The 50,712-nt window shown below is 41.7% G+C and overlaps 2 protein-coding genes and 1 long non-coding RNA gene across 7 annotated transcripts; 2 read left to right on the top strand and 1 right to left on the bottom strand.

Annotated features, from left to right (window-relative positions):
- The first annotated feature begins 537 nt into the window (after positions 1 to 537).
- LOC149269630 (uncharacterized) lies at positions 538 to 3,319 on the top strand. The gene is made up of 2 exons (XR_016269124.1): positions 538 to 2,141; positions 2,625 to 3,319. It is a non-coding gene; the product is annotated as an uncharacterized LOC149269630 (long non-coding RNA).
- Positions 3,320 to 8,429: 5,110 nt separating this feature from the next.
- btv (dynein cytoplasmic heavy chain beethoven) lies at positions 8,430 to 32,694 on the top strand. Its single transcript, XM_089463371.1, has 24 exons — positions 8,430 to 8,568; positions 8,726 to 9,048; positions 10,162 to 10,246; positions 10,316 to 10,445; positions 10,508 to 10,971; positions 11,037 to 11,565; positions 12,386 to 12,809; positions 12,899 to 14,808; positions 14,928 to 15,144; positions 15,255 to 15,500; positions 15,562 to 16,242; positions 16,303 to 16,485; positions 17,436 to 18,373; positions 22,327 to 22,452; positions 22,526 to 22,660; positions 22,818 to 23,736; positions 23,808 to 23,945; positions 24,011 to 24,124; positions 24,208 to 24,310; positions 25,195 to 26,977; positions 27,074 to 28,386; positions 28,744 to 30,152; positions 31,015 to 31,323; positions 32,183 to 32,694. The coding sequence occupies exons 1-24, from the start codon at positions 8,532 to 8,534 to the stop codon at positions 32,462 to 32,464; spliced, it is 12,798 nt and encodes a 4,265-aa protein (XP_089319497.1). The 5' UTR covers positions 8,430 to 8,531; the 3' UTR covers positions 32,465 to 32,694.
- On the bottom strand, positions 19,044 to 32,187 carry LOC108611752 (uncharacterized). 5 transcript variants are annotated; one of them, XM_089463372.1, is made up of 5 exons: positions 31,882 to 32,187; positions 31,540 to 31,801; positions 24,705 to 24,872; positions 21,643 to 21,789; positions 19,044 to 21,339 (listed from the first exon to the last, which is right to left on the bottom strand). In XM_089463372.1, exons 2-5 carry the CDS (start codon positions 31,555 to 31,557, stop codon positions 20,119 to 20,121), a joined length of 1,554 nt encoding a protein of 517 aa, XP_089319498.1. In that variant the 5' UTR covers positions 31,558 to 31,801; positions 31,882 to 32,187; the 3' UTR covers positions 19,044 to 20,118. The 5 variants fall into 5 exon arrangements, with proteins under 5 accessions (XP_089319498.1, XP_089319499.1, XP_089319500.1 ...); XM_089463373.1 differs by lacking the exon at positions 31,882 to 32,187 and having other exon boundaries at positions 21,658 to 21,789; positions 31,540 to 31,829; XM_089463374.1 differs by lacking the exon at positions 31,882 to 32,187 and having other exon boundaries at positions 24,726 to 24,872; positions 31,540 to 31,817.
- Positions 32,695 to 50,712: the final 18,018 nt, after the last annotated feature.

Raw genomic sequence — 50,712 nt, 5'->3', positions numbered from 1 at the left:
AATGTCAAATTCCGCGTGCAACTGCAGTGAATGTCGAAATTTATTGCAGCCAAAGCATTCAAATGTATCAAGACGAGCCGGGCGGGCGCCTGGAAGTATGCAACGGAAATGCATGTGATTACGTTATTGTCGAGGGAAGCGTAAAGTGGACTGCCAAGCGAGAAAGAGTGAGAGAGGAGAAGATGAGGGAGAGAGACAGAGAAAGAGAGTGAAGATGTGCAGCCAAGTCATGCACATCATACTCTACGTGAGCACAAGCCGTCTGTATCTATATGTATACATGTGTGTGTGTGTGTGTGTGTGCATTGCTGATTAAAGGCCTTCGTATAACGATGAATTGTTGCAATGCCCATTAATATTCGTATGCATATTTTATGGCACCTGTCTGCCAGCTGTTTCAATAACTTAAAGAAAACACAAAAGCAAAAGGTGACAAAATATGCTTTAAGAAGTTAAGGTAGAGCTGCAGAATAAATTTTAGAAAAGCAAAGAGATTATATCAAATATTTATGAGCTTTATGAATTGCATTAATTGTTAATGCCAGATCCCATTAACAGGATTGCTCCTCCCCCACATAGCCCGGCTGTGTTATTAACAGCACTCTGTTGATGTAAATTAACAGCGTTCTGTTAATGGTACAACCGTTGGCTCTCGTCACTTGCCTCTCCTGGCTTTTATCTCTGACTTTTCAACGCCCTTTTGACATGTGTACAAGTACAAATTACATCGCCATCTTTCAAGGCACAAAATAAATAATTTTTAAAATCAAACCCACGTGTCCCCACTTATCACGACTCCACACTACAACATTTGGTCCTTCGAGCCGGATATTCATCCACATCCATCAAATCAGCATTCCAACGGCCGTCGAGATAAGTATCCCATACTTCCGTAAAATAGTACATTAATATCTCACTGGCACTTCTGATCCGCCATATTCCCTTGTATATACATACATATAAATGTATGTACTAATTTTGCGACTTATTCACCGATTACATGCCTATACATATATATATATCCTTATATATTTAGACACTTAATAAGCTGTTCAATTACTTTCCTTGCACGAGCAACTCTTTTACGTTTTACTAAAATATAATACACAATATCCTTTGTGTTTTGTAGTAAACTCACGTCCGCTTTTATTGTAATCCGATCATGCAAATTTAATTGCAATTTCTACTCACATACATACAGACCACCTTCACATAAAGTCAACACTTGGTATATTTAAATAAAGAACAATAAAATAACCAACAATATCCTTTGGGGTTTTTTATTATATATATTTACACTATCACCTTCGTGTTTAAATCCATATGTACGCACATTCATACATACATACATATAGTCCACTTTGGTCCCACATGTACCATTACTTAAAGCTTATTAAATTTCAAGTTCCCTGTGGCGACACATTTCCTTCATTCATTTGCAAGTCACTAAAATATAACACAATATTCTTTGTGTTCTTAACTACATATGTACATAACATCCGTACAATATCCTTTGTATTCATAATTACATATGTACGTTACTTCCCCGGTGATTTACTTGCATTTGCATGTATGTATGTACATAAAAAAGATCTTCGTTCGTCCGACTTCTAATTTCTACACACATACATAAAGTCCACCTTCACATAAAGACAACACTTGGCAGATTTCAATAAAGAACAATAAAATAACCAACAATATCCTTTGGGTTTTTTATTATGCACATTTATTGCTTTTACTTTTTTGTATGTACATCTACATTTACGCACATACATACATAAAAATATCTGTGACATACATACATATGTGCGCATATGCAATATGATAAAATTTATAAAATAAAATGAAAAGAAAAATAATATAAAAAAAACACTTGTTGTTTTTCTTGTTCACAAATTTATTGTTTTCTTTCCGCAATCACAAAAATTTTATATTTTATAAACAAAATATGTGCACTTCTTCCGCGTGGAATTCAAACAGCTGTGGTTGTCACCGATAACAATCACAGCCTCCCCGATCACTATCGCCGACCGCCACACTTTCGAGCCGATAGTTCTTGATCAATATATTGCACGAATATTCGGTGACCTACTTTGTGACGTCATTATTACTACTGTTTTCGTTTGCTTTCCTTTCTTTGGGTATTTATTTAAAATAAACAAATTTAATTTAAACTTAATTTATCCTAATTAAGTTAATTAAATTATTCCTTTACTGTGTCTGCTTATCCAAGCAAATTTAATTCAAACTTAATTTATCCTAATTAAGTTAATTAAATTATTCCTTTACTGTGTCTGCTTATCCAAGCAAATTTAATTCAAACTTAATTTATCCTAATTAAGTTAATTAAATTATTCCTTTACTGTGTCTGCTTATCCAAGCAAATTTAATTCAAACTTAATTTATCCTAATTAAGTTAATTAAATTATTCCTTTACTGTGTCTGCTTATCCAAGCAAATTTAATTCAAACTTAATTTATCCTAATTAAGTTAATTAAAGTATCCCTTTTTTGTCCGCTTATCCAAGCAAATTTAATTCAAACTTAATTTCTCCTAATTAGGTTAATTAAATTTTTGTTTAGTTTGTTCATTCATTCACCGCCCTGCACATCTCTCTTTTCCAGCCACCGACGCTGTCCGCTCAATCTGTGAAACCAGCCGGCACCAATTCTTTCGGGTGCCGCGCGTGCAGAATAATCCACGCTTCATTGGCAAGGACCATGGGTCTATCCGTCACCAGCGTGGGTCCGGGAAAAGTGTGCACGGCAATCTTCCGCTCCAAAACATCGGAGCTCTCTCACGATGCCCTCCTCCAGATGGACCCTCAGGTCAATTGCCGGACCCCAATTCAGCCGATCGAGCACGCAGCCAATCCGGGATCACGTTCGCCGACAGCAATTGGGCTCGACTCAGTCTGGTGTTCGTTGTGTTGGGGGCTGACGGGTATCCTCACGTCATCTTTCCGGGAGTCGTCCTCAGCACTGACGGTCATCCAATGGCCCAGAATACTGGCGGGTCCTTTCGGGTTCCTACTCGTGAGGTCCACCAGCCATGTTTGCAATCCTTGCAAGGGGGGGAGTATGTTAATGCCAGATCCCATTAACAGGATTGCTCCTCCCCCACATAGCCCGGCTGTGTTATTAACAGCACTCTGTTGATGTAAATTAACAGCGTTCTGTTAATGGTACAACCGTTGGCTCTCGTCACTTGCCTCTCCTGGCTTTTATCTCTGACTTTTCAACGCCCTTTTGACATGTGTACAAGTACAAATTACATCGCCATCTTTCAAGGCACAAAATAAATAATTTTTAAAATCAAACCCACGTGTCCCCACTTATCACGACTCCACACTACAACATTAATATTTATTTTTTTTTTTTATCTATGAATACATATATTAATCTTATTAACGACATTAAAAATAAAAATAAATAAAAATAAAAAATAATGTTTTTGATATAGCTTAATCTTAATCCCTCATTTAATTATCAGTTATTCATTAATCATCAGTTGAAAGATTATGACTAAGGACACAATTATCTTATTTTGCTCTTTATATCTAATTGTGTGCATGTGTATGTATATTGGTGACTTAATGTAAGCTAATAATATCGGAAGATTTGCTTCTACTACTTCTAGTGCTAGGACCAGCTGATATGTGGGCTAAAATCTATAGATGGTCAGATGGTTTGCCAGAGGCCCAAATGCTGTTACCATAAAAAGCTAATTTGAAATTAGTCCTCCCCTGCTTACTTGTAAACTCTATAATTTATACCATTTGATATCAGATTTGTTGCAATTTGAATTCCGAATTTGCACTTGTAAAGTAAATAAATACGATTTGATTTGATGCCCTAAGCTCAGCTGGGAAAATCAGCAAAAATAAACTGAAATTTATATGGCGTACACAGTCCACATATTCAATTTATATTGTGTGTTCTCTGTCACTCTCTATCTCCATCTCTGTCGCTATCTATATCTCTTTCTGTAGGCCTGTGAAATGGCCACAATATTGTTTTCAATTTATATTTATAAATGAATGTTTTGTTGCCTCAATTTGAGTTCCAATAACCATCATAATCTGTGGTATAATTTCTACTTTATAGCCGATTGTTATTGCTGTTGGCTGCTGCAGCAGCAGGATAAAAATTTACACATTGATATGCTTTTACGGGTGCAAAAATGTAAACAAATAAACAAGGAGCCAGCCATCAAAGAGCAATTCCAATGTAAAATGTACCAAGAATAAGACGCACACACACACGCACACTCACATGTCTTGCTATATGTGTTGACAATTTATACGCCTGAATACACACTTAGACAAAGGTTCTGCCCCCCAGTCACATGCATAGACGAGCAGCGACAACAATAAGAAGAAACATGTAATTTGACAATACCAACAAAATGCCATAAACCATAAATTCTTGGCCAAAGCCAAACACTAAAATTGCGCCACTGATAGGGCGAACGGCCTAACGGTGCCTCAGCTCGGGGCCATTGTTTTTTGCTTGTGCTCAGCGCCAGTGGATATTTCTTGAGATCTTCCAGCCAAAAACTGACTCTCGTAATCGCCAGGCAATAAAAACAAGAGCGAACCTTTATCTCAGGCAAAACTGAAGATTGAATGCCCTAAGCAGCCAAAGATATATGAAAGGGCGAAAATATATTATAGATGATTAAGAGATAATAGAGGTAAAATGGATAATATGCATATAGAGTAGATATAAAATTAATATCTTATATATTAAAAATCGCATAAATATAAATGATTAGCCATTTTTATTTTAATCTCTTATATATTTTACATCTACTCTATGTGCATATTGCATATTGTTAACATATTAAAGATACATATAAAATATGAGATAAAAGTATTATAATATTTATGTATATGTAATACAGAATGTATTTTTTATTTCAATTCAATTTAATATATATTAAACTAAATTTAAAATTAAATTATAGAATAATAAATAATAGAATAACTTAATAAAATATTTTAAATGCAAAACAAATGTTTTGCATCTCAACATATGATAGGGAACTTTTTTCAGGTCCTTGAATAAAAAAAGAAAACTATATAACTCTAAAGTCAAGATGTTCTAAAGGTCTTAAACAATTTTTTAATTTTTATTTTTTATTTTTTTTTTCCAGGTGAAGAAAAGTCAACAGAGCTGAAGAACAAAACAAAAATATCTTTATTAAAAGCTAAAAAAGATAAAATTATTTTCTATTGGATAAGTGACTATATAATGTTAAGATAAATAATGATAATGCATATACATGTGATAATATACATGAATATATCCAAGTTTTCAAATAAATAATACATCCAGGTAGATACAGATGCTTTTCGAGAATCAATATAAATATCAATATATCTACAGACATATGTGTATAAACATATTTATATCCCGTTATCGCCTAACGTAACTGCACACAAAATCTTCTCACTCTTCTTAGCAGTGTATACGCCCAAGTAGCTGTAGGAAATGTTGGTAGCAGTCGAAGCAAAGACCACATAAAATATTATCGAAATCGTCATATTCTTGTGTCAGCTTGGCAGCCCTGGCTGCGCCTCGTCAGACGCGGCTCGCACATAAAAAGCACATAAACAAATAAATCGTCATATGTAACAATGGTCTATTAGTAGAAACTACCAGCCACAAAAAAGACGGGGAAGCGAAGCCACATGGAAATTTATGTATACAGCGTACAATATATATGTATATACAAATAAATATAAATGTATTTAGTGTCTAGTCTTGTGGCGTTTATCAAGCGAAGCGTTTACATATTGCATTAGATGGCAAATTGCTATATTTATGCCTTTAGATTCAGATTTAAATCAAGGCTCAAATGAGCCGCTACCAATGAATGACGTGCGGGTTCCACAATTTTTATTAAATTTGTGCGCTCACACATCAACAGTGTTGCACAAAAAGCAACTTCCCACACACAAACACACACACATACTCACTCACTCACAGAAGCACATTGACGGAAAATGCCACAAAGCATCCATCAGAATGTGTCAATTTCAAAGTTTCCATAGTTGCATTTGAACAAATTTAGTTTTTTTTATACAGTTTTCGGACTTTTTTTTTTTTTTTTTTCTACTTTTGCAGCTTCTCTGCCATCTGGCATTTTTATTTGTCAAGGATGTTTCAAAAAAGTTTATAGGTTTGATTTTATAATATTTTTTTTTTTTTTTTAATTTTATTTTTGATGAATAATTTTTACGGAAAATATATTTTAAAAACGGATTTTTGAGAAAATTTCGAAATACTTATATAGTTATCATAAAATTTTTAAACAGTATTTATATAAATAAAAACCAAAAATTTAAATTTTTCTTTAACTTCTATAATTATTACTTTTAAATAAATGAGTATTCAAAGAAAATTTAAATTGGACTTTATTTAAATAAAATTCGCATAAATATGTATGTGTATACATATATATTTTTTCAATGTCGAATTTCAGTTGAAAATGAATCTGGAAACATTTTCGCGTTGCCTTTTGCGCTGATGTGTGTCAATAAAAAATGAAAAAGGATTTGACTGCTTTTTAGATGAAAGCCAACATATTTTATTTTTTCATTTAACTATATACTTCCACTCTTTTTTTTTAAGTTTTTGACAGCAAGCGTTATAAAAATAATGGCATTTCGCTGACCAAGGCAGTTAAAAGAAAAAAATTCAGTAAAAGCAGTTTAACAAAGTAACTGTTAATTTGGTTAAATGGCCAACGGTGGCAAAGTCATTTAAATAGTGGGTATCCCAACCAAAATAATACAAAGCAAACCAGAAAAAAACAGTTAAAAAAGCCAGCCTCACTCGTTAGCTATTTGTTTGCGCCAATAAAACGTTGCCACGCAGAGCAAACGGCGCTGGCGAGAGCAAAAGCTGCAAAACTATTTTTGACGGTATTTGCTGCAAACAGATGCGCAGCGCGGCTAAGCGCCAGATGGATGATGGGCTTAGCGCCTAGAATATGGCAATGGGACTAGCTATAGCAACTGGATAGGGGAGACTGCAGGAACTCTCCTTCCACTTCTCTCTCTCTCCCTCTGTCTCTCTCTCTCTCTCTCTCTCTCTCCCTCTCTCTCTCTCTGCCTCTCTCTCTCTCTCTCTGTCTCTTTTTTCGCTGTTATATTCGCTTTTTGTATTTGGTGATAGTTGCCTTTCGGGGCTCACTGTTGCACCAGTGCGTAATCTATAGAGTTACTAGTTAGTTGGCGTAACTTAGTTTGCTCACACCCACACCCACACCCACGCCCACACACAACACACACAGACACACAACTCTAACTTTTGGGCGAACCGCAAGTCCCCAGACCAAAAATTTGATTATAATCAGCTATGCGAGGTGCGCATGCAATTCAGTGCCTCAAATACGAATACGTAGACCTGAGCTGCCCAGGCTCAAAAGCTTGCCAAGCCAATATTAACTTAAGCTCAAATCGAAAATTTATAGTTTGACATAAATATTTTCTTATGTCTGCGATTTTATTAGGGTTTCTCCTTTTTTGATGAGAATGGCATGATAATTATTTCTCATTAGCTGGAAGCCTTTAAAATATTATGAACTATATATCTTTAGAAAAAAAGACTTGTCAGTAGGAGAGGCTGTTTGACCGCAGTATACCCTGGCAACAGAAATATTTAATGAAATTTCATGAATTATTAGTAAAATGACGGACTTAAGTAAATAATAAGAAAAGAAAATTTACATACAAATTTATATTTGTTCAGCTTTCTATCTTCTTTAACATTAATATTGAAGTTTTAACATTAAAGTTTTAAGGTAAATAAAAAACAAGCAATAAATACTACTCTTCTAGCTAGAGAATATATTTTTCTCCGCTGCTTAATCTAGCAAACTCTCTAGAGAGCTCTGCACACTCCATGGCGATGGGAATCATGAAATGGCTGTTACAGTGCCTGTCAATATTGAGCTGTTGCAGCTGGTCGTTACGGCTTTGACATGGCCATAAAGTCGGTTGATATCGTGCCGTGTCGTGACTTGGCTGCTGTCCTGCTGCTGGCAGGAATCTGCTTGGCTCCAGGTTGAGCACGCGTCTGTAATTCAATTAATGGACATTCAAATGATATAAACCTGCTGAGGCATTTTTAGTGCTGGCCTTCTTCTGAGAGGCGAACGCTCAGTTTCATTAGCAGCCACTGTAACTAGGATTGAGGTAATGTCCCCCAACATTTAACTACCCCACGAGCAGCACGTGTCGACTAACGAAAAAAAAAAAAAAAAAAAAAAAAAAACCAACGAAACGAACAACAGGTGCAAAAACAAATAAACAAACAAAGTAAAATAAAAGCATGCATAGAAATGGAAAATCCACAACTTTGCGATGCCTGGCAACGGCATTGCGGTTGCCCGGGCCAACGGCAGGGAACAACAAATTAAGTTCGTTAGCAGGAAAAGTGAAAGACAGTCAGTGAAAATTGAAAGTGCAGCGAGTGAAGAACTTAAGTTCAATTACACCAAATATATTTTCGATACGCACGATGAGTCAGCGCACAAAATTCATAATAAATACATCGGGTAACAGGACCACAACTAGTTCAAGTCAAAGACAAATATTTACAGCGAGCTTTCCAGTTCCCTCATAGGAACCTATAAAATTTCCACATTCACATTAAGTTTATATAGTGCTTCTCTTTTTTTTCTCTCTCTCTCTCTACTATATTTCCATCGTCAGTTGAGTATTTTGCTGCGCGCATTCCAGGCACGGAATTGGATGAACAAACAGCGACTATATTGGAGTTTCTAGAGCAAGAGGAGCACACGGTTATCTCGGCCGTGCATAATAAATCCGATGGCAAAATCAAATTTCAACATCGCATACCCAACGACGAAGTCTGTTTACTTTTCTACAAGGTGCCGCAGGTGGGCCAAGGCGCTGCCAGCGCCGGCAGTGGCCAAGTCGAGCCACCGTTGGGCATATTAACACTGGAGGGTGGCCTGGTTAAATCCATTTACAATTCCGTTTCACGTGTCTTTTCGCCACATGCAACGGCACGAGTAAGTTCCATGTGCAACAACTACAAACAGATACAGTGAACACTCGAGCAATGCACGGACTTCTTAAAAAGAGGGAGAGTAGAGTAGCGAGAGTAAAGGGTATACGATTTAAGGATGAAGGGAAGGGAAGGGAAGGGACTGCAATGAGCATGCAGTTGCTTGATGAGTACTGAGAGCTGAGTCTATAATGAGAACTGACCCTTCATGTCTTTCTCTCTGTTAGTTTTAGAGATAGAGTCGCGGTAAATATTGTAGGGTATATCTTTAGATAAGTATTCAAGAGTATATGTCATTTTGAAGCATTTATTCGAGGGTATATGAAATAGATACTCTAGCCTTTATATATTCATTGGTACATATATATATTTTCTATGATAAATACTTTGGCTTATATATTCTAAAGATTTTATATTAATATTGTACATATTTTATGCTACATATTCTTGAGTATATGTTCTAGTACCTCAATTCTACGATATATGTATATTTTAGTCTAGATATCAATAGGGTAATTATTCAATGCTATGGATATTTCATCTAGCTAATATGCGCTATGCTATTTATTTTATAACATACATATATTCTAGAGTGTATATATGGTATATTTATTTAGAGATTAAAGACTATAGAGGCCTTTGGCTTGAGAGTAAATATAGAGTAAATACACCCAATTGATATTGTAGTATTTTCAATTTTACTAGTCAAAGTTAAGCTTTTCTAGTCACTACAAAATTAAACTTATCTTTTTTTTTTTTCCATGTCATCTCTTAAGGATATATGTTTGCTCTACTGCTGCTTCACTGTAGCTGATTCGCATTCGCAGTGGCATTTGTAGTCGTATGTAGTTTATACGTTAATTCCCATTGGGCTTAAATTATTTTGCTGTTTGCTCAGATTCTGCTCCTTGGTCCCTCCGTCCGTCGTCAGGCATGCTGCAAGCAGCATTTTAATCGCATTTGCACATAATTCAATTCTTTTTGCAATTTCATTTTGTCAATTATATTTGCTTGGCAGCGAATGCAATTTGTTTGTTGCTCAATATATATTCCTCTACATATACATATATATACACTACTCGTCTTTTATTTAACTATTTGCCATTTCCTTTTGAAGCGCAACGAGTACAGTCCAGAGCTAAGTGGACTGCTGGAGAATTTGCACGTTTCGCTAGGCTCCACCTTGGGTTTACCTCAGAGCGGTGAGCGGGCGGGCTATGGCTCTCCATGAGTATCGAACAAATCAACTCAGATACCAAATACAATTACAGGCATAAGCAGCATAAAGGACGAAATCAAATATTGGAAACAGAAACTGGGTCAGAAGTCCAGTTCGCGCTTGGATCGCGAGACGGCGCAGGTGTTCATAGGAGTGTTGGAAAATATCGAAATGAAAATTAGGTAAACAGGAGAGAATATTTAATACATATTTAGATTTAATTTGAGATTTATTTTATGCTCAGCTCCATTGACACTGGCGGCAATTCGAGCAGTCGCATCGAGGAGTTCCTCGACCACGCCCACAATAGCCTGGACGAGCTGTGGCGCCTGCCCTACAACTACCCGCAGCAGCGCATGGCCGATCTGCTGGACATCATGGGCAACCGCCTGCTGGAGGCCTGCCTGGTGCAGCTGCAGGCCGAGGATATCTGGAGCCTCAACTCGTACCATGTGAACAATCTGATGAGCCAGTGCATGGACACCGTGGATGCCTGGATGCAGCTATGCGACTCGCTGACCCGACTGTTCTGGCCCAACTACGTGAAGCATCCGTGGCTGGGGGAGCCACACGTGCCGCGGCGCGGACAACAGTTCAAGGAGCGACTGGCCGAGATACGCAACATCAAGCAGCTGTACAAGCAGATCGCCACGCTGCTCAACGATGCCGAGCTGCAGGAGATGTTCCAGGAGCAGGCAGCCTTTGGCGGTGAGTAAGCGTGGAATACTCAATATGATTATAGCTAAAAAGCTACGAATTGCCATCCCCATCAGATCTGAATATATTCGACACCTCGCCCTCGGGCCAGGCCAAGTGGCAGAAGGCGCTGCAGCACTTCGAGCAGGTGCTGCAGCCCATAGACGAGCGCATGGCCGCCGCCTTGAAGTCGCAGCTGCATCATCATCTCAGCAATCCGCGCCAGGTCATCTTCATCTTCTCCAAGTACGAGATGCTGATACAACGGCCCGCCGTGCTCGAGCTGCTCAGCATTGAGCGCGAACAGTTCCTGCAGTCGCTCCACCTGCTGCTCCAAGATCTGCGCAAGGCCATGACGGATACCAACATGGAGCCCGACACGGGTCACCTGTCGGTCATATGCAACGAGTGCCGCTGGCTCAAAGTGGTGCAATATCAGATACAGGAGATCGAGAAAGTCAGCCACTTGATCAGCGGACGCGAGGGCTTCGACAAGGTCAATAAGGCCGTGCAGGAGATCAAGGAGGAAACCGAATCTCTGCTGCGCACCAATTTCGAAATCTGGTCGGGTCAATGCTCGACGGCGGTCAAAAGTGGCGAGCTGAGGTGAATATTGAATGCTAGCCCATTGGAAATAGAAATGTGTTTTTGTTAACAAGCAACAGGCAGCAGGAGGCGTGGCAGACCCCTTGATGGAGCTGACAAGCTGAGTCGATTTCAAAACCTAAACTCTTGAAACTGTGTTTGAATATCTATCGATATCTCCTAATTTAATTTTCATTGTTTATCAAAATCTACTTATGAAACTATATTGGGTACATATATAAAGCTAGAATCTCTAAATTCAGCATTGGTCTTATGATATATATATTCAAAATTTTGGTTTTATATATATATATTATTATTATTATTATTATATTATTTTTTATATATATTATTATTATTATTTTAAAATCTTTTTTTTTTTTTTTTCTTCTTTGATTTGTTTAATAAATCTTTTTAAATGAGAAATCAGATGCAATTATATATATTTTCTTATTTATTTTTTTAATAAATAATAAATAAATATTAAATGAAAGTTTTAGTTTAATTCTATTTTTTTTTTTTTTTTTTTACCTTTTTCATGAGAATATTATTATATCTATTTTTTCATATCATACCAGGAAACACTCATATATTATAACATCGTTCGTAAATATCAGTGTCAAATTTAGTCTTTAAGAGGTTTAAAAGATTTTTGCTGAAATTATATTATTATATAATGAAACCCAAATTATTTTAGTTAAATTCATGCTATGAAGTAAACTTGCAAATGTCGATCAAACGTGATCGTGACCGGATACCACCGACTGGAAATTTTTCCTTATTTATGTATAATCTATGTTAATATATACTCTATTTTATAAACCTATCCCCGTCGACACAGACTGCGCGACGATCAGGCGGTGGTCAAGTTCGAGAAGGAGGGTCGCCAGCTGATGCGAGTTACATTCAACCCCAAGCTGGTGACCTTCTGCCAGGATGTGCGCGAGTTCGAGAATCTGGGCTACACGGTGCCGCTGGAGCTGCGCTCGGCTGCGACGCACGCCGCCAAGTACATGTGCTACGCGCGCCGGCTGCAGCAGATCGCCACGTTCCACAACACCATTGGCGATCGCATGATACCCTGCCAGAGGCCCATCATGCTCAAGAATGCGCTGGAGCTGCAGCGGCTGGTGCAGAGCGAAACTGTCGCCTGGCAGGACGAGGCGTCGGTGCAGCGGTACGTGAACACCCTGCAGGAGGCGGTGTCCAAGCTGTCGGCCGACAACACGCTGCTGGTGGGCTACCATGAGCAGGCCAAGCGAACGGTGGGCAGACCTAGATTTACTCTTTCTAATTATTTTGATTTATTTCTATATTCAATGGAATTTCCTGATCATCATCCATCGTCCGTTAGGTCATCAAGCTCATGGGCACAGATTTGCTGACGCAGAACCAAGTGTGGAAGGACGAGTTGCGGCATCTGCGGGAGCTGGTGGCCACGCTGGAGCGCCAGGGCTACACGAATCTGGATGCCTTCAAGCTCCACTGGGATCATCAGCTGTACAAGGTGCTGGAGTATCAGTACATACTCGGCCTGCTCGACATGAACAACAAATTGCCGGATATACACGTCAAGCTGGTGCTGCGACAGCGCGAGCTCTGCTACAGTCCGCCGGAGGAGGAGATCCGTGAGCTGTTCTTCTCCCAGCTGCGGCGCTTCATCGAGCGTCCGTGCAATTTCCGTGGTCTGTCCGAGCACAGCACCGCGTTGTTTCAGTCCATGGTCACCTCGAACCGGCATCACTTCGGGCCGCTTTATGCGCGCGCCGCCGAGCTCTTCGACAAGCTGGAGGACTTCAAGCGCATCTGGCTGCCCTGGATAGCGCTGGGCTGCGTGGATCTGGAGCAGCTGTGCAGCATTCACCTGAACGAGGCCGCCGACTGGGATCGCAATTTCCGCGCGTGCAAGCAGTTCAGCCAGCAGCTGGCTAAGCTGCAGACAGCCGAGGAGTCCATCGATTGCATTGTGATCAATGTGCTGCCCCTGCGCACGGACATTGAGTACCTGAGCAGGCGCTACTGGGAGGCGCTCGCGACGAGCCTGCGTGCGTCTATACTGAACGACGTGAGCGCCGTGCAGGAGTTTCTACAGAACGCGCTGCAGTTCCTGCAGAACGTGCCCATGGACGAGGGCAGCATCAGTGAGTCGGGCATAAAGTACGAGAAGATCATGAGCGAGCTGCCGCAGATCAGCGGCACGCTGGAGCTGGTCAGGGCCAAGGATGCCTGCCTGGCGGGCTGGTGCAAGGAGCGGGTCACCGCCTTGGCCGCCATCATGCTGCAGTGGGAGCAGCTGCAGCCGTTGCTGGAGAACCATGCGGTCATCCTGCAGCGACAGGTGGACATCATCAAGACGCAGGCGCACACCCAGCTCCAGAATCTGCGCAACGAGGCGGAGAAGTTTCTGCTGCGCTGGGAGTCCACCATAGCCGAGCTGGAGGCGAACGAGTCGGCCAGCCTGGAGCTGTTCAAGGAGCGTCGCGCCCACTGGCAGCAGCTGCTGGCGAAGAAGCAGCAGCTGCTCGACGAGTGCCACAAATTCAACATGGAGTTCCCGGAGGATGCCCTGGCGCCCTTCGCCGCCATCGATGCGCAGCTGGAGCGGCAGTCGCTGCAGTGGCAGCTCTACGATCAGTTCCTGTCCGAACTGCAGCCCATTTTGCAGGAGGAGTGGGCCATCTACAGGCGGCGGCCGTACGTGCTCAACGAGTTCATTGCTCGCTGGGAGGGCTCGGTGCACGCCTCCATCGACCTGCCCTCGAAGCGCATTCGCCTGCAGGTGGAGCGACTGCAGGCCACGCTGCCCATACTCCAGCAGCTGCAGTCGGATGCGATTAGCGAGCGCCACTGGGCCATCATATTCCAGCTGCTGCACAGGGCCAGCTCGAAGCCTCCGCATGCCATACAGCTGCAGGACCTGCTGGAGGACCTGGATGCATTGCTGGCAGCAGCGCCCGAGATTGCCAGCATTGTGCGACAGGCAGCCTCGGAGCAGATCGTCCGGCAGGCACTCGTCGAGCTCGATCAGTGGTCGGTGACAGCTCAGCTGAAGCTGATCGAACGCATGGACGCCAACGGACAGGCGGTGTGCCTGATCAAGGACTACCAGGAGGTGCTCAACAAGATTGGCGACAATCAGTCGCTGCTGCAATCGGCCAAGAGCTCGGCGGCCTTCGACAGCTTCTCCGATCAGGCGGGGCTCTGGGAGAGTCGCCTCAACACGCTCGACGTGCTGCTCACCAGCTTGAGTCACTCTCAGAGACGGTGAGTGGAACTAGTTCCGATATTTGCATATACTATATTGAAAGTCTTTAAAAATCTCTCTTTTCCTTTCTCGCTCTCTCTCTCTCTCTCTCTCTCTCTCTCCCTCTCTCTCTTTGTAGTTGGGTCTACTTGGAGCCTGTCTTTGGAGCTGGCACCTTGCAGCAGGAGCACGCTCTGTTCAAGCGCATCGACAAGGACTTTCGCTATGTGATGCGCGAGATACAAATGGATCCGAGGGTGACGTCCCTGCTCAAGATCAATAATATAAGCACCATTGTGAATGCGCTGGAAACTCAGCTGGCGCGCTGCCAGCAGAATCTGATGAGCTATATAACGGTAAGCGGGCAGTAATAGACATATATTCATACAATCCTCCTCCTCCTTCTCCTCCTCCTCCTCCTCCTCCTCCTGTGGAATATACACATTTCCTCATACTAACCCCGCAGGACAAGCGCAATTCATTCCCTCGCTTCTATTTCCTGGGCGACGATGATCTGCTGGAGCTGCTGGGCCAGGCGTCCAAGGATGCGGAGATTATCAAGCGGCACATACGCAAACTCTTTCCGGGCTGCCACAGCCTGGCCATCGAGCAGACGCCCAATGCCAGCCACTACAGAATTCTGGCCGTGCACAGCGCCGAGGGCGACGAGCTGCGGCTGAGCCAAGCCGTTGACATGACGGGCGACATTGAGGTGAGTGCTGAGTGCATAAAGCAGATAATGAATCTATTAATGCCTGTCTTTATGCCCACAGCGCTGGCTGAACCAGCTGGTGTCCGTCCTGCAGGAGACGCTGCGCGCCCAGATCTACGAGTGCTACAACAACACCAGCGGCGCCAGCGATTATCTCAGCGCCCAGCTGCTGAGCCAGTACGCCAGTCAGGTGCTGGCCACGGCGCGTGCCCTTCACTTCACGCGTCAGACGGAGAAGGCCATTGGCAGCATGGCGTTGGCCAAGCTGCAGCAGCAGCTCAGGGCCGAGATGTCGCACCTGGCGGCCATGAAACAGCGCTCGGCCGGCGGCAGCCTGCAGTGGCTTAAGCTGAGCGCCCTCCTCCTGGATCTGGTGCACTATGTGGGCGTGGTGGAGCAGCTGCAGCAGCAGAATGTGATGAGCCCCACCGATTGGCACTGGCTGAGTCAGCTGCGATATTACATGGGCAGCAGCAGCAGCAGGCAGGGGGCTGGCGACGTTCGGCAGGTGTGGGTGCGCATGGTTTATGCTGAATTTGAATACGCTTACGAGTTCCTCGGGCATGCCAATAAGCTGGTGCACACCCGGCTAACACACAAATGCTATCTAACACTCACACAGGCCATGCACATGGGCCTCGGCGGTAATCCGTTCGGGCCGGCGGGCACCGGGAAGACGGAGTGCGTTAAGGCCCTGGGCGGCATGCTCGGGCGCCTTGTTCTGGTCTTCAATTGTGATGAGGTGAGAGATGGTCCTGAATGCATCGATTTGTCATAATGTCTCTTTGTGCCGTGTTTGCAGAACGTCGACACCGAATCGATGAGCCTAATCCTAACTGGCCTGGCTCGCTGCGGCGCCTGGGGCTGCTTCGATGAGTTCAATAGACTGCAGGAGGCAACCCTGTCATCCATATCGATGCTCATACAGCCCATACAGAGCGCCCTCAAGGACAAGGCGGACAGCGTGCAAATTGGCGAGCGCCAGGTGAGAATAATGATAAATGACCGCACAGTTCAATTGCAATCGAGGCTGACTTCAAGCAGAGTTTAAGGTCGTTCACTTATGAGAGGAATAGGTGAATGGAAATAGAATAGAGAAACTTAAAAAAGTGAATGTACGGATGAGGATATAGTGGGATGATTGATCATAAATGATTGAAATGTTGTTGTTGGTCTAGAACACGAAAGCTAAATATATGATATGCCAAGTGTAAAGGAGAACATATACTGCATACTATACTGATAATGCTTGAACAAAGATTGATCACAAATAATTGAAAAGTGAGCGACTAACCGATAAGGACTAGTCGACAAATATGACATGTATAAAGCAAAAGATAGATTGAGCGAAGGGATATATGATAAATCTATGATTGATTGATTGATTGGTATATGAAGAGTCGGTTTAGTGGCAAAAGAATTCAAGGATTATCCAGCTGCAGATTAGTCGACCACCAGACTGTTATGTAGATTTTGATAAAGATTGTCTGATTGATGGATTATGATATTTCATTAATCATAAGTATTGACATTTATTGATGGACTGACAGAAAAGGCTGTAAGTGAATGATGGGTAGACAATTGACATTCATAAAACAAAGTTTGGTATAAGGTTGTCAGTAGTGAATATCTGAGTGATTGACGGGCGATTGATGTTGACTGATGGCTAGGTGTACTAATGATGCGATTGGCTAATGTTATATTAACATTATATTTATTATAATATATTTATTTGATTGCTTGACTGACATATTCATATTCATATAATCAATAATCATTTAGTTAATCAATCTCTTGGTTATGAATAATAGTATAGAATATATACACTATAAATAATAGTATAATAAATAATAATATATAGTAATAATATTTATAAATTTGTAATCTGGTATTTATGTTATTACTTGACTTCCATTGTTGTTCAATCGCTAACAGGTGCAGCTCAACCACCACTGCGGTATTTTCGTGACCTTGAATCCGGCGGGCGGGGAGTACGGCGGCAGACAAAAGCTGCCCGGTAATATTCAGGCGCTATTTCGGCCGATTGTTATGCAACAGCCGGAGCCGGGCGAAATTGCACGCGTTATGCTATTCGTGGAGGGCTTTGCGGCCGCTGCGGATATTGCGGCGCGAATTGTGGAGCTCTTCGATCTGTGCGGTAAAATGCTGTCCGCCCAGCGGCACTACGACTGGGGACTGCGCGAACTGAAAACCGTGCTGCTCGTTTGCGGCGAGGGACTGCGCGCGCAATTAGCGGGAATGCCAGCAGCGGGCCCACTTAATGAGCATTCCAATGCCAGTCACAGTCCTGCGGCGATTGGTAATGATGAAATGCGCATTGTTGTCCATTGTCTGCGCTCATCAACCATGTCCAAGCTGGCGCAACAGGACGTTGAACGCTTCGAAATGTTGCTGTTGAATGTGTTTCCCGAAATTGGCGCCTCGGCGGTGCCGTTGACACCGCTGCATCAGGCACTGGCCGCCGCCTTCGGCCCACTGGCCCTGCGCGCCAACGACAAGCAAATCGAGAAGGCATTGCAACTGCACGAGCAGCTGCAGAAGCGCATGGGCGTGGTCCTCGTCGGCCCACCTGGCTGCGGAAAATCGAGCATTCTATCACTGCTCCGACAGGCACTGACCGCCACAACGGGCATCCAGCTGCGCGTCCACACCATCAGCCCCAAGTCGATGAGTCGCGTGCAGCTGCTGGGCCGCCTCGACCCAGACACTCGCCAGTGGCTAGACGGCGTGCTCACCCACACAGCGGTGCTGGTCAATCAGGAGCCCTCGCATGTCCACTCGTGGATCGTCTGCGACGGCAGCATTGACCCCGAGTGGATAGAGGCTCTGAACTCGGTGCTGGATGATAACAAGTGAGTATTGAATGGAAACATCTATATAACATATAGTTTAAGACTTGTGAGCTAGGGTTTTTTACTTGATGTCTTACTCTGGATCAAAGTAATTTAGCTTAGTCGAATATTCCTTTGAATTTTTACTTCGATTAGTCTGGATCTTCTTGATCCAAAGGATCAAGTTTCACTTTCTCAATTTAGTAAAAATTTAAAACATCTAAAAAATATGTTTTCAGACTTTTCTCAGTACTAAAAACATAGAATGCGCAGCTTCGCAGACTCTTCTAAGTAAATTTGTGTAACAATTAACAATCAACTATACTTTACTTAAATTGATGTTAATTATTCCTAAATTATAAAATTATGAAAAATTTAATCTAAATCAATTTATATCTGAACTAAACAAAGATATATGCTTTAAAAATTTCATAAAAAAAAATATTCTGCCATAATACACGTTCATTAAAATTCCTTATTTCCACTCTTAACTAATTAAAATTGCTGTTGCTCCAAAAATCTTCATCTTCAATAGAACAAATTTTTTTTGCTTTAAGCAGTTTCTTAAAAAAATTAGAAATCATTAATATCTTACTTCTTTATAAATCAAATTTCATGACTGTTAAGCTTATCAAATTTTGTACATTCTCCCCCATAGACCCACTTCTCAAGTAGATAAAAATAAATTGCATTCTTTATCATTTTTTAGCAACAGCTTTTGCTAATATATTTTGCTCGTACATGCGCATAAATTCGTATTAATTATTTGCGGCTTGCCATATATATAATATAATATATGTATATATACTATAGTATATATCGTATGGGATACACAATTTGTTAAACGTACATATCAATTATCCTTTGTATATATATATATATATCGTATCGTATCTTAATGTTGCATGTATTGTATTGTACGGATGGGCAATTGCATCCCCTATCACTTAGCTACCGAGAAAAACAAAAGCGACTTAAAACATAGAAATGCTCAAAACTATGACATAAAATGAGGGAAGCCCACTAAAACAATAATGTAACGTAACGTACTAAACGTAATACACAACGTAACGGCATTTTACAAATGACGTCAAAGAGTCTCTCTTCATTCTGACATTGAACTGGCGTGTGGGTGCGAGCGGGAGAGTGCTGTTATTTGGGAACTAGTTTACGGTTCAATTGAACTGGTTCTTTAACATAGCTGCCAATTGTAAATTATTTATAGTTTAGTTATTTATAATTATATTTTGATTTGTAACTAGTTCTTCCGATTTCGTACTCTTATTTAATAGTTAAAATTTGTTTAATAAAATCTAAATTCGATTCATATATTACAAAAGAGGTTGAGAACCAATTGAACTAGTTCTATTGCATTTGTTTTGTAAATTGGTTTTACTTAACATTGTATTAGCAAATTAAATTCGATAAAAATATAACCAAAACATAATCAAAACTAATTCAGTTCAGTTCATCTAAAACTAGTTCACTTTAGGCGTCCTATGAACTACGTAAATATAATACGAGAAATCTCCAATTGGTTTTGGAAGCAAATTCAAGTGTGACTTAAGAGATAAAAGGTATAACTAAAAGCTAAATAGAAAACTAGTTCCAACTTATGAGTATACTCTTCCGCTCTCCCACACTCAGGCGATGTCCCCCTCTCTCTCTCTCACTCTCTCTTAACAAAATAAACATGAACTTGAACTGTGAAATGCGTATGTGGCTAGTTGAGCTTAAGAACTAAAGGCGAGTGCGTTAATCTCATATTATTGCGCATGCTGCTGCAACTGTTGCTGTTGCTGCGGAGGCGGCGGTGGTGGTGGCTGTGGCTGCGGCTGTTGTTGATGCGACGCCGTTGACGTCGCCGGCGGCGGCGGGGGCAGCGCCACTGTGGGCGGAGGCGGCAACGGCGCTGCTCGCATATGCTGCATATGCGCCTGTGGCGCCATGTGCTGAAACATGTTGCAGTGCTGCTGCTGTTGCTGCTGCAGATGGTGTTGCTGCTGCTGCTGCTGTTGCTGGTGTGCACTGAAGTGATGTTGCTGCTGCTGCTGCGCGGGATTGACATCGGGTGGCGTTTGCAATATAATCTCTGGCTCCAGATTCAGCGCCATGTCAGGATCGTCCGACTGCTGCTGAGGGCCGCCGCGCAACGAGGCAAGCGCCGCCGCCTGGGCGGCAGCCACTGCCGAGGCAGAGCTCGTCGCAGCGGCTGCGGCGGCAGCAGCGCTTAAGCTACTCACATCCTGACAGCCGTATTCCTGCTTGATGCCATTCGGTGGCGCTGGGTACAGTGTGGCGCCCAGATTCTGGTGCAGTATGGGATGGCAGAGCTGGGGCATCAGCGTTACGCCGGGAATGGGCAGGGCGGGATGCCCAAAGCTGGGCGGCGGATACAGCTGCTGCAGCTTGTTCAGCTGCTGCAAATGCGTGGGCGTGGCATGGCCAGCTGGCGCCGCCAACTGCGTCAGGCCAGACGTCGCGCTTGGCACATGGGACATGTTGCGGCGTCGCTGCTGCTGCTGCTGCTGGTGCTGGTGCGCCGCCGCTGCAGCAGCTGCTGCCAGCTGATGCTGCTGTTGCTGTTGCTGCTGTTGCTGCTGCTGCTGCTGTTGGTGGTGTGTGGATGGCTGCTGCTGTTGCTGCTGATGCTGCTGCTGTTGCTGCTGCTGTTGTTGTTGCTGTGCCTGAGGCGTCGATATGATCACCTCAGGTTCAACAGGCACTGGCGGTATAATGGCCGCAAATTCGGGCGGCAGTTGTGTGGGATCAGTCACCAGGAGACCCTTCTTGCGCTCCTTGCGTATCTTATCACGTAGCTTCTCCAGCTGTCGGAACGCCTCATTGGCGCGTCGCGCCTTCTTTCTATCACGATCGCGCTCCTGCTCCAGCCGGCGATACTCGGGATTCATGCGTTTGATGCGCTTCCGTTCACGATCTCTTTCGCGCTGTATCATTTTCTGGCGCAGCTCCTCCTCGGGCGTCAACTGAAAGTCAAACGGAGACGGGGAAAACTTATTAAAGCACAATGCGGCTGGCTCAAGCGATTGGGGTCGATTGTAGTCTGTATTGAAGGTCGAGCAGTCGTCTATTGTCTAATGATATATCTATCTATAAATAGAGCAAATCCCAGCCCCAACTACTTCAAGCTAGCTCTGCAGTCGACGTCTGTCTCTGAGTGTATGTGTGCGTGCGTGTGTGTGTGTATGTATTCGTGAGTGTGCGTGTGTGTGTGTGTGTGTGTATGTTTCTTATATATAATTTAGAAATATATATTGGAAAAATGCTACGTTAGCACGTCGTGCCTTCTTGCGAAATCTATCGCGCTCGCGCTCCATACGCCGATATTCGGGATTCAGGCGCTTGATGCGCTTTCGCTCTCGATCTCGCTCGCGCATGATGAACTTGTGGCGCGCCTCCTCCTCGGGTGTCATCAGCTGCAATATAGAGATGGGAAGCGATGCAAGAATAGTATCAAATACCAGAACTAAACTGAAAGCTGCTCAATGGGAAACAGTTCAATACAGAACGGAATTTTATTTTGAGTATAGAATTTCGTGCAGCTGAGCATGTATATGTCTAATGCTAATCAGTGGATCAATTTCATACAAGATAAATTAAAAGGCATAATTTCAAATTAGAAGCTTGTTTGAAAATTAAATTAACGCTCGTTCATCTCTGCTAGCGAGCGAGAATTCTTGAGAAGAGAACTTAACATTTCTATTAACAGTCTGAAGACATAAATATATCAATGTTTAAACTCTGTTGAAGCTTAACAGGACAACGGTCACATATGTATATAGGGAAATTTTGGCAAGTGTTGTAAAATGTTGCTGTCATTTCTTTTTACAGCCATTAGACATATACATGTCAAAAGCGGAATACATGAAAACTGTTTCTGTTAGTGTGTTGTGTGTGCTTTAACTTTAGTAATTAGTAATTTGGAACTAATCAGATCTTGAAACGTTTCGCAGACTCCTAACACTGCCCTCTGGCTGGCGCATACAGTTCGGCAACAATGTCAACTTTATATTCGAGACGGACGATGTGCGTCACGCCTCCCCGGCAACCATATCACGCATGGGCATTGTCAACATGAGGTAAGTGACTTTGGTGGGAATACATAATCCGAGTGTATAACATTTGTCGCCAACTGAATATCACTCTAAATAGCTACGACTATTATCCCCTGACGGAAGTACTCAAGCATGAGCTGGAGAAGGAGCCATATGGCGATCTACTGCAAAGCTACATTGATGAAAATTTCAGAGTAGCTTACGACTGGCTTCAAAATGAGCAATTGTTGGGGTAAGTAAACTAGATGTACTAAATGTATCTAATTAATTTAAAGTAAGGAATTGTAATAGTTCCTTGACAATGTGAACTATAAGCCTCAATGTCTTCTTTAAAATCTTCCTAATAGTTAAAAAAAAAAACTTTGAATTCTTATCTATTGCCTATTTAGTCAAGTGCCTGGCATAAGTCGGTCCAGTTTGCTGCGCTCCCTGCTGCTGCAGCTGCACAATAGCCAGACGATCGAGGAGTATGGCGCAGCCACATTACGCACAATGCTCGGCTATGTTCCCAGCGAGCGGCAGCGAGAGTTCGCACAGCTGGTGCTGCAGCGCGCGAATCTCTATGTGGCACAGCCGAGTCATGCCGAGCTGAGCTACTACGACCCGCAGCGCAAAGCACTGGAGCAGCATGTGGTGGGCGTCATAGAGACGCCCGAGCATGGCAGTGAGCTCATTGTGACAGCTTATGTTAAATCATATCTGAGTATTATCAATTCGCTGCTGGAGCTGCCGGCTGGACGTGCGACGCCTTTCATATTGGTCGGTCCCAGCGGAGCGGGCAAGACGCTGCTGCTGGAGCAGGCGCTGCTGGAGTGCTCGGGCTACCAGCTGGCCAGCATCAATTGCTCCACACAGCTGACCGCTGGCTACGTGCTGCACACGCTGCGCACGCACTGCGTCACGGTGAGCGGCGTGCGTGGGCGGGAATACAAGCCGAAGCAGTCGAGGCTGGTGCTGTTCATGAAGAACCTGGACTTGTGCCAGCTGGATGCCTGGGGCGCCTGCGAGATAGTCGAGCTGCTGCTGCAACTGGTGCAGCGCGGCGGCTTCTATGCGGAAAATCTGGAATGGATCAGCGTCAGTGGGCTGCAAATTTGTGCGTCCATCAGTGGCAATTTGTCAAAAATTTCACCCCGCTACCTGGCCATCAATCAGTACGTGCGCGTGGCCCGGCCGAGTGCTGCCGATATGCTGGCCATCGTTCAGTGCCGCCTCCAGCCGTTGCTCCACACGCACTTCAAACCACCGCCCGGCAGTCCCATCAATTTGCAGCACGTCAGCGAGTGCCTAATGGAGTGCTTTGAAAAGGTAAAGTCGGTCGGCTGCCTGCTGCATTTGCTTTGAGTCTGATTTGCTTAGCTGGATTTCTCTATTTGCAGCTCCAGGCTGTTTTTACTGCGTCCACTGGTCCACAGCAACAGCAGCAGCAGCAGCAGTTGCATTATCAGTTTAGCCCCAAGTGCATTATGAAGCTCTTGGCGGCTCTCGTTTACTATCCGTCCACAGACTTCAATGAGGTAAGTGACTGCGTTTGCTGCTAACTGAATTGCCTCACTTGTGCCACTTCTCTGTCCTTTTGCAGGCTTTGCATTGCGAGCTGTTGGGCTTGTTCAGAGATCGTTTGGCCAGCGAGGAGCATGTGCAGCAATTCGAGTCTATTCTGAAGCAAACTATGCGCAAATATCTAGGCAAGGAGGTGGGTGTAAATCTTATTTAGAATTTCATTACCATATCTCCGCCAAATGCTTCAAATCTTTATATATATATATATATATATAGAAAATCTACTATGTGCCCAAATCGGCAAAGTCCAAAGGACAACTGCAAGGACTCGCTCACGATGAGTGGCTGGAGGAGGTGCAAAGGCAGATTACAATATGCAGTAAGTAGTGATTAGAGAAGGGCTACCCCATGGCTCACATTGTTTTGATTGACTATAAAAACTAGGCCTAGCGTAAAGGGATTTTAAAATAATATTGTACATACATAGTAATTCTATTCTGATCTGATAACTTTTCTTATACAATTTACAATTCTACAGTTCCTTTCTGATACATTTTATTTCAATTAAGAGAAATTCCCCTAAGCCAATCTATATTCGCTCATTCTACTTAGACTTTTTATATATCACATAAATCGTAAAGTTCACACTCGCCTCACAGCTATGCGCAGAAATTTAAGTTTTTAGCCCTTTTCCGTTTCAAGATATGAGTAGTTCAGACAGGTTTGAAAAAAAAAAAAAAAGGAAAATAGTGGAAAATAGACAAAAATAATACAATATGAATCGGGATAACTACACTGGGCCTTGGCGTCTGTTTGCGAAATCGATCCCGCTCCCGTTCCATTTGTCGATATTCGGGATTCATGCGTTTGATGCGCTTGCGCTCCCGATCTCGTTCCCGCATGATGAACTTTTGGCGTGCCTCCTCTTCGGGGGTCATCCACTGGAAGTACACAGAGAATGGGTTGAAAATAACAGAAACAGTTTCGAAACGCAGAAAGATAATTTTTGATTTGTTGGAAATTGATGAGAAGAGTATGAAGTAAAAGTAGAAGTCAATTTCTAATAGGTAAAAGAAAATAGTTAATGTATAGATGAATCTTAAAGCTACGCTGTTAATTAAGCAATGTTATGGGAATTATAGAATTGATTCTGTTAAGATAATGTTACTAACTAAAGGTGCCTAGATAATTAAATTGACTCTGTTAAATGTATGATAACTTTGTATATTGACTATTTGAAACCCCTTTATATCTCATCTCAAGATACCGAAAGCTATAGCATTTCGGCACCCATCACGGAGGAGCTGCTGCAGCACACAGCCAAAGTAGCACGAATCCTCTCCCGCAACGATGCTCACTTGCTGATTCTGGCTGAAGCAGGTGATCGCCACCTGGATGCCATCTATGCGGCTGCCACGCTGCAGCAGGCCAAGGTCTTGACCTTACAGGGAACCGCCAACTATGCTCTACCGGATTTCTACAACGATTTGAAGTTGGCAATGCAGACGGCAGCGCTGGAGCAGCAGATGAGCTATCTGCTCATCGAGCATTGCTGGCTGAGCTATGTGCCGGATATACTAAAGCCCATTGAGGCACTCCTGGAGGGCAGTGAAATACTGGAGTTGTTTGGCGACGATCTGGAGACGGTGGCCAGCACGCTGAAGCAGGCGGCACAGTTGGAGGGCTATCAGGAGTCGCTGGGCGCATACTTTATGAAGCGTGCACGAGAGCATCTGCACTTGGTGCTGGTGCTCGAGCCGAGCAGTCCACAGCTGGCGGAGTACTTCAGCAGCTGCCCAGCCTTGCTTCGTCAAATGGATATGCTCTACGTGCGTGCGGAGTCGCGTGATACGCTGGCGATGCTGCCCAAGCAGTACATTGAGTTGCTCAACGAGGCGACGACTGCGGCCGCGGGGCGTGGCAAGGTGCCCGTCTGCAGTCACTTCGGCGATGTGGCCGAAGAGCTGCCGCCAGAGCAGCCGGCGCATCGCTACTATCAGCTTATCAGCAGCTACTTCCATATGTACAGCAATGCAGCAGCTGAGATTGATCGGCGCATGCGCAAGCTGCAGCTGGGCGTGGATAAGCTGGCTGCGGCGCATGCTCTGGTCGGCACACTGAAGGCCAATGCGACGGAGCAGGAGCAGGCGCTGGGCGAGAAGCGAAAGCTGGCCAACGATGCACTGCAAATGATCTCGGCGACGATGCACAATGCGAATGAGCAGAAGTCGAATATGCTGGAGCTGAAGCAGAAGACGCAGCAGAGCAGCGAGCAGCTGAAGCTGCGACAGCGCGAGATTCAGCAGGAGCTGGCAGAGGTGGAGCCGATCTTGGCGGAGGCCAGCAATGCGGTGGGTCAAATCAAATCCGAGGCGTTGTCCGAAATACGCTCGCTCCGCGCTCCACCCGAGGCCGTGCGGGACATACTGGAAGGTGTGCTGCGGCTAATGGGCATACGCGACACCTCGTGGAACAGCATGAAAACGTTTCTGGCCAAGCGCGGCGTCAAGGAGGACATACGCTCCCTGGACCCGGCACATATCAGCCCCGAGAACTGCCAGGCCGTGGAGCGCCTGCTGCAGGCAAAAGGTGACTCCTACGAGTCGAAGAATGCGAAGCGTGCCTCTGCAGCTGCCGCACCACTCGCTGCCTGGGTGCAGGCCAGCGTGCGCTACTCACGCGTCATTCAGAGCATTAAGCCACTGGAGCGCGAGCAAAATGAGCTGCAGCGCAATCTGAATGCCGCCGAGGATGAGATGCAGCAGCTGGCCAGCGGCCTGGACGATGTGGACAAGCGCGTGCAGAAGCTGTCTGCGAAGTTGCAAACCTACACGCAGGAGGCGGCCGTGCTGGAGCTGAAGCTGCAAGAGGCGGGCGCCACGCTGCAGGCAGCGGAGCTGTTGGTGGCCAAGCTGAGCGCCGAGTATGCCACCTGGAGCGAGCAGCTGGCCGAACTGAAGCGCGCTCACAAGACACTCGACAGCAAGACGTTGCTGCTGGCATTGGCCATCAATTACTACGCCGGCTGGGGAGTCGAGCAACGCGGGTAAGCTGAAGTCTGGTTAGAGCTAATATTAGTTGAATAGGCTTCATGGAAGATATCAGATTTAACTACTTAAATTCCCTTACTCCTCTTTTACAGCACCCTAATCAAACGTCTCAGCAAGGAATTCCAGCTCTCCGGCTCTGATGGCTTTGAGCTACGCCGAACTCTCGTCACAGAGCAGCAGCAAATCATTTGGGAAAGTCAAGGCTTGGCGCGCGACGCGCAGATCATTGAGAGCGCTGCACTGCTGCGTGAGATGCTGGCGTTGCCCTTTGGCAGTTGTCCAGTGCCGCTGCTGCTGGACCCCACCCAGACGGCGGGGCAATGGCTCAGCGCGCATCTGCGTGCAACTGGCCGAGCGAGCGAGCTGACAAGCCAAGGCCACGAGCGACTCTGCTACCAACTGGAGCTGGCCGTGCGCTTTGGCAAAACGCTGCTGGTGCTGGACTGCGAGCAGCTGCATCCGCCGCTGCTGGAGCTGCTGCAGCTGCACATCTATGTGCGCTTCAACAAGCGCCAGTTGGCAGTGGGCAATAAGTTGGTGGATCTCCATGAGGACTTCCAATTGGTGCTGATCAGCAAGTCTCATCGCCTGCAGCAGTTGCCGCCGGAGCAGCGGGGTCAAGTGAATCTGCTGCGCTTCACGGTGACAGCCACTGGGCTGGCCGATCAGCTAATGTCCAAGGCGATTGTGCTGAAGAATCCGGCACTGGAGCAGCAGCGCATCGAGCTGCTGCAGCGAGAGGGCGAGCTGCTTAAGCAGCGCATGGCGCTCCAGGACAATCTGCTCGAGCAGCTCTCCAAGGCCGAGGGCGACATTCTGCGCAACGAGCCGCTCCTGGCCAGCCTCAACGAGGTGAAGCGCAGCAGCGCCGAAATCGATGCGGCGCTGGAGCAGAGCGGACAGGTCAAGCAAACACTGCTCTCACAATTCGGTGCGCTGCGTGAGCTCTGCGAGCAGGCGGCCAACTTCTACGCTGGCCTGACGCAGGGCTACGAGCTGTCGGCCCTAGTCTACATCGAGCTCTTCCTGGGGGCGCTGCGTGCTCAGGATGCTCAGCAGCTGCACCAGCAGCAGCTGTTCGAGCGCCTCGTCCGCAGCGTCTATCTGCATCTGGCGCGTGCAACACCTCGCGAAAGTCAATTGACGCTGGCCCTGTGGGTTTGCCGGCAAGCCTTCGGCTCCGCCATCGGCGCCAAGGAGTGGGAGCTGTTTGTCAGCAGCTTCATGGGCAGCGCCGATGGCAGCTGTCAGCTAAGCGGCGGCCTGCCCGACTGCATAAGCCGCGACTCACAATTGAAGCTGGCGCTGCTGCTGCAACAGCTGCCGGACCTCAAGGCGCAACTGCAGCTGGACAAGGATTACGTGTGGCGCGGCTTTATCGAACAGCAAACGGACGATATACTGCGTGAGTAAATAAATCATCTGATTAGTATATGAATTTGATAGTTGTATGATCTTGCTAAATACCTATTGAAGGAGTATAACGCCCTTAGGACCTTAGTTGAGCTCTCCTCTGAACTGGAGGAGATCTCTAGACATAGACACTTCTCCTCAATCCATCATTTAATTCCAAGTTTTTCATTAAACAACCAACATCATTTGCCTCCTCAGTTCTCTTCCATAACAGAGATAGAATTCATATGTGTCCTCTGCCCTGCACACTTCCTCCTCCCTGATCTCTAGACTCAGACTGCATACATTAAACGTCTCTCTCTGCTTTTTACTCATTCACTTAACACCATCCCTTCTTCTCCTCTTTCAGCCAATATCAAGTCCCACTTTCAACGCGTGCTAGTGGCGCAAATCTTTCGACCCGACTTACTGCTCACGCAACTACGTTTGGCCAGCAGCCAATTGTTGGGCCTATCCCCAGAGGCGGCCACACAGCCAACCGTGCAGCAGCTGCTGGAGCAGAGCAGCTGCGATCGTCCCATATTGATGATCAGTCAACCCGAACTAGATCCAGCCACAGAGCTGCGTGGCGTAGCTCTGAAGAAGTGGGGACCACAGAAGTACGTGGAGTTGGCCATAGGACGGGGCAGCGAGCTGCGCGCCTTGGCGGCCATGCGGCAGGCAGCGGGCCAGGGTCAGTGGCTGTGCGTCAAGAATGTGCATCTGGTGCCCGAGTGGCTGGGCCAGATGGAGCGTGAGCTGAGCGAGCTGCACAAGTCTGAGGAGTTTCGCTTATGGCTGCTCTGCGAGTCCACCAACGGCTTCAGCGAGGCGGCTGTCTACAAGTGTCTCAAGGTGCGATACGAGCAGCCGCGCGGCCTCAAGCAGCAGGTGCAGCGAATGCTGCAGAACTACACCGGCCTCCAGCCGGAGTCGGCTAGCAAGCAGCCTGCGAAGTGCTTGAAGATGCGCTTGGTGCTCTTCCTGCTGCAGGCCGTGCTCCAGCAGCGTCGTCAGTATATACCCCAGGGCTGGTCGAAGTACTACGAGTTCGGCGAGGCAGACCTCAAGGCAGCCCTCGGCGTGCTGGGCTGGCTGGACGCGCAGCTGAACAGCGGACGCTGCGATTGGACGCTGATGCAGCGTCTCTGCGAGGCGGTGGCCTATGGCGGGCGAATGAACAACGAACGGGATGTGGACATACTAAGGAGCTATCTATCCCAGTTCTGCTGTGCGGATGTCCTCAGCAATCGCTGGCAGCCACTGGGCCTGCCTGGCTCCATGCCCACCAGCGCCCAGCTGCAGGATTACTATGCGGCCGTCGATCGATTGCCGGATGTGGATGAGCCGCGCATGTACGGACTCGCCAGTCAGGCGCAGCAGCAGCGCGAAATGGAGCAGGCGCGTCTAATCATCAAGGAGCTGCGCGCGTTGCAGTTTGGCGGATCTGCGGCTGGCAGCGAACTGGCCACGCCCAACTCCAGGCAGCGACTGGAACAGCAAATCAAGCCTTTGCTCAGCTTGTGGAGGAAATTGGCCAATGGCTGCACCATAGCCCAGACGGCAAAGGAAGCAGCACTCACCAGTGCTACAGCCACGCCCATGCCCACGCCCTGGACGCTGTTTGTGCTCGCCGAGCTGCAGCTGGGCGCTCAGCTTTATAGAGCCGTGCATCAGCTGCTGTCGCAGCTGCACAATTGGCTGAAGGAGACGACGGGCAGAGCGGAGCAGCCAGCGGATGTGGATGCCAGCACAATGCTAGCGCTGGCCGAGCAGCAGGTGAGTGGGAATATCGAGGCAGTGCTGCAGTATAATGGTGCCTCATTAGGTCGAATTTTAAACTATCCTGCTTGCATAAATGAATTCAATATTAAAGTCCATTAATTCGATAACAAATAAGCTCGCAAAATGATAAAGTACAGTGAACACTTTCTTGTAGAAACACTTAAGACTATATTTCAGTTTGCGTACAGACACTTAACTGTAGTCTATACTCTTATATACATATGTATATGTATGTAAGGAAGAAATAGCATAAGATAGAAGATATAATATTTTATACTTTGTACAAAAACTAGTTTTTACAAAAATTAAAATACGGTTTTTTTTCTCTGCATAATTAATAATTTTCAAAATATTGGATTGGATCCAAATTTTGTTATATATGTATAAATGTCTTTATAGATTTGCGTAGGTGACACACCATAATTCTATAACACATTCAAGTTCAAGTATTTAATGAACTAGGCAGCGTCATTATATACTTTATATGGAATACTATGAACAAACTTTTGTTTGGTTCCTTGTAAGTCTTTTTTAGTCTTTTTTTAGTACCCCGTCAACTTATGATATCAAAATAATTTTTAGAAAACTTCCCATAGATATCTGATTAAATATAGTATAGTATTATAAATCAACTCTTATCTGGATATAGTTATGGGGTATTATAAAAGACTTCAACTCACATCTGATATTCTCTACTCATATCTTGATCTAGCTATGATGTTGTATAAGGCATCTTGTCATATGTAGACATTATCTATAGCTATCGTATAGACATTTTAAGCATACTAAAGCCATAAATCTCTTTCCCATGCATATAAAATCAACTACTATAACTTTAATCTCCTCCTTCACGCAGGTGCCCCACAGCTGGCAGAAGCTGTGGCCCGGTCCGAGCAGCAGCAGCGCCGTTGACTACCTGCGCGGTCTGATGGTGCGTGCGGAGGCAGCTGAGCAGCGCTTTAAGGAGTCGCTGCAGCTGGAATTCGGCCAGGAGCTGAATCTGAAGCAGGTCTTCAACTGCGAGAATCTGTTGGCCTGCTTGAAGTTGCAGCAGGCGCGCAAATGCTGTGTATCCACGCAGCGACTCCAATTGCAGTGTGCGAAGGCCAGCGATAGGGCAGGAGGAGCTGGGGATCTGCTTTTGCTTAAGCTGGCGCCGCTTAAGGTGAGTTTTTCTCTGTTGCCTTTTTTCATGCAGACATATACATTTAGTTTGCCTGGTGCGTGCTGTTGTCTGTCCGCGCCGTCGTCTCCACTGCCTGCCTGCCTGTCTGTCTGTCTGTCAATCAACGCTATCTCTTTTCATTGCTTGGCTGCTGAACTCTTTTGTCTTTTTCTTTCCTTTTTTTTTTTTTGTTTTTTTTTTTTTCGCTTTGCTTACCTTGCCCATCTTGGCCATGAAGTGGGTCTCCAGCTTGACGTCTTTTGTTTGTTTACCACTTGATTAGAATTAAATTTAATTTATATTTACAACATTTAGTTTGCGATTGCTGCAGAATTTGGTTTCTCTGCAGTTTTTCGCTTTTTTCACGCCGCTTCTTTTTGTTTATTTGATTGACATTCCGGCGCTCTGTTAACTTGGCACCAGGGCTGCACAGCACTGCTGTTGTCTGTTATCTAAGGCAAGTATTTTATGGGTACCGCTTCAAATGAGAATAGATAGCAGAAATTTCAATCTTTTAAAACATTAAAATATTATTAAAGTTAAACTTATTTTATATACCTATTCAGGATTTTTGATTTACTATACACTGCACCTATTCGAATATAGAATCTAAGTTGCTCTATTACATCTTTGCTCCTCCTGTTAAAATATTCATATGACTATTAACAGTGTGGAGCAGCATTCTGTTATGTTAAAATTGGCACTCTGGCACATGTTCGTTAAATGAGTATTTTCGTTAAGTGTTGCACTGTATCGTAGTCATGGGTTCATGTACAGACTAAGGTTGTTGTCTAAATACATAAATGTTGCATATCTAAAACGATTTCATATACACTTTGTTTATTTCCAACTCCATTAGCTTGATGGTAATACGCAGCTACTCAACAGCAGCGAGTCGAATCCATTTTACATCACATACAAAATCACAGACAACAACGAAGCGAACGTGACTGAGGATAAGTTCAAGAAAATCGATCGCTTTGCCAGCAACAGGCAGCACACCGACGAGCGCATTACCCTGCCGCTGTACAGCAGAGCCAGCCGGGACAAGCTGATCTGCCATTTGGAACTGGATGCCGCTGGCGCCACGGCGGAACAAGTTCTTCTCGCCGGCACAGCCCTCATCGTCGAAGACTATTGAAGACAGTCCCAGAAAAAAAATCAGGTTTAATCTATTTCAAATCTCCCATCTATTGAAACTCATCCCAGAAAACGGAATCCAACATATAAATAAATATGCAAGCTCCGCAATACAAATAGAGTGGAAAGACAACGGCCATAAGCGTCATTTTGATTGTAAACAAAATTTGTTAGCAACTCCAAAATTTTGAATTTATACAAAATTTAAATGAGAAATGAAAGAAATACAAATGAATCAATTTTAAATACAAAAGTTTGTAGCTTGCTATATGATGAAATAAATGGGTGAATTGAAATGCCACAATTAGTATTTAATACCATCTCAAACCCTGAGTATACCGAATCCAGAGGGGATTCTTCATACCCTGAATTGAAAATGGGAAATCCGGGTGTAGTGGTTTTGTTAAAAGTATGTAGCAGCCAGAGGAGGCAGACCCCATAGAGTATATATATTCTTAATCAGGGCGACGAGCTGAGTCGACATAGCTCTGTCCGTTTGTTTTTCTTTTCGATCGCGTCGATCTCAGAAGATATGGGAGCTACAGAGTAGAAATGGCTTTTCCTAGGTTCGTGTATATCATAAGCATTTCAAGGTATTCTCCAAAAATCGATAACCACTTTTGTTAAGTTGTTATCGATTAAAACTATATCGAAAATAAGTTATAGAAATACATCCACATCTTACTTTTTATTATTATTATTATAATTATGATTATGATTATTATTATTATATTTTAAGTATCATAGATATAATCTTGGAAATACAATCTTGGAAGATCCCCGGAAAAAGTCCGAGCATATTCCCACTTAGTTTTGGTCCCGCTTCGAACTAATTAAGTTCATATTTAGTTCCTTCTTCCAGCAAATTAACTTTCGCTTCTCTTCTGATTGACTCCCGCTTCTCCTCCTCTCTCAGCTATCAATGAGATTCAAGCAAAACTCTATAATCTCCATTAAATGTGAGTTTAATTGAATATATTTAATTGCTATTGTCTTAATTGCAATAAACATTTGCAGCATTTGAATAATTCAGGCACAAAACTGTTTTATGAGCTTGAATATATTTGTATTTATACATATGTGTGTGTATGTGCTTGCGTGTGTGTGTGTGTGCATGGGTTCACATTAGCCTCGTCATAATCTGAACTAATTGCAACCACAAAATGGCAGCAACAAGAGCAGCCGCAATTGAAGTGCGCCATAAATGTTTTGGGTCTCGGTTTTACATGCGTCTCGTAGTTCGCCAAGATATTTGGGCCCCAAGCCAGACACCTACACGTGCCACGCCCGCCGCCCACCGCCCACCGCCCCCCTCTAGGCCACCTGCTTTTGGCAAAAGTTGCTTAAGTTTAATTAAGTGGCATTATGTTCAATTAGGCAAAAGTTTCGAATATGCAAATTAACACAATTTGTGAGCAAAGTGCTCGAGCGGGATGAGAAGCGAACGGGCGAACGGGAGAGCCAACGGACGGACGGATGAACGGACAAGCGGGCGGATGGCCGTGGCGGCAGCAACATTTGCTTCTGTGGCAGACAAATTGCTTTTTGTTGCTTATTTGAAACACACAAATCAAAGCAAATGACAACAGCAGCGCCGCCTGCGTTAACGTTGTGGGCGTGGCCGAATTATAAATATTGCTCAGAGCTTTTAGTTTTTGGACATTGCGAAACGCTATAAATAAATTATATGAGCATATAATAGGAGTCAGTGGAGCGGAAATTATATTAGCTAGCAGCGTGTAAGGGGGAGAGAGAGAGAGAGAGAGGGATGAAGATACTTAAGAGATAGAAAGTGGGAGGGGATGGATTAGGCTTTAGGATTACAAAATTAATTTCCAACAATTTGGTTACGAATAAAGCGAATTTGTTTGTAAAAGGCTTTAAAGATTTTGGGCATTCATTAAGCTTAGCTGAGATGATATTACTGTAACGCAGATGTCCGTAAATTCTCAAGGTATTAAGGAATAAATTACCGCGAATCAGCTAAGCAGATAATAGATCTGGAATAGGTACTGAACTCAAGCAAAGCATGAACTGATGCAGCTGGAGCATAAATATTTTCTATATTATTTATATCATTATGTATCTTAGCAGTTCTCTAAGATAGTTGTTATACTCATTCTCGACATGAGACGAGCATATTGGCTCCCTGCGATGTCCGTGTTGCTCACCGTCTGTCTGTCCGTATGAATGCAAATTTGGAACACATGGCTCCAGTTATAAAGTGTCAAGATTTTCTCTGCAAATCGGAAAATCTCCCTGGTAATTGAAGAGCGGGATATATGTACACCAAAACTTTTGTGATTTCTCTTGCATACAGTACAGTAGAAGTATGTATTTTTATACCCTGAACCCATTGAAAATGGGAAATCAGGGTATAATGGTTTTGTGAAAAGTATGTAACAGGCAGAAGGAATCATCGCAGACCCCATAAAGTATATATATTCTTGATCAGGACGACGAGCTGAGTCGATATAGCCCTGTCCGTCTGTCCGTCCGTCCGTCCGTCCGTCCGTCCGTCCGTCCGTCCGTCCGTCCGTCCGTCCGTCCGTCCGTCCGTCCGTCCGTCCGTCCGTATGAGCAAAAGGATCTCAGAAGATATAAGAGCTAGAGAGCTGAAATTTGGCAAGCATACTCGTGTATACCATAGGCAGTACAAGTTTGCTTTATTTTTTCGATAACTCATCCGATAACTTTTTTATCGAGAATAATCGAAAAATCGACAATGTTTTTTCAGCTTATTTTGAACACTTTTAGACCTGGAGACTTCAAATTTGCGTTGTATATAAAGTTAATGGATACAAAGATTTTGTAATTTACAGATTTTGGATACCACGCCCCCTTCGCCCCCAATTTGTAAAAAACGCATTTCAAGTACTAGAGACTTGTGCTTTGAAATGTACACACATTTAAGCCATATGATTACGCTCTAAAAGTTTCATTAAGATCGTATGTCTACAAAAGAAATTATTCAACAAATAAATTCTCGTTATATTGCCCACACTGCAGTGCAGCCCAAGCGCAGCCGCTGCTAGCTGCGCAGTTTGCAAAGCGCGTGCTTATACGTGCATGTGTATGTATGTGTGCATAAAAGAAGTCCAGAATGATTAGAATATCAGTTTGGAGGGTTCAGGGTATCTCCTAGTCGAGCAGTCTCGACTGGAGCCTTCTTACTTGTTTTATCTTATAGTATAAATTCTGCAGCTGTTATTATTTTACTTTTTTTTACTTTAATTTATATTACAATTTATTTAGATTATAAACATAATATTTGACCAGATTTTAAATTTTAACTAAAAGACATAATACAGCGAAAATGTTTTAAAAATATGATACAAAATATAAAATCTATTTATATATAAATTTTTATTATTTTATTTATTTTACTTTTATTTTATAAAATCTATTTATATTTAAATTTTTATTATTTGATTTATTTTTCTTTTATTTCATAAAATCTATTTATATTTAAATTTTTTTTTATTTTATTTATTTTACTTTTATTTTTATCTATTTTTTTTTTTTTAATTGAATTTTGTTTTATTTTTATTTTTTTTAAACCATTGTTTTAACTTTGTGGTAATTAATTTCCTCCTAAATGAATATACTTCTATATTACAGCTATTCGGCCCAACTCCTCAACAGCCCCCATTCAATGGCTCAGCACTCGGCATTTACAGTTAAGTATAGTTTCGGAACAATTCAAAGTCTTGAACGTGCACTCGATTAGATGTTCACTTAAGCTCAAAGTTCGTCCTCTGCCAGAGTTTGTCAAACGTTTGATGATGACATTTCAAATGTTCAATTAGAATTTGATAGGCGTGGCACATGTGAGTGTGTCCCTCTCGCTCACACTCTGTGAGTATATGTGTGTGTGCTGACGTTTGATAAATGCAAGGAGACAAATGGATATCCTTGTAATCCTTTGGGCAGAGCAACAAACATTCAGCAGCTGCCTCTAATTGCATTTGCCTCGGCTTCAATGTCAAGGATTCCAAATTAATTAAAGTATAGAGAATATGAGACATGAATGTCTCTCTCTCTCTCTGTCTCTTACCCTCTCCCTCTAGGGATCACATTTGTCTCTGGTCGAATGCCACCTACACTTGCCATAATTGTACGCCTGCCAAATGTTATTAATCTCGCCTCTGTTCGCGTCGTCGGTGCGCTTGAGCTTAAGAGTCGGCCTAAAAGGGTCACGACATTAGCCGCCAACTAAGATTCCATTGTCTGGCCTCTGTGTGGGGAGCTTCGTTAATTGGCCAATCGAGTGGGCTTTGGTTTCCGCAGGAGCTTCAGCTTGGTTAACGAAGCAGACTTGATTCGCGTTTGCGTTCCCATAAATTTAATTTGAGTTTGCTCAGCTCGTATCGAAGGGTTCGCTTTTTATTGACAGCAATGAATAGGAATAAACTTTTAGGAATGAATAGGAATAAACTTAAAATCTGCATGCTTCTTTACAAAGTGAGTTTTGTTTGATGGGAAGTAGAAATTAGTAGTAGTAATAGTAGTAGTAGTAGTAGTTGTTGTTGTTGTTGTATTAGTTGTAGTTGTAGTACAATATAAGTGTTTCCTCTAATTATTTCCACCAAGTACTTCCTAAGTCTTTCCTTCAAGTCTTTCCTCAACTATTCCTCCAAGAGTCCTTCCTTAAGTCCTTCCTCCAAATGCTTCCTTTTTGTATTTACTCAAAGTATTTCCTCCAAGTATATCCTCCAAGTCTTTCCTCTAACTATTTCCTTCCAGTATTTCCTCCAAGTCTTTTCTCTAAGTCTTCTTCTAAGAGTCCTTTTCTAAGTACATCTTGTAGAAGGCCTTTATTTCTTCACTTTTTTGTACATCTCTTGTTTTGTTAAAATCAAACTTAACTCTCTCAGCTTCTAATTAGTTCTGCCGATCTTTCTCTTCTTCTTCTATTGCTCATAATGGCCTCTTCTGCCGTTACTCGTAATGGCACGTCAAGCATTCATCTCCTCAGTCATCGATATGGTTAACTATCGATAGATGTGTATCTATCGATGATTAACCATAGTGCTAGTCCCTCAAGTATTATACTGGCCTGCTACAATATTTCCTCAAAGTCTTTCTTTCTTCTTAGTAATTCCGCGAAGTAAAGAGAGCATTCTCTTTTCTCCAAGTACTCCCACGTATTTCCTCTAAGTCTTTAATGCTTACCTAGCCGATCACACACTTCACTTCCCTTCACTTTACTTCACTAGCCCCTCAACAGGTTCGGGCGACTGAGGAAATGCTGCAGCTGCTGCCCTTTATATAGGGCGACTTGCACTCACAACCTAAGTCGCTCTCAAAGGCTGAGCTCGGCGCCAGGTAGAGATCGTTGCAGTCGTGCTTTAAGTGACCAATCGGAACACTCTCTGCTGCTGCTAGCATTTTGACTTCGTGTTACTTAAATGCTTTATACATTTAAATGATCTTCTATAAATTTAAATGATCTTCTTCTTTCTTAGGCAGACAGACGGAGAGAAATGCTGTGGGTTAGACAGGCAGACAGACAGAGAAGGCGAAGGCTGAAGAGATACAAATCGTTGATCAAAACAACTTTAAATATTGTGGAATAGAATAATAAATAAATACACAAAGACAAACGATTTATAAGCTGACCTACAGGCCGACTTACTAATTATTATTGCTATTAGCTGATATGAAGTGAATAGCTGTGAGCCTCAAGTTATGTGTGCCAAGGCGATCTATTCGATAGAAATGAATGTTAAATATATTCAAATTGATTTCAGCATTTCATTTTAATTAAAACTTATATGAACTATTTCCTACACACACACACACACACACACAAATACAGCTATTACAATCTTAGCCTGCGGCTCATATGAATCAATATGGTAGATATGAAAATTGAGCTAATAATTCAAGTAGTTGGCTAAATACTTAGTAATCATATCATCAGATGCCTCGCACTTTTGCTACTTGAAACGTATATTCCCCAGCCAGATGCTGTCTAACATCCATTATCTACGTCTTTCACTCCCTCCTCTCCCTTTCTCTCTCGCTCGCGCTGCGTTGGCATGGTAAACACAGGTGCTAATTTTCACATGCGGTTTGGTTAATGAAATCATTTCGAAAGTTTGCCACGCTGAGCTCTTGACTTAGTTTCGGGCGGGCCATTCTGTGAAAGCGCTGGAAAACCGCCAGCCTACTAAAATGCCAGCAACAACAATAAAACAACAACAACAACAATAACAACAGCCGGAAAGCATACAGATTGAGCGAACGACAACCTGCTGCAAGTGGCTTTCGATGTGTTGTACCATAAAGTTTTGGCCAAGTCTCTGTCAAGGACGTGAATGGTATGGGAATCGCTCTGTTGCCGTTGGCACATGCAAAATCTGCTCACCAAGCGAAAAAAAAGAAGGAGAAGACAACACTGAAATCCCTAGCAGCATGACCAACAAAAATGACAACAGCAACAACAATAACAGCAACAACAACAGCAACAGTAACAACAACAACAGTAACTGCATCTACGCAAACTTTTGCAAAACCGCACGAAAAGTTTTCAAGATTCACAACTGCAACACTCGAAGCGTGCTGAAACTGCAACACACACATGCCTATACCCACACGCACACACTACACATACACACACACACACACATTCATGCATGCACACACTTCAGCATATACAAACACAGTCAGATGCATTCATATGCACAGAGGTAGATAGGTAGAGAGAGAGACAGAGAGAATGCGATACATTCATAGACAGACACACATACCTCACACACACACACGCATACCCACTCATACACACGCACACACACACATCCTGCATATCCTGCCTGTTTACCAAATGAGTTTTCTCTTAGTTTGTTTTAAATGCCTGCAGCTCTCGCTTTACCTCGCCTTCGTAGCCCGCCTCCCGCCACCCACCATCCGCAGCGCGCCCCCTCTCCGCCACGACGCCATCAAATATTTATATGCATCTAAATTGGGGTAGAAGGAGGCCATCACAGGACAGCTGTAGAAATCTGTCCGGATCTGTTTTGGTGTAATGAACAGATAACTGCTGGCTAATTGTTGTGTGGCATTCATATGCGAGGGGCAATGTAGCAGTTGCTGTTGTTGCTGCAGTTGCTGTTGCTTCTGTGCTTCTGCACTCTGGAAAAGTTTGCGTCTAAGTATTTATTTTGATTTGATATGCGCATAAATTTGCATTCTGTTTCATTTAGAAATTATCATAGCTAGAAGTCAGCTAGTCAACACATTAGAAGATGCTTAAATTAAACTTAACTTTGTGTACGTTGTGCATGTGTGTGTGTGTATGTGTTTGAATGCTGCAAGCCTTGCCAAATGCTCGATTTGATATGCTATGATAGTTGGGCAATAATATGGAAAAGAGTTTTTCCACAGCCTGAAGTCATTGCAAATGGTAATTCAGAATGTGAAGCTGCGGATTATGATGGTGTGAGTGAAAGTCAGTTAAATTTGATATGCCTTGGGGTGAGTGAATGAATTTGACTTGGCTAAACAAAGATTTTAGACAACACTGGCACTTGGTTGCCTGGGGTATATGGTATACTATATTATCTGGATTCTTTATTCACAGATTTGATTATCCGTCACGAATCAAGCATCGCCATGAGTTTGACATGTTCGCCTTTACTTCACTAGCTTCGTTTCCAGCAAATCGCGTAGCGCTAAAATACAGATGGAGTCTCTTTACTACCGATAGCAACAGTTCGTAAATTAAAATTTTTAATATTCTTAGACATACTTATTTTATTTAATTTTTCACACCACATACTTCTTAAAAAAAAAAAAAAACAAAAAAAAAAAAAAAAAAAAAAAAAAAAAAACCAAAAATTAATATGTTTAACAAAATTAATTTATATTTTACTTTAAGCTTTTATTTATTATTCATTAGAATAAAATATAAAATAAAATAAAAATATACATTAAAAAAAAAAAATTAAATTAAAGAAAATTAATTTTTATTTTACTTTACATTCTTGTTTATTAATCACTAAAATAAAAATAAAGATATATAATAAGAAATGCTAAATAAAATGTTTAAAATTTTTTAAATTTAGAAAACGAATTAATAATTACCTTAAATATTTATTTTATTAATAACAAAATTTAAACAATAATGTTCAAAATATTGAATTTAATAAAAAATTAATGTTGCAAAATTAATACTTTAAATTAAAACTAAAAATAAATACTTTAAATTCAAATTCAAAAATAAATAAATAAAATAATAAAGTAAATAAATAAGTATGCATCAAATATTAAATAATAAATATTGAAATAAACAAATGCAAACCTAAATAATTTTATTTATTAATCATAGAAAAATAATACCAAGCACTATATACGTTGGTTTCATTTATTTATTAATAATAATAAAATTAAATAAATCATTGCCAAAAATATAAAACAAAACTAATAAAATCAACTATAATAATAAACAAAAAAATCAGAAATTACAATTATGTTATTCTTAGCTTGGAAATTCTGTTTCTGTACAATAATTGCTACAAGTTCATATAATACATATGTGCCACACGTACAATAAACTGCATATGAAACTCTGCATAGTGAATATGGTATAACGTATGGACTAATTTAAAGCTTTGCTAAAGCCAATTTGTTTTTCTAACCAATTTCACATTGGCAAATACACAAAAGCTTTTCGGCAACAAGTTTTTTTTTTTTTTTTTTTTTTTTTTTTTTTTTTTTTAATTGTTATTTAACAGTCAAACAAACTTTCAGCTGTTTTTGTAGTTTGCAAATATAACAAGCAAAATCAAGTGCGAAATAAATATGTATATCTCTTTTGAGAACTGTGAATATATGAATATTTCGACAATAAACTTCGAAATGCACAGATTTATTAAAGGCAATAGAAATTGCCGATAAATGCAGCTGGCGTTGGGTTCTGGGAAATAATAATTTGCAATGATGTGCACCTGTTGCCGCAGCAACACATGCAACAGTCAAATATGCAGACATGCAACACATGCGGCGCGGCGCATTCAGCTCATGCGGTTGCACAGCTGAAATATTTTGTCGCTTATGGAAAATCAGGGAAAGGCAAAATATTTTTGCACGCGTGCACATAAATTCCAATTCATTTACCTGTTAATTCAATTTTCACCAGTCAGCCAACAGAAGCAGCCAGCCATCGAGCTAGCCAGGTGGTGCGCTAGGTGCGAAAAGCTGTAAATTAACCCAAAAACGTTGTCGTGCATGAAATGTTACAAATAAAATTTAAAAAAAATTTGTAAAAAAAAACTGTGTAAAAAAAGAATTGTAAAAATTTGTATTTTAAACTAAAAATGATGCTGCATTTGTTGTAGTTGCGGGAAAGCGAAGTCAAATGAGCGCAACCCTAAAAATTTGGGCACCCCAAGTGGGCGTTTGGGGCGAGCGAGGCGTGGCGTGTGAGCCAAGGGAATGCATAAAAATAAAGCGCTGATTGCAGGCGGCCCAAGTCTCTGGCGCTGTGAACGTGACTGAGTTTACACGCAAATAAATAAGAACTCGACTAAAGCGGCGACAACAACAACAACAACAACAACAATGCAATGGCAGCGACAGCGACGACCCCAAAGTGCGAGCTATGCATAATAAAAATGTGGGGCTATGCGGGGTTAAGCATCGACAGCAACAACAACAACAACAACAACAGCAGCAGCAAATATGAAATGCGGCTGCCAAAACAAATGCAATTTATTTGCAGCGCAAGACCCTCACACACACAGACACACATACATACACACACACACAGACACACACACTTTGCATACCCTTCCGTCATAACTTTATCACGTGCCGTCGCCAGGTGGCGCTAGGCAGCGGAAACGGAAACGCTGTCAACAGGCCTGCAGCTGCTGCTGCTGCTAGTGCGAAAAAAAGGTGGCAAAGCCGCGCAAAATGCGCTTTATCAGAATTCCTCCTCTTTTCTCTCTCATCTCACAGTTTTTATTTTCGCTTTTGCGCTTTTTTTTTTTTTAGTGTTAAAGCAAGAAGTGAGATAAGTTGCGCTTAGACTTTGCTTAGTTGTTGTTGGACTTACCTAATGGTTACACCGGCGCTGAGTGCATCGATAAAGTTGGAAGCCAAGGCTTAGCCAGCTTACGCTTTAGCTTTTTTTCTTTTCTTTTAGCTTTGACGACAGGCATTGAGAGGCTTTAGCATATGCTGAAGTTAACTGGAACTGCGAGGGGAAGTTGTCATAGTCAAGTTACATTTCTTACAGATCAAAGAGTTGCATGAGAATGCAGAGAAAATCAGACATTTAATGTAAATTTATAATGTATAATTATAATTATATTATATAGAAGCAGCCAGTGAATATTTGAGATATAATATTTTGTTAATTCAATTTATTTATTTATTTCATTTATATTTACAGCATTCGCAACTTCCTGAAAAGGAAGTGAATGGCCTTCATCTCGTTCAGCGACAATTCCGATTTAAATTTAAAAATTATGGATTTTAATATCAGATGGATTTTAATTTTTAAATTTAAATTCTATGCATGCAATTTCTCTTTAATAAGATAACTAACATATCAATAGTCTTTATTCAATTTACCAAACCGTATTACTCTGCACTTCTTCTGCTTTAATATTTTCTCTCGTTTTCCATTAGCAAAGCCTTCAACTAAATCGAAATATTTGAAACCATTAAAGCATGAATGCTAACAGCTTGACAGCTTCATTGAACTACATGAGACAGATTGAGAGAGAAGGAGAGAGAAGGAGAGAGCGAGAGAAAGAGCATTCTGATTAGTGGTCATTTAGTGCTCAGCATTGTCCTTGCGCTCCTTATCTTCGTCCATTTCTTGCCTCCTCTTTGCTATTCATACATGTTTATGCCCTGCTGCACATACGCTTTCATTTGTAATCATCTGGATCCTCGGCTAAGGACTCTGTTGCTGATTTGTTAGCTAATTTATGCGCTTCATTTGATAATAAATTTTATATTTACGTTGAGGAAATACACAAAATATCGCACAACTAAACACACATATACATACATACATATATGTGTATATGTAGTCATATATAAACTTGTGTGTGTTTGGCTTTTGCTCTATTTATTTTTCCTTATTTTCTCTCTCTACATGACAATATGTCATTTGTTCCATTTTTATTGTTTGCCTTATTTATATTTTTTTTTGGTATTTTTTCTGGTATTTTAGATCAACATATAAATATATACACACATGTATATTTATATATGTACATGGTGTATTATTTGTTGTTGCTTCGATTCCGAACCATTTGTTATCGAATTTGCTGCTGCCTATTTGGTATGCCAGCCAGACCATTTGGGCCAGCTTTAAGCCTGCCAGCAGTCGAGTGGGCGTATGGCTAAAAGGCGACAGTTGCCCCAGCGGCCACACACACAAACACACACACACACAGAGAGGCAAACATGGAGTCAGCGTTGGCATTAGATAAACTCGTATGCATGTTAATTTGCTGTGATTCAATAGGTTTGCATTGAGTTATGGCGGCATTAGGCATCGGATCTAGATTCTTGGTCATATATATGTATTGCATATATGTATGTCTATGTGAATGTTATATGTGCTTGGGGCTAACAAATGTTTGGGCGTTAGTTAAATTCTCGGAATGTTTGTGGGTGTGTGTGTGTGTGGGATTTACTATGTTTCACATACATTGATTAAATATAAATTTAAATTAAACTGCGGCTCGTTGTATATGGAGTATATAGAGTATATAAATAAAATTTCAATTTCAATTGTGAATACATCGACTTTGTTTTTGTTTTATAGATGTGGACTTTTCTAATAATCAAAGCCAATATGCAAAAATTCGTGCAACAAAAATGAAATTCCATAATTTGATGTACAAAGTAGTTATGATTGAATTTATTCCGAGTGGTCGCCGACGCTCAAAGGAGCAGATGCCATCAAATTATGTGGAGGATGCTGGGAAAAAGCTTCTAGTAAATATTTATGCATTTTCGTTGCGCTTGCCGATCCCCGGAAAGAGCTTATTGAAAACTTTTACCAACTGTTGCGATTCCTTTGGGCTTTTTATTTGTATGCTATCTGCCTCAATGCCCCTGCACTTCAGACTGCCCCATTCCACTCGCAACCACAGTCGACCTGCCTGCCACAGGCGTATCTATGGCAACTATGTGAGGGCATTGGGGGGCTGGCTGCAAGGCTCCGAGGCTGGGAATGGGCATGTCGTGACCGTATCGGCACTCGGTCTCGGGGTCGAGTTGCCTTTATCTGTTTACAGCTTGTAGTTAGGGCCGTGACTGGGCGTGGGCTGTGCTCTTGTCATTGATATATCCTGTATGCAGCGGGGGTTACTAAAGGGGAATATGCGTTATTTATAAATGTGAAGCTTTCCATTTTATATGCTCCATACGTCTTGCTTACTCTATATATTTAATATACCATATATGATTTATATACTCTATACATTTAATATACTCGATAAGATTCATAAAATATGTATAATCTATATACTTTATGTCTTCACTCTATATACTATATATATATGCGCTATATACTTTATAAACTCTATATATTCCTTATACTCTATAAATTTTATACCCTGCATATAATATTTTTATTCTATATACTATATACCCTCTTTATACTCTATACTCAAAATACCCTATATACTCCATATACTCGATATACTCTATACATTCTATATACTCTATACACTTTATACCCTCTATATACTCTATACACTCCATATACTCTATATACTCTATACACTCATAACACTCTATGCACTCTATATACTCTATGCACTCCATATACTCGATATACTCTATACACTCTATGCACTCTATATACTCTATATACTCTATATACTCTATATACTCTATATACTCTATATACTCTACGTACTCTATATACTCTATATACTCTATATACTCTATACACTCTATATACTTTATACACTCTATATACTCTATTAACTTCAGATTATAGACAGTATTCCTAAGTTCTAAGTTCTATAAGCTATAAGCTCTAAATTCTATACACTCCATAGCCTTTTTATTCACTATATGTAGGGCAATTTCAAGTCGGTCATTTTCGTAAACTCCTCTGGCAAACCTCTTGCTATTGCCTCGGCCAATTTGATTGGTAAAATGTTGTGGCTGGCAGCGCGCGGTATCTCAAGTGTTGGCTGTGCTCGCTTGTCATTGGCACACATGATAAATAAATGCCAGGACACGAGAGCTCGCATCCACTCGATCGGGTGCATGATGCAAACAACAAGCAAAGAGGGAAAAGAAATGGTTAAGCAGCAGCAGATTTGTCAGAGTTCGTGGCAAACTAAATTTACACAAATGCTGCGCTGCCAGCTGATGGCAGCTGCCACACTATAAACGTAATTGATTATACGCACTGGAGAGACACGAGCCCCGGGCCCACAGAATTATAATATACAGCCCGAGAGCGACGAGTAGATGTTTCTCTTTTTCTTTTTTTTTTTTTTTCTTAATCTTTTTTTTTTTTTTTTTTTTTTCTTGTTCCGTTTTATGTTATGGTTGCTGGACCAGCGCATTTGCATATGCAACACATGCCGCATATGGACACGTGTCTGCCGACAACACTCACAGCAAAATGTTGCATATTAATTTTTTTATGTACGTATTTTTATTTATTTTTTCTCATCGTACGGTTGGCTGGGCAAACATCTTTCTGTTTTTGTTTTTTTTTTTTTTTTTTTTTTTTTGTTATTAATTTCCGTTTCAAGTTGGCAACGTCTCTGCGTGGCGATGCAAACTTTTGTTTAAAACAAACAGGCGAAGTCACATGATGGACGGTCAACAATTACAAGGGTAACAGCAATAATAACAACAACAACGGCAACAACAACTGCAACAAATGGATTTATATGTAAATTACTTAAACAGATGTACGCCACATTATGCAGACAGAACAACTCAGGGCACATCTGCCAGGGGAAAAAAATGTAAGTGAAGTGAAGTAGTGAAAAAATAAATAAATAAATAAAAATAAAATAAAATAAACATTTACCAAACTTTGAGTAATTTTTGCATTGTTCTGAAATCATACAACATTCATAAGCTAAAAAAAAAAAATTAATAATTAAAAAGCATCACAGATAATACACATTTAAATTACACCCATTAACTGGCTACGCCTGCACTAACTTCCATTAAAAACAAACAATTTCTCAACTATTTTTCGCTAATGAAATACCCGATTTTGTAAATATAAAAAAAAAATAAAATAAAATTGTATGGCATATATATAATATTTAAAAAAGTTTTTTAATTTTAAAACCAAGGAAAAAATGTGCAATAGTTTTTATTCTTCGGTAAATCATAATTACGAGGAAAGCAAAAGTATTTCATAGTTTTAACTGAACTTTTAATATTATAAAAAAAAAAAGGAATTATGCTTTATTTTAAATAAATGTGTAGAGACTAAACTCCACATATGTAGCCTGTGCAAACAACGGCAGGAAAAATGAGTTGCTTTGTTGTAAAAATTAACCAAACTTCAGCAAAGAATGTTGCTCACCAAGCAAAGTTCTTAACATTTGCTTGCACTACATCATGTTAATACGTTACTAACAGGTAAATTTTAGTTAGCATAGACAACAGTGGCTTAGCCTCCATTCACACTCTTTAATGTTATACCAGTGTTTGTGATTAGCAGGAAAAACGTGAGTATCTAATCGGAAAGCCAATAAGCTTATCTCAGTGCTAGTTCGTAAGTAAACTTAATATAATGTTAATCTTATATCAACAATATTAAGGTTAAGTATACTTAAGACTATGTTAGCTTTATATGCTTGTTTTGTTCCTATATTTATGTAAGTTAGTTTAAGCTCGCTCAATACTATACTATACATTAATATTATATCAATGTTAAATTTTTTGAGATATGTATTTATTTAGTATTATTTTAATGATATATCAATAATGTTTATGCTAAAAAAATATACAAAATTAACATTAATATAATTTTTTTCCTTTTTTTTTACAATATGTTAATCCTATGTGAATTTTAGTTACTTTTTGTATGCTTAACCAATATTGGTAAAAGCCTTTAAGCCGAAAAAATTCGTGTTTGCGAATATTGTGAAGAGTTTTACCATTTCTTTTATTTTAATTTTTATTTTATTTATTTTATGAGTTATTTTTGACGTCGTAGCAGGTCGTTTGGACCTTTTGATTTCGCATGCAGCCAGCTGGGCATCTCATTCTGTTTGCCTTATGCTGTCTCGCTTGCGCCTCGAGCTTGGTTAAAAATGCACAAAAAGCCCCAGAGAGCAAATGGCCAGCTGGCCAAGTCTGCTCTAGCTGAAGAGCAGCAGTTGGGTGCAGCCCAGGCGGCCCGCCTCCTCCCCTCCCTAGTCTGCATGCCGCATGCCACAAATCCAACGCTTTATGTTTGCGTTAACGTGTGCAAAATCTGATGGCTGCACTAACTTGCGGATTTAGGTGTTGAAAATTATGTGTAAAATGTGTCAGAGTTAAGCTGCGACTGTGTGACTATGTGTGTGTGAGTGAGTTTGTGAGTATGTGAGGATAACGGGCTTGGGGTCGGGGTCGGGGTCGGCATCGGGATCGGGCTTCAGGGTCTGGCGCTCTGCTTGCTGCTGGCTGCTTGTCTAGGTTCATATGCCAAGGGGGGCGTGGCAAGTGCCAAATGTTGCCCCAAGGCTCCCAAAACGCGGCACAAATTTTCATATGCACAGCTGTATATGTATGAGTATGAGTGTGTGTGTGTGGGTGCTCCTGCGTGTGTCTTATACAAATGAGTTTATTTGCTTTTTAGCCAAAAGGCCACAAGTTTTTGGCACTGCCAAAGTTCAGTCTGTTCACTTGAGCAAAGTAACTAAAAATCTTTTGGCAAGACTTTAGCAACAGCTGCCCCTCGTTCGATATGGTGGGGCTTGGCACAGTTTGATAATATTGTCACATGCGCTCACCTTTAAGCCCGTCGTGGCACATGGCAAACATGACCCGGCTCTTAATTAAAATATTTATTAAGCACTTTTTGACGCAGACAACAAATTAATAGCCCGCTCCAGAGAAGCGTCATGCACATAAAACCAAGTTAAGGACACGAACTAAAGCAGCTACCCGCAGCTTGCAGCTTGCATATTTTTGCAGTTACGTTGCCTCTCCCCAAACCCTTTGCCCAGCTCCTGCTGTGACTATGCAACAGCAGCGTCAACATTGCAGTTGCCGCATGCCAAGTTGGCCAACTAGCTGGGACGGGCAAAGAGTTTCGGTGCAGGCCGTAACAACAAGCGTCAGCCGGATGAACAGCTTGCCGGTTAGGCTGGCTAAATATGCAGCTGCTACTGCCACTGCCACTGCTACTGCCACTGCCAGTGCCATCGCTATTTTCTGCCTGCCTTCCGTCTCCTTGCACCTCTTCCCCCATTCCGTACAATATCTAAAATATTTATGCGGCCAGGCAGGCGACGTGAACGCCTCTCGGTTCTCCAACTCAGCTCTGGAGCTCTCCTTCAGTCCACAGCAGGCAACAGATTCTCGTCAAAAGTTTGCCAGCCACACACTATATATATAAACATATATATATATATATATATATATATATATATGTATATATATGGATATATTTGGCCAGTTTGCAGTCTAAGCAGCTGGTTAAACAGCATATAAATTCAATAAAAATTCTAAAAGTGCATTTAATATGAAAATGTTCTACATGAGAAATGTTCATGTTCTAGGTTTTTAAGTAGCTTAATTAGTTTGAAAATGCAATTATTTTTGGATTATGTTTGAGCCACACTCTGTATATATTTTATTGAAGACAATAAATCAAATTTGTAATAGAATATCTATAGCAGATAGAGCTGTAAGAAAATTTATGAAAATATTCTTCATCACCTTATCTAGTCATTTCAGTTATTCAGTTTTTACAACCTGCTAAAATTTTTGCAATGAATATATAATAGCTTTTTAATTACATACTTATTTGTTTATAATATTTATAATTTTGTTAAAATACATGTAATTAAATAATTGTAATTTTTACAATAATTTTAAATATTAAAATATAATAATTAATAGTCTGATTAAATTACATTTTACCTACATATATTGTGTGCATGGCTATTATCATTCAATGTTTGTATATATAATATAATATAAACTATTTACATATATAAGTCTATCATGCTTAATCTACAACCGGAATGAAGAAGTTAAATCTTCTATGCTCAAACTCTTTTCGGGAGAGACGTATGTAAAAACTTATATTAGAAAACTTTCGACAGACGCTCGTAGGGAGATCTATTTCCGTATCTACTTTGTAAACTTTGCAATCTTGTTTATGTATTTGTTGATTTTTACTTCTCGGCAAATTAACTCCCAGTTCATACATTTGGGAGTTTTTGCAAATAGCTATATAGATAACCTGCACACACTATGTGTGTTAAACTGTGAGAGGAAACACACAGACTTGTCTACGGGAATATTTCACAGTTGCTTAGTATTTGGCGAACGACGTTTGCTCACTTTGCACTAGAAAGTGAAAGAAAATTTAGCTCGCAGCAGCCATGCAATATCTCCAAAGGTATGAGTTTATCTAGTTCATCGAGCATTAGCAACCCTCTGATTCTAATAGAAGCAGAAGTGCCCTGACAACAGACAATCTGCTTACAGTATAAGTGTGATAAGTCTTCTTCAAGCATGACTTGCTGACCAGCTCCTTCAACTGAACTGCAAGCATCCATATTGATTGTCCCTATAAACTAGATATGTATATAACAAAGGTATATGACATAGGCATAAGCTGTAATATAAAAGAAATTTAATACAATTGTGCACCTGAAACATTTGAGAAAAATATAAAGTATTATATTATGTAAAGGAAAGGTGGAGAACTATCGATTGTCATATGAGAATTATTAATGGGAGGGCACTATATATATATATATATATATATATATATATATATATATATATATATATATATATATATATATATATATATATATATATTTTTTTTTTTTTTTTTTTTTTTTTTTTTTTTCATACATATAAAAAACACCTCCAATTTTTCTCCTATACTCTCAAAATAATTCTACAAACTCTCTTTTATATCGAATTTCATCTTCATATATGCAGCAGCCTTAAATTTTCCTCAATTTATATTGAAGACTCTCTTTTAAGTTGATTCCCCAAATTTGGGAATTGAATTCATTACTTTACTTGTATTTTTTTTTTTTTTTTTTTTTAATTCTC

This window comes from Drosophila arizonae, chromosome 3 (assembly GCF_054131065.1).
Source record: "Drosophila arizonae isolate 15081-1271.41 chromosome 3, UAZ_ARI_1.0, whole genome shotgun sequence".
Taxonomy (NCBI): Eukaryota; Metazoa; Arthropoda; class Insecta; order Diptera; family Drosophilidae; genus Drosophila; species Drosophila arizonae.
Note: the sequence above shows the minus strand (reverse complement) of the source record. Positions and strands in the feature narration are given on the sequence as shown.

Coding starts and splice junctions, on each gene's coding strand:
- btv (XM_089463371.1), top strand. CDS start 8,532: ATGAGTCAGCGCACAAAATTCATAATAAATACATCGG. Junction 16,486..17,435: donor TGCAAATTGGCGAGCGCCAG/GTGAGAATAATG, acceptor AATCGCTAACAG/GTGCAGCTCAACCACCACTG. Junction 23,946..24,010: donor CGTCCACAGACTTCAATGAG/GTAAGTGACTGC, acceptor GTCCTTTTGCAG/GCTTTGCATTGCGAGCTGTT.
- LOC108611752 (XM_089463372.1), bottom strand. Junction 21,790..24,704: donor TAGTTATCCCGATTCATATT/GTATTATTTTTG, acceptor TCTATATTGCAG/CTGATGACACCCGAGGAGGA. Junction 21,340..21,642: donor AGAAGGCACGACGTGCTAAC/GTAGCATTTTTC, acceptor TTTGACTTTCAG/TTGACGCCCGAGGAGGAGCT.